We start from the raw sequence: 72,089 nt of genomic DNA on the forward strand, positions 1-72,089 counted from the left end.
ATATTGAAACGAACGAAACTTTTAGCCGACACTTCGACTTTCTATTAGGAGAATATAATTTAAAAGGAGTTTTTTTACTTTTAACATATATTTACCTTTCTTGTACTTACCTTTTTATCATTTTTCTTAGTGTTGCCATTTTTTCACAGTTTTTAATTCTTTTTTTTCGGAATTTATATAAATTTTGATATCTTTTTTTTTCACACTTATCTTCTGTCGTTAATGCTGTTATTTTTAGTGCGTTTTTTATTATTTTTTTTTATTTTTTAGGATGTCAAGCTTTATATTTCTATTATTTTTGAAGCTGATTTTATAATATATTATACCTGTTGTCCGAATTAATTTCTTTTTTCATCCAGTTTTTTGAGTTTTTATTAGAAGAATATGTTTTAAAATTGGATTTTATAGATTTATTTTATACTTACCATTTCCATTCGTACGTTTTTACTGCTATCATTTTTTTTCTTGATTTGGAATATTTATAAATAATAAATTATATGATTGAATTAACTTTTACGTTATTTTTATATGAAAAAAAAATGTAAATTTTTTAAAAATGTTTATCGAATGTAGCAGAGTTCATATTTTTTAATGGGATATGGAAAAAATGGTACTTCAACGATTGTTAAATATATAATTTATTGGACAATAAAGTACATGTACACCATATTACAATTTTTATAAATATACTTATGAAAGAATACTATATACAATTCCTCTATTTAAAATCTAAATAAATTATATGATATTATCCACTCGAACTGTAAAAAAATAATAGATGTATCTTCATTAATCATCTGTGTATCTCTTCCATGGTTGATAACATCAGCCCGAACTATCTCGATCCCGACAATCTTTCTTACGATGATTTTCGAAAGTCTTGGCGAATTGAATCATTTCACAAGATCGCGTGTCTCTTCTCCCTTTACCGAACTGACATTCTTCTTATTCCCCTCCTTCCTGAGAGTCGACCGACTCGTCTCGTTCACCTGGTGAACACAGAAAAAAGAAGAATGAATATTCAAGTCATTCATTTCTCCCGCGGCTGCAAAGAACAATTGTTTCGTTTCACAGGCCCGATCGACGTTGGGCGTAATCGGCGATGGCTCTCCAGGTGCTCGGATATCTATAACGTTACAGCGTATCGAACGCAAGTATCGTTAGGTCACTCGTTCGATCCTCCTCCACCTGTAGGCGAGGTACCATTCCGCACCATACCATGAGTTACGCAAGGGAATGTTACGTTGTCTGAATTTTTATTTTATAAAAACATCCAATAGAATAAACCCTTATAAAATATTTTATCTAAAGCCTTATTATCGAATATTAATAAATATTCTAAGTATATATATATTTAAATATTTCAATAAATATTTTTTTGAAAATATTCGTTCGAATAAATAATATTATACTTAATATTATAAAATGTTTTCTTTTAAAAATATTCTACGTACGTAAAACGAAGAAATTGAATCGTTTACTTAAATTAAATAATAATTATACGAACGTAATAAATATAACATTTATCTTTTCTCAATTTCACGAAAAAAATTCCATCGATATTACCACAAAATTCGTGTACCACTTTCCCATCTCCGAAAAGAAACATCAAAGATCGATCGAGGACCTGTTTCGACCGTCTTAAATAATTTACGATCGTAAAACCATAACGTATATAGATCGATCTTCCTTCTTCCTCTAACAAACGAACTTCTGTGATAAACGTTCCACCGATATATATCTTCGCGACCCATATATATATATATATATATATAAATCGTTTCACCCTGCCCTCCACAATGTAGCACCGCGTTGGCATCGTGGCATTAAACCAACGTTGAAACGAATCGAAGCACCGTTGGCCGATTTTTCTTCCGGGAGTAAGACTGGATCGAACGTACCGATAACGCTCGATCACGCGCTTAATAATGATAACGCGATCCGACGCGGCGTATCGAATTAATTACCACGTGCCCGAGCGCGAGCGATTTTCTGGTGCACGCCCATCGGGCGCGGGAACGGCGAAACCTAAAATTATTTTTCGGGGCGTGCACACGACGTTACAGTTAATTAACATGCGGTATAATGCGAACGGAAATAATTAACGCCGCGGGGAGATCGTGTACCCGAGATACATCGCGCGAACAGCGTGCACGTAAATCGAGTCGAATCGATTTACGTGCGCGCCGCGTATCCCCGAGGAGATGATATCGACTCGTGTCGAACGCTAAATGTCACTCGATAGAATCTGTTTGGCCGATGGAGAGGATCGTCGAAAAAAGGGGGGAAGGGGAAACGGAAGAATTAGAAAAGTTGTTTGGGTTTATTAATCAACCCTTCGAATATTTTGGGGAACGAAGATTAGAATGGAGATCGTCGATGAGTGGGGAAAGAATAGGGAAACGAAAAGGAAGAATTGTGATTGTAACTTTGAATATTTGTAGAAAAAGGGAAGAAAAGGGGAACGAAAGAATTGTGGGAAAAAGTATTTGGATTTTAATTAATCCTTTGAGTAAAGAAAGGATAAGAGAAAAAGATGAATGAAAGAACAGTTATTTTGAATATTTTGAATATTTTAACAGGACGAAGTAAAAATTATTCGATGGAATATTTAATTGTAATTGTGTGAAATCCTCTCGCAATCTTTTATTAATATTATTCTCAAAAACGAAATTCGAAAGTGTACAAGAGGTAGAATAGATTGGTAGATCTACATGTATCTAGGTTACAACAGAGCTTAAGATCATTTCGATATTATACGTAATCGTAATTTAAACGCAAGCGGTGGTCTCCTCGTATTGTTTGCACGTGATTGCTACAGACGATGGACGATAATTAACATATTCATAGCGAAGGGTAATGCGAACAGGATAAACAAACGAGAGAATAAAAGCAGAAAAGCCCATTATATAAGGCACGGTATCGCGGAGATCGGCAAATAAGTCCATTACTTATTAAGCGTTAACAGGTTTCCAGAGAGGGAATCAAGGTAAGAACACGACCGGCTATCAACGGGATCGTCGTTCACCTATGCAGCTCGCAATGATACGTATACGATTGCATAAGCGGCAACGAGAAAGGATCAACGAAGAGGGGGTGAGACAAAACATTCGATGATTCAACGTTGTCATAACGTAAACAGATAACTTTCCAAAATGAAATCAAACACGTATACTTCTTTAAACGCTTTCAATCACATAAAATAGATTTCATAATACAATTACAAATTATATACAATACAATTGAAAATATATTTTCCATTATTATGTATTTTAAAAATAAATAAATTGTAAAATGAAGATTATCCTTTTCAAACGTACTATTAACAATCTATTTTAATGTCGTTAAATTTATTAAACTAACTTATCCTACACAACCTAACAATTTCATATCACGATCCACAAAATTTCTAACCTCCCCCAAAAAAAAAATAAATCTATAATCTCAAACCACCTACTTTTATTAAAGATCGAAGCCAGCAGGCAACAAACATAATGCATAAAACAAACGGTGGATACGATAATAATTAAAAGACTGAATATTTAAATCACGAAGATGGTATCTTCTATATAAATCGATTTCCATTAATTTCCCCTTTGCTTTCGTTCGAATAAGACGTTGGTAAATCACAGGCGCGAGTCGCGTGGAGCGGAAATTCGGCGGATTGGCGCGTGAAAATTGAAGCCAGCAAGCAACAAACATAATGCATAAAACAAACGGTGGATACGATAATAATTAAAAGATTGAATATTTAAATCACGAAGATGGTATCTTCTATATAAATCGATTTCCATTAATTTCCCCTTTGCTTTCGTTCGAATAAGGAAGGACGTTGGTAAATCACAGGCGCGAGTCGCGTGGAGCGGAAATTCGGCGGATTGGCGCGTGAAAATTGAACGGTTCGCCGCGCGCATCGATCGAGCGAGCGATAATCGAGGCGAGTGGAGGAGAGCCGCGCCGATATGCGGGTCCATCCCTCTCTCCGGAGACGCGTAAAGGTCAGCCTCGGCGTAAAGGCCTCCGTAGACGTTCCACATTACCGTGCCCGTTGCCATTTCTGGCAAATAGATCCGCGGTTCTTCTTCTTCGTCCGCTCCTCGGCCTCCCGCGAGTCGACCACCTCGGACGACGATCGAGAAACTCGACGGGCGAGCGGAGGCCACGGGGAGTGGAGATTGGGTTCGCGTTCTCTCTGATCGATTGATACGGTTTGATTGATTCCATGGAGGATTCGAGGGGAAATTTGTAGAGTGGATAATTTGTTTTGTGAAGTCGATGCAGTGTTGGCAATGTACTATCGTAAGTATCTATGTACTATTATACGAACGTACGAGGAGAAGTAGAAATTAAATACGGGAACTCGTATTCGGTTGTATTACGAAAGTAATTGAAATGGTAAGATAAGAGATGTAAGTGATTGAGAATCAATACAATGTTATACTCCGGTAAGAGTATATAAAGACTTTCACGTGGTTTTTCGATATAATGTACGGCATAATTGTAATAATAATGCTTCTAATAAAAGCAAATGATCTTTAGATATATATATAAAAGAAAAAAGAGAGAGAAACTCCATTTTTCTTAAACCATAAAAATAATTCGTAACAAAATTATCACGAAAAGTTATCACGAAATTTCTAAAAATTTCATTCCAGAAAAATAAAATTTCTCTCCAGGAAAATGAATCTCTAAACTATAATAATTTAATTAAAGTAGAAAATTTGAACTCACTTCGATAAATTCAAGGCCAAACGTATGCAAGATGGTCTCGATTCACGTATCGGCATTCCACGGGATGACGCGGCTAATGACAGCCAGCCCAGTCCGAGTTACACGCCGTAATGTGTCTATTTCTCAAGTCCTCCATGATGAGGCTGCCGCGTACGGCCTTCCGGCACTCGAGAGCCTCGTGTCGTCCGCTCGCGCGACGATTCGCACGATCGAGAAACGTGTCGATAGATCGCGGGTACACACGATGCTGCGAGGTCTTAGCTGATTGACACGCTTCCGTTAGACACCGGCTATCCCGCTTAATGGGCCATGCTCGTTGAAATCGTGCCCGAGATAGCATCGTTATGCTGCTCGAGCTGTCGGGGATTCGTCAGCTGGACTAATGCGATAAGTCGGTATCGAGGGACGAATATGTGTACAGGGGAATTTTATCTGAAAATAAATTTTAACGTTTTAGAATCATTTTTAACGATGCTCTTCCATTTGGCTGATGATATTAGGATTATTTGACAAGGAACAGGAAGATGAATTTTATTTTTAATAACGTGTATGTAACTCTTTTCCATTAAAATTTTGGTTAATAGTAGAATTATTTTCATGATAATATTGTATTTGTGTTATGGAAGAAGATATGTGATATGTATATTTTTAAAGATGGATAATGTCTCTTATTAATTTTCTGAAAACAATATAAGCAATATAACAGATCAAAATGATCCAGTTCCAATTAATGAGAATAAATGTACAATAATGTGAATAAAATATTTACAGACTCTTTTAAACTGTTATACAGTATATATAATTAAAAACATATAGATAAAGAAGACAAAACTTTTTTATATTTTAATAAAATTATTTTGAAGATGAATTAACATTGAAGTATATAAATTGAAAGAATTATTGTTTAAAAAACACTTTTTAAAATTAACATCTTTTATGATACATCTCTCATACAATTGTGAACAACTCTTGCGAAATTTGATATAGCGGCATTAACAAATAATTCGAAATCAGGGCCATCGCGATGCACCTCTTAGCCTCTTCCTACACCCCGAGTCGATGCACCTGCGTTCAGGTGCATCGGTAACGCGGTGAAAGGCCGAGGATGGCATTGCTTCCCGACAACCGTGTCCAGTACACTTATTCGCCACGAATACCATGGACCAACCAACTCCGTCTTCTCTCCCGTCTTTGAAAATAAATCCACAAATAATCGCGACGAGTTTCACACACGGTGACGAGGTTTGACCGCAGCCAATGCATACTCATCGGCAATAAAGAGACGGGGCTGCCATTGTTCGCGAAGCTTGAAAAAAAAGAAGAAAGAAAGAAAAAAAAAAAACGCTTGGTAAATTGCTGGCTGTCGGTTTCACGCGTTCACGGCATTCCAACCCGGCGCGAGTTTTCATCGATGGACACACGGAGCTCCTAATGGAGACGTACAAATGATTATTGGTGTTATTTCTTCGAGTGAAAACTCGTGAAACGAGAAAGAATCTCGTGTGCGCGATGCGAGCTTGCGTAACTTGTAACGGTGTCTCCGCTGGAGAAGATCGAGAGATTTCTTGCATCGAAATTTATCATTGACTCTAGTTTATCGATCTTCTTGCAGATTCGTTGTAGAAGAGAACGTTTTTACGGAGTATTTGTTCAATTGAGAGAAAGCATGTTCCCTCGAATGAATAAATATAAAGGATAATGAAACGTAGAATATTGTAAAATGCCGTGAATACTGCGGAATATTGTGAATAAAAGTAATGTAAATTATATAAGATAATAAAGAGTTTTATAGAGGAGAGAAAAGATTTGAATATCTATTGAATGATAATAATTTAAAGATATTCCAAAATTAAATGATCTATTACTATCCATGAATAGTATATTTAATAAAAAAAAGCCAAAAGAATTCTCATAAATATAGAAAAAAATAATTCTTTATATCAAATTAATAAAATCTAATAAGGATTTATAAAGAAGAGCAAAATAAAAAATGAAACGATACAAGTATAAAACAAAAGTATTCCAATATAATTCATTAATACTACTAAAAAATTCCTTCTAACTATATTCAAAAAACTTTCAATATGAAATGAAAACCCAATAAAAGCTCAAACTAAAAATTCGAAGTGAAAGCCATCAAAAAACGATCCGCCATATTGGCAATCACGTGATAACAAATTCCTCGAAACAACTCGCACGTAAAAAATTACTTTACTTCATCATAATCAATCGATATCGTAATCACCAAAAAGAAAGTTCCTTCTAATTATATCTAAAAAAAACTCTCAACGTCAAATGAAAATCCGATAAAAACTTATTCCTCTCGAATCAAAAATTCGAAGTGAGAATAATCGAAAAACGGTCCGCCATATTGGCGACCACGCGGTTATTTATATCATTGCCGAGTTTCCCGCGAAAACTCACGAGACTGTTGGACGTCGTTTGGCCCGACTCCCACGCGTGCACGTGCTCACGCACGATCGTGCGTGCAACGGATGAGTGCGTATGGTAATGACAGGCCAGGAAACGCCGGCCAGGCGCCAGCGTGCTGCCTCGGGCCACGACTACCTGCAATCTCCTCGAAATATCGGGGTGACTACCTTGAGAAACAGCCAAGGCCGTTGCAAACAGAATCAATTTCTTTCTAATTGCGATGCGGAGAACCGGTGATCTTGATGTACGCTATCGCGAGACGTTCCGCGTGTCTGTGTATTACGTGCTCGCGTTACGTGATAATTGGCGTTAGGTTCTCGTTCTCCCCGCTTGTGTTTGAAACCTGGTGCAAAACTCGTTCGTCGCCCGAGGTACAATGTTATAGATGAATTGTAGCGATCTGAACGTTACGATGTTATCGTGTGCTATGGGATTGAAAGATGTATGAGCCTGTTCGGCCTGTTTTTAAGATTGTGCAAAGATTACCTTGCGGAATTATGCTTTTAAGGCCATTTTTTCTGTTCGATAGATATGATAGATTGGTTTTATTCACCTTCAATCTCCGCTATATTATACTAATTTATTACGATGATTTTGTTGCAATTATATTTATCGCTCAGCTGTGAAATTGCATGCGAAATATAGACTTTTTTTTTTATTAGATAATTTATACGTTTTTAATATAATTATCGAATGAATCACTATTGAATTCACAATCGGAGGAAATATATATTAAACAAGTTGGTTAGGAAAAGGATAATATTTACAAAAGATATTCTGTCAATTATTTTTTACACGTACACTTCTCATTGTTCCAATCATAAGTAATTCAACAAATTTATATCATTGCAACTTTTATTGCAACATCAAATAAAAAAGTCCAATCGTTGGAAAAAAAACGAAGAAAAGAAAAAAATAAAAAAAGTTTCTTCCCGCAAACAGTATGGAACATACCATAAAAGAGAAATTCTCTTCTAAAATTAATAGGTTTACGTCAGAAATCGAACGGGCCCCATCAATCTACGAATCCACGAAAGAGAGATAGGAAAATGGGGTGAATACCCAAGGGTGATCGAGGTTAGGCAACTGTAACTGGAACTTGGAACTGTCGCGAGCGGTAATTTGAGCAATTACAAACAATGTTAGTCAACGGTGAAAGCGAAGCGGGTCGAGCGGACGTATCTTTCTCGCGGAAAACAGTTTCAGGGGAACGAAATAAATGTGCGAGCTTCGCGTGTTTTCGTGCAGAGAGAGAGAACCGCGGCAACCTTTAATCGTTTTCGCCCGAAACAGGCAGAGCACGCGTGGAACCCCAACAAATCTGCTTTTAATCGACCGTTGGACTCGAGGTTCTAGGCGTGCACTCCGTGTGTCGCAACCCGACAAGCGGCCACCGCGATTTGTCGCGATGTAATCTCGCGCTTCTACCTCGATTCTCGCAATTCTTTTTAGAAAACGTTGGGTTGGCCAACGATCAAAACGGTTCTCGTGCATCGATCACTGGAACGGATGGGCGTTTCACGGAAATTTAACGGTGTCAAGTGGACGCTTTTGGATCGGTAAAAGTCGGATATATACGATTGGAGAAAACCAGAGATTATTTTTTGCCATGTATGTCGATGCTTTCAATGGTTTCAGATCCATTGGGAATTGAATGAGAAATTTTTGAAGAAGAAACGGTTCACGAGAAAGAGAGAGAGAGAGTGATTAACACGTTCGCGCTTAAGAATTGCAAAGAAGAAAATGAGAAGAAAAATATTTCGTTACGTGTATTTTTGCTTGATGATCAAATGATGATTCATGTTTTTCTCTCTCTTTTTTTTTATAATGATCTTCGATTCTTAATCTAGTTATTATCGAAAATGTTAATATGAAATTATGTAAGATTCCACTTTGTATTGTAAAATTATTATATTTAACTAAATTATAAAATGATACTTTCGTCGCATAACTTATTTAAATTTCAATCGAATTGCATCGTGTAAATTATATCAGAGAAGGATATACAATGAATAAGCAACGGCAGGTATAGAAGACAAGGAGCACGACTCGAAAATCTTGCTACTCCTTACGTGTATAAATAGATAAATAGATTTCTACTTTTGTCCGTAACAAATGTCATCGAAATTCCAAGCGTCCCAGGCCAAGCCCATGTTCGATCCAACAAATCACCGTCCTAATAACCCACCTAATAATTCATCCAATTTCCTAAAAGCAACACGGCAACAAATCAATGTTCACAAGTAGACCACGACAAATACAAAGGAAAGGAGCGTGGACAGGCCGAGGCGGCAGCCAGAGGCGATCTACGATCACTCGCACGGATCCAATGGAATCAATTATGTAGGAACAAGAACTTAACGAACGCCGATAGATGAATAATCGAAGAACCAGACACCGAATTAGCGTTTTTTTTTCAATGTTCATCGGTATCCATTCGCGGTTTCACTCGCGCCGACTTCACCACCGTGGACACCCACGCTTCACACGGCCCAGACGCGTTTCACGCTTCGCTAGTGGGATCGTTCTTTCGCCTCACAATGTAAGAGATCGATATCTGGCCGGCTATCGACAATGTATCGCGTTTCACGGTTGCACGAGCCCGTTTTCTTTCTTTTTCTACGCTCTGTCCACCTCGTCAGCGAACACTTGCCTCGAGAAACGCGTTCACACCTACGGAAGGAGAGAAGTATGTGATCTTGGTTACCTATTATTTTGGAGGATCTGGTTTGTATAAATGGCCACGGTTTCTAAAAGTGACGTTCTTTCATGCGAAGTTGAAATCAAAAGAAAAGGGATAATTTTGTAAAATTTTTGGAATTCGAACTTTCGAATATAAGTCGTATTTTGAGGGAAGATAAGTACGATTTGATAGATTGTGTCAGCATGGTATTTAAATACTTTTATTAATGTTGATAGATTGATAGAAAAACAATATCAATATTGATCTCTATTGAGATTATTACTTTGAGAAATTATATTTATGGTGATAAAGAAAAAAGGTAGAGAATAGGTTAAAAAGAATAAGAAGGAGGATAAATATACAGGAAAGCAATAGCTTGTTAGCTTCAACTTCGCAAACTATGTACGCGCCGCAGGGTTTAATGCCAACTTCGCAAGTTTACCGTAAAATCGTGAATCATTAATGCTAATGGATCGCTATCGTAGGATAACATTAAACAGATTCCGCGACTGATGCCTATGGCATCGTATTATTGTTACTTATTGTTGCGTTTAATATAACTTTAAGAAGATGTTAATAAACCTAACCTCAACTACTATAGCCTATGAGATATCGTTAGATGCGTTGAGAATTAAAATCCAAACATTTCTAAAAAGGAATATCATTCTCTTTATACAACAATTATTTCACAAATCCATTTATTTTAAACTAAATTAATTTAAACTAATTATTTTAAACTAATTTATTTTAAAATAAATGTTGCAGAAACCAAGGGAAATAAATAAGAATACGATCAAGAAATCAAACGTACTATTTTCAATTTCCAATCCTGGTGGCAACTTCATCGATGTCCAGATAGGAGGCGTTCAAGTATCTCGAGGAAATCTCGCGAAACTTAACGCGGATTGAGTGCACTATAAAGTGTCACGCTGGGAAATGTTTTACGATGATGCAAGTTTGTCGTGTCGGTGGAAAATCGAGGTCGAGTTTGCATGGACGAGCGTGCCGTGTGCCTCGGTCGTTTATGCAGCCAGCATATTTACGCCTCTCTTTGCCCGTAACAGAATGCATTGTTAGGTCATCGTAAATGCTGGCGTGTGACGCGCGCCTCTTATTTGACCCTTTTCGGTGCATCCAGGTTTCACGATCGATGCTTTCCACGCGTGTTCGAGCATTCCTCGTGTTGGCGACAATAAGAAAATATTCATGCACGGTACTCCAATCCTTGAAGTAGTTTTTAAAATTACTCTTTCCAAATTCGATTAATTTTGATGACGAGAATTAAGATAATTTAATTGAGAGGTCAAGAAATTTGAGAATTCAACGAATTATGATCATATAAGAAAGTTTAAGTATATTGAACACATGATGACTCGTAAATTTATTAATTATTATTTGACCAAGTAAGAATTTATATGACATTTAGTAAACAGTAAGCTATAACATCTTATGTAAATCGTTAGATACAATTTCAGAAGGTGTAGTTTTCGAACATACAAGATTTAAATATCCACTAGCGAGAAACGGAGTTGTATCATGTCGGTATATATTGTAAATTGAACTGGCTATCAGTTGAAAAAGAAATTATGAAGCGTAGGTGGTGATCAATGAAACAGTTGTTGAATTTACACAATGTTCGTTTACAACTTTGAACAAGACCATTAAGTTTCTCGTGCTCGCCAAAGAAACTTCCATTGAACTCGTTTTACTGAAATGCCATGTACACTGTGGACACTCCCGTTACACAAGAAAACCTAAGTATAATATTTTACAATAAGATGAAACAATCTTCTTAGTTGACAAATTTCTTTCTTATTATATTATACCAAACGAACGATACCAAACTATTCAACTTTTATTTAAAATAAAATTTCACTACGAAGAAAAATACCAAAATGATAATAGTAGCCAAGATTCCCTGTATATTATCCCTGTATATTTTTTTTATTTACCGTTCCACAAGATCACAAGATGCAAAGGAAAAAAGTTGTCTTTTTTTGCAACGTGTATCAAGATCATCGAGATCGATGTAAAGAGAAATTAATTGACAACTTCGCCCTCCTATTAATTAAAACCGTGTACGACAAGAAAAGACCATAATCTCGCGAGCAACGCGACGAATCCAATTTCGTTATTCCCATAGCCTCATTATCCGATATTGAATCTTGGGGTTGCATTTATCGATGCCATGGTATATTATGAGATAAGTGGAACGACAAGAGCGCATTGTGCGAGGAGGGTCGCGTCGAGCCACGATAGAAAATGTCTTCGTAGAGAGAAAAGAGAGTAAGGGAAGGGCAAAGGTGGGCAATAAAATCGAGTTATTATCCTTATTATCGGCAGCGTTGCGAAAGCACGGTCGCGCTCGCGTGGGCCGCCGTGTAGACTCATTGTCGTACCGTGTGCACCCGCGTAGCCCGGCATCGTAGGTATCGTTCCAGGATCGATAACCCGGCATAAAATCAGAGGATCGGAACGGCGTGTTCCTTCGTGCTCGCGTTAATTCTATCGTTCGTTAGAAAGTAACCACGAGTCGAGTCGTGAGATGAATCTTTGGCGAGAGGTTTTCTGTGCTAACAGTTTATGTACTGTTTACAAAGTAATTGGACGATCATCTCTGCCCGAATGACGCAACGATGACTCTCTGATAGCTCGCAAGTGGATCGTCACGGTACGTGGAACGAGGTGTGCATGCGATTTTGTTTTACGATAGTTAGTGCTGATTTCTTGTGGATATTTCGCGCTGGTGAGATTGTAGTAACGTGATTGAATAAAACATTCAATAAAAAAGTCTTTGAAAACTTTAATTCATTCTTCAAAATTAAGATTAAAATATTAAATATATACAGATTTTAGAATTTCCTTTCTCCATGAGTCAAAAGTTAAATGATTCGAATAACGCATTCTATTCCATTTAATGCTTCCGTTTAATGATTAAAAATTATCATCCTCGCAGCGATTTCTTCGTGAACATACGAATGAGTTAGAATTAAATTTTCAAACCATCACCCGGTATCGCGATTCCAGAAATATACACATCACCCACATAGAACCAGCATACCTAATCGGTATCAATTACACGCGTACCGACCACTAACCTCGAAAGAATCGAGGAAAATCCACGCCGCCTATTCACGAAACGTTCCATTCTCGCCTTTCCCCGATAACAGATCTATCGATCAATCCTCCCGCCGATCCACATACCGATAATCGGACATTGTATTACAATTCATTACGCACTATTCAGAGAAGGCGGAAAAGGAAAGCTGGTGGAAAATGAGCCGCTTCAAAGGGGACCGTAGGCACAAGTCGACCGCCAGTCGAACGATCATTATCGGCCTAACCGCGTGCGGTAACACAAAGTGAATTCCAATAAACTGGCCGGCATTTTTCCGCATCCCACGTGGTACGCGGAGTTCACGCATCGAAGTCGAGAGCCCCCCTCCTACTCCTTTGGACGGCCGTAGCCGTGTGTACCCTCCGACTTGTTGGAAATATCTCGGGGTACTCGTGCGTCGCCTCTCCTTGCGCTCCGATCCCAACGTGCACGTGGCTGGAATTGCTCGAATTGCCGCGACTCCGGGCCCGATCTTATTTATTCCACCATATGGAGTACGTTTGCAGAATTCGAGAGAATCGTCCCTCGAATACGGAAGGCGACTCGACCCACGACAACGACATTTGTTTATGAGAATCGTGAAGTGGGGGAGAGTGGAGGGGAGGGGAGGGAGGGGAGGAGGGGTTCCCTCTCCCCCAAGTGGTCAGTGTAGATTTTGAGCAGAGTTTATTTCGAGGAATGGTTCGTTAGGTACCTCGAGCAGGTACCACGGCGATGTTGGTTCTTGAATTATTGGATAGTGTGCTTGTTCTTTGAATGTTAAGGGATATGGCCAGGTATCGGCCATCCCCCTCGTGCCTATTCGGTATTTTAGGATTAATGTGGGAAATGATCTACGTGTCATTTCATTTCTTAACGGGATTAGTACAAATATAAAATTAGTACAAATATAATAAATGACGTAATATTAGGGCGAGGAAAGAAAGATTTTTTAATCTGAATTCTGATCATGAATTCTATCTATAATGATTTCAACTTTTTATAACAGATTATTCAAAATAAATCCTTATATTTGTATCTAAAATTTTCCACTCTTGATCCATTAATAAAATTGTTCTAATAATAAAATTGCAATTTAAATAAATCAATAGCAAATATATCAAATGAGAGGTACAATATTAAAACTATCCATTTTTTAAAAATACTGAGATATTTATTATTGAAATATTATCATTTTCTTTTGTTTAAACAACATATTTAAATTTTTACTTTCTAACGTGTCTCATTTGTTCAGACATAGATAGTTTTATTGTACCTCTCTCAGATCAAAACCACATCCAGAATCGACAAACTGAATACTTACACGAATCCTCGAAACCATCAAACTCGTCCAAAACCTCGAGCTGTTCCCCCGGTTGCCCTCGAACGGAGCCACGTCCGTAGAATTTCAGCGGAACCGAGAATCGAAGGCGGAAGACGAGTCACTCGTACGGACGCTGCTCGTCCCTGAGAATTCCAGGACAAGTGGCACAGCTTCGTGGACTCCGCACGACGTGCGCAAGGTGAAGCAAAGTGTGGTCGTTTCTCGTATCTGTCCCCTCCTCCCCCCTCTACCCCTCTACCCCTTTCGCTGGCACAGGTTGTTGTTCGAACCGGAGCTCGCCGGGCCGAGCTGAACCGTGTGGCCATTCAGCCGAAGCAGGTTAATATCTCGACATTGTGGACACAAGTAATGGGGGCCTTTGCGCTTCGGGACAAGCGGATGGAAGCGCGCCGAGATATTTCCCTATCACGACCTTTCCTCATTTTTTCCACCTCCTGTTCTCTCCGCTATTTACCGTCCTCGCTGATTTACCACTCGTATTTGAAAGTTTATAGCCCGGTACGCATTAGTGGACGTACTTTAACAGCGCCGGATTTGGCTATCGGCGTTTGTGTTTGCCATATTTTTTGCTACTTATTGGTTTAACGATGGGAAACCCGCGTTGCAGGGTCATCGCGACTGCAGGAATAACGGTGGATCACGGGGCTAGATGGGTGTATCTAACACCTTTCTTCGTTTATTACTACGCTCGCCGGTCTTATGTTGGAATCTAATGTTCGAATAACAATCTCGGTAGTGCCATCTAGGTGCGCGCGTCATCTCGGTCCATCTCTCGCGCGTAATTGACGTTCCGCTTTGATGCGTTTCGATAGAAGATGACGGTGAAATTTAATAACGCCGAATTTTGGTACGTCGACGCCAAAGGAGATTTCTAATCGATCGGTTAAAATTGTTTAAAATGTAATCGATTGTGGTGATCTGTCATTTTTAATAGCGATCGATATCGTTTGTGTACTTTCGTTTTGTTCATCTTTCCATCCTCGCGATGATAGCGTGTAATCCATTTTATTATCTGTATTTTTCTTATCCTTTCTTTTTAAATTTTTTATTATTTTATAACCGAATATACCGAAAACGCAGAACAATGACTACATTCATCCTAATCAAAGCGGTTGAACGGCTCAGAGCAGCGCAAATTCGTGCCGATATATTTATCGACGTCAGCTCTAAATCCATTAATTCGATTCCGCATTATGCAAATTCAGCGGCGCGAGCCTCAACGTCCTCAACAGGCGCACGTGGGCGAGACACACGGAGCCCGCTACTTGTAGCGTTCGTTCCAGCTGTTGCTTGGATTCGTTCAAACAAATTTGAGGTTGCACTGTCCCGGAGGTTCCGTCAAGAAACCTCGCGTAGGCAGTGGAAGTTCTGACGACTCGACAAGGAACAAGGTATTTTAATTTTTTCGACAATGGAATTTCCTGAATTAGTTAATAGAAAATTTCTTCTCACGTCTTGGACTTTTAATCGAAACATTATTGATCTTTTACAAACATTCCTATATGCTTCGTTCATTCATCTCATTTTTTCATTCATTTTTCAATTTTGGAGATGATTTTACGCATAAAAGTTAAAAAAAATCTTTACGGAGATTCGAGTCCGTGGAGGTGATCCCCGGAACAGGGGTCTACATACCCTTTGCCAAGGCGCTGTCTCGATTCTTTCGCATTATCGTGTTCTTTTCGATTATATAGTTTATATAACAGTGTAATCTATGTAATTTACACACTTATTATTTACTTATGTCGATAAACAAATTCTATAAATATCAAAAGAGATTGTTTAATTATCTCGAAGGAAGGCCACGTTAAAAAATGATTGAGAAACACTGTATATAATTCTGTCAAATTTCTGTTGTTTTATTCTCCTCCCGTTATTTACCTTCGAAACGACGATTTTGACCACTATCCACGTCGAATCAAATTAAAACGGCTGATCTCCCCGCGGCTGTAAACATCAAGAGCCGTGCACGTTACACGAATATAAACACCGTTCGTTTCGCACGTGTGGATGAAACGCGGGTCGCGTTCACGCCATTAGAATTCGTTTTGTCCGCGAAATCGCGGCGAACGCATCGCGCGCTTTCTCCTCGAATAAACGCGAGGAGCCTCGAGGCAGGCAACCCGCTCGGCGAACGTGATTCACCTGCGCGCGGGTGTGACTAATTAGAGTCAGCGGCGAGCCAGACAATCGGCAACCAGCTCGGTCGTGCTTTCTCGGGCTTAATCGCTCGAAAATGGTCCATCAAACGTGTGTGCGTTACGTAACGCGTGCGCGCTTCGCCCGGCATGCGATGAACTTTCGTGTAATGAAAGTCAAATGAAAGTTCCCCGTAATAACGATGATTCTTTCCAATGGACCAATCGTGACGCGATCCTCCAATCGTCGCTTATATTCTCATGCTCGCCTTGTCGAAACGTTACACGCTCGCATTTAATTTTAAAATTCTGTTAGATGAAAGATACTGAAACCTTGTATGTAATTTAACGATCTTAAACTCGAAACTGAAATAATTTTCTTAGGCCTGAAACTAAGTAAAAGTAATTTTAATATCTATGCTCTTCTATGATATTCTTATTAACTCGTTATCTGTAAGTTATCTCCATCTTCTCATAGCGCAAACAGCGCGATAATATCATAAAAATACATCGTATAATCTCGAAATTCGAAACCAATGCTCGTCGAACTTAAGCCTCAACTTTCTTACCACAACCTACAAAATAACATTAATAATCAACGAAGAATCGACAACTTCCGACACGAGAAAATACCTTGTTTCTTACCGTTTCTAAGAAGTTTTCCATGTAACAAGCTCGTCGACCTCACGAAAATGCCCGCCTGCCAATCCCAAGTAAAAGCAGGACACGTTAGAGTATTGTACGAGATCCGGATGTCGGATGGACCCGCGTGTCCCGATCTTCGGCCACGGTCCTCTCGCGCGTGGGAACGAGGCGAGCGAAGCGCGGAAGCGTGATGCCGGCCACGGCAGGAGGGAGACTCGCGTTTTCGTACGATGATAAATGATCTCATCACCGGCATTTAGAACGCGGCATCGAGGGGAAAAAAAAAGAAAAAAGAAAAAAAAGAAATGCCTCGAGCCGGCCGGCGAAGAAGGGCAGGGGAGGAAGGGCTCGTTTAGACCCGAGGGCGAGAGGGCACGGATCGCGTGAAAATATTGCTCGGGAGGGCAGAGGCTGGAACAAATTTAACACGGCGACGCGGAAGTATCATTAACGCCCCGTGAATAGCTTTGATTTCTAATTATAGCGTATAATTATTGGCCAGGGAAATTGTGTGTAACGTATCGAAGGTGTACCGGTCAAGTGGGTTACGAGTCAATCATCGGTTTCAGACCCGGCTCTTTTGAATTCGTCGTGGGGATCGATAAGCGGGAAGTTAATGAAGCGGTTGATAAATGGGTGCCGGGTAAAATCTGTCGTAACTTTGCTTTCATTTTGGAGGAATTAATTAATATTGCTCTTTGATTTGTCGGATCATGGATAATGAAAAGCAGCTTGAATTTTTCTTCGTTCTTTTAAATTTGCGATGGTATGCCAGTATTTTATATTAGAATATCAAGTGGCACGATTATTTAATTGAAATTAAACAGATTTAAATAAGTTTGAATAAGATTTGGTGCGAGTATTAAGAAAAAATAATTTACGATTATTCATTCAAAAACGCAACAAATAAAATAGACAATATTATTATTCCTCCTTTGCGATAATCGAAACAGATTTGATTAAAAGAAAAAGTTAATATGTTTAAAGATTATACACCCAATACCGAGGGCAAGATAAATTAACACAGATTACTACTTGTCGATGAACCGCTAATAGCCCTCGCAGCAATCCCAGCATCCCCTTCGCGTACTCCGCGCACTCCTCCGCCATCGTTCTGAAACAGAACAAATAAATGAATAGAGAGGGAGTAGTAGTATACTGATTGGCCCCCAGAAGATTACATTCGACGTTATTACCACGAAATCGACGGAAGAGTCTCTCTCTCTCTCCCCTCTTTCAACGAAGAGGAAAAGGAAGAGGAGGAGAATAAAATCAAATGGAACAGAACGCGAAAACTAACCTAACCCAGTCCCATCCACATCTCCCCCCATAATGGAGGATGGATCGTCCCTTGGAACTGAAAAACAAAACCGAATATAGATTATCGCGAGGCTATGGATACGCGCACGCTCTATAACCGTAATAACCAGTTAAACGTTTTCGCGACGACGGGTCGGCCTAGAGAGAGGTCTGCAACGCAGTCCCTTCTTCTTGGAGAGGGGGCAGAAAAGAGGGTCGAGACGTGGGACGTCGAAAACTAATATCGAAGCCGGGAGGGCCCCGCAATTGCGGTCGCGAGGAACGGCCCTGGCTACCGTGGGCCGCATCTTCACCGGGGAACTTTGGTCCACGTACTTGTCCTTGAACATCCACCGCCCGTTCGGGATCAGGTTTCAATAATTTCGCGGCGGCTAGGACTAATTTTGAATGCCATTAGTTAGCACACGCCGCCTGGGATGATCCAGCCGCCGGAACGGATTGTTATTTCATTCGTTCGTTTCAGTTCCTCCCCTCCATCCCTTCCTTTCCTACCCTCCTCGCCATTCCCTCCCTTTCTCTCTCTCTCTCTCTCTCTCTCTCTCTCTCTTTGTTCGTGATCGTTGCGCCCGCACGTCGCTCCAATACACCGCTACCGTGTTATGGAAGCCGAACGCCAACGCATCCAGGCCCTTTCCTTCTTCTGTCGACAAAAGCATCTCTCTCTCTCTCTCTTTCTCTTTCGCGCATCATCCCCCTTCCTCGCCTCGTGGCGCCACTTGTGATTGAATCGGCTACGCGGCGATATGCGGCGTAGGGATTCGCCCTGCGTGGATCGTGGCGCACGTCGGCGTGCTCGTCTGCGAATTCCGCGGGATCGTTTCTATCGAGCATTTCCCAGCGTCGATCGGTACGCGTGGTATTGGGTCACTGGGCGCGCGGATGGATCGAGATCCCCTTTGTTCCCGTCTTCGTCCACGTCGCGCGTTATCGGCTCGGGTCGTCTCGCTTCGACGCCCGTGGCTCTTCCGTCTGTGGGCGACGAACAGAGCCCCCTGATCTTTTCTTCGAGCCTTCGAAGCTTGACGCGCCTCCGTCCGAGAGAGATATATTCGCGATCCCTCGAGCATGTGTCGCTTCAAATATGCGCGATCATCGATCGAGTTTATTGATCATATCTTGACGAGTTGAGAAGAATTAAAATGTTAAAATTCTTGAACCGTCAACTAGTCTACATATTCTTGCGATTGTGTTATTCAAGATGGCGAACCAACGAACCGACTCGATTAACCTCTTCAAGTAACATATCGAGTTTTCGACAATTTTTGTATAACCAATCAAATTTTGTACCAATCCCAGGGATAATAGATCGCACGATCTTTAATTGATTATTGGGCGACATATCAAGTTTACCGACGAACTGATAGAATTGCAAGAGGATAGGACATAGAAAAGGAAGTCACGGAAAAGCGAAGTGCAGGGGAAAAGAATAGCATCGAAGGCGGATGGATCGGCCATTAGGTGGTATTCTCTGGTATCGGCAGCATAGTCTCTCCCGGCTATTGCCCGTACACGGCTACATAGTCGCTCACGTAGTTGGCTTTGATGTGCCGCTTGTGCATTGTAGATGCATTATAATGCATACCCCACTAAGAAATCCGGGGCCTATGTTGGTATTATGGCCGAGCGCCTCCTCTCCCGTGGCTGCAGCTTCGATAATCGAACGCGCCTTGCCCCGTCCCGTGCACCTCGGCCAGGATTATATGAATAGAAAGGCGGCGTGATACGTGATGGGCGTGTGCAATTGAAAATCATATTACGTAAAGGAGCGGGGCAGGAACGAGGCCCGGTGAAAATTTGCAGTTTCTTTTTCAACCGCAGCGCCACGACCTCCCACCCTGCCTGTCGCATCCCTGCCCTCGAGAGTTCCAACACCGTTCCCTCTTTCACCTTTCGCCCGTTGTCCCGAAGCCAGCGGTCGCGCGGACAATCGCGGCATTTCACGTGTCGTGCGCGCGGAATTACGATGGACAGACTGTTGATCGAACGATAATCCTGAAATAAACGCGACTTACATTGGCCGCGCGATCGTTGACCGGAATAACGATCGAGGATGATGCAGCGCTGGCAAGAGCGGCAAGTTTTGTGTTATCGCGTGCCGCGGTATTGGTCCAGGTATTGCTTTATGAATAATTCCTTCCTTCCACGCAAAAGAGTGGAATATATTAAGTTAATTGTGGCGAGAAAGTTAAATTAGGTGTAACGTAAGATTATTAAAGTATTGAGAACCCCGTCGCCATCTTCGTTACCATAAGAGAATTAAATTATATGCACATACTCGATAATACTTCGAGATATTCTTCATCGGCATAAGAAGATACATCGGGCAACGTGGAATCAACAAAAAAACTAGAGAGCTAGGAACCATTTCTTCGAGAGAAATAAAGATATTCTAAAACTTAGAAACCTAACCTAAAAACGAATGAAACCTATTTCAAACCTATTTCAAACTTACAACGGTTTTTTTTATTTAAAAAGATATTTTTACCAATTAAAAATTAACCGACTCGAAATCAACTCTAACTTATTTTTCAGGATTATTTCACGACTTCCGGCGGCACGTTCTCGCCATGTTTCGACCGGCTTCCTCGACAGAAGCTGCCTCTCGGCTGGCCTATAATTTGCGCGGTCGTGCCCGGGGGATCTGCTCCGAGTCGTCCTCGCGGAATGATATTCCGTTTGGCCGGGGGATCACGGGGGAAAGAAGGGAGAAAGAAGCCCCCTCGATGTCCGGTAGCAGCCACCGGGCGCGGCGCCACCGTCGCGCGCAATTACAACGCTCCCGGCCGTTTTTAATCTTGAAAACGTCCCGGGCAAAAAACGTAATAACTTTTTTGCCACCACGATTACGAGGGCCCTCTCTCGAGGGCTTGGACCGGATGAGCTGTTGGCGCAAAATTGGAGACTCCGCCCCCGCGTGCTCGGCGGATCGTTCGGTCCCTGGATAACGACCAGCCTGTATGCAAATCGTCCTGGCGCAGGCGATTTTCGCGGAACATTATTATATCGCTTCGCCCTGTGATATTATCGTGTGTATAGACGATGCACGATATAGACGCGCCACGGGATTACGGGAAAAAACATCAACGCATCAGTGACATCGCCGGAGGGGATGGCGGATCGCAGAAGATGCAGAAGAGCTTCTGACAACTTTTTAATGGAACCCCTTCCCGTCGTTTGCCCGTTTGATTGTGCGGTCGAACGTATTTATACTTGATACTGTGTTATTTAGACGGGGGTTAGTTTAGAAAAACTCTCCCCGGGATTATTCTCTCGCGAAATATCTCACCGCTCCTGATGGATATTTACCTCCCCCTCCCCCCAATCCCGCGAGAATATCTCATCGTTGACTCTGGTTATACTTGTATCAGTCGGTTTCGAACGAGACACGCAATACTTTGCCACGCTACGGTTGCCTATTCTCCCCCGCAGTACGGGGGACGAGGTGGAGTAAGGTTCACGTTGCGAGGTGTGAGTCGGCGAAGGTGGAGGCGTCATTGTCGCGGCTCGTTTCACCATTGCGTCACAGGCGTACGCGACGCGGCCTAGGAGCATAGAAAGCGTACGAATCGAATGGCCAACGATCATTTGTCAAGCGAGAACGTCCGCGTGCTGGGAGCCGCAGACGACTACCGCTATCGCGTCTAAACGCGGATTATCGAAGAAGAAGGGGGGAGGAGGGAAGGGAGGAGGGGAGAGGATGGAGGATGGAGAAGAAGAAGAAGAAGGAGAAGGAGAAGGAGAAGAAAAAGACGAAACCTCGCACCTACCGTATCTCGCCTGGGAGAGTGATATTTCTATCGTGGATGTTGAGGTAGGAACGTGTTAACAATCCGTGCCTCGCCAACCGGCGCGGCGATTGATGGCCGTAGAAAAGAGGATTTATTAATCCTGACTATTATCACTGTTTCCCGGCCGGGGACAAACGACGACTCTATCGATGTTTCGATACTCATTATGTCGATACCGACCTGCTTCACCCTGTCGATCTCTATTTATATCGGTCCTATGACCTTATGGCGATTGACGAAGTATCAGTCATTTCATAGAGGTAGTAGTAAAATACATGTATCCTATAGAAAAGATTTTATTTTCCTCGAAGTGAGAATTAAATGAATTAATGTAAGAAATGTAGAAAGAAAAAGAAGGTCAGGGAAGATAGCTTGAATAATTTCTTATATAGTCTCTTTTTATCTCGATAAAATGAATTTTGTTCAAACCTACTTTTCTCAAATTCATACGAATAAAAAGAATTTATGGATAATAAAAAATGGAAAATTAGAATGAAAAATTATTCAGTCCGAATCGGTTAGAATATAAATCGAATGTAAAAGTAAGATAATATTAAAGTAATCAAGTCCAAGTAAGTGACATGGCCGTTTTGAATACCCTAATGCATTCCAGGTGCACACATAATGTTCCTAGTTCAATTAGGTCACCTGATGCTCCCGAGAAATTTTATTCATCTGATGGATTCCGCGTGATTTGATGGACCTGATGCATCTAATGCATCTAACGTACATTATGCAGGTAAGGTATAATCCAACCATTGCCCCGGATGCACTACATACATCGAGTTGAATTAATGAGTTCATCTAAGAGTAAGTTAATCTAGTTTATACGCTATGAAAGCTATAGTAAATTACGTTTCGAACCTTAATCTTATCTTATAGAATATAAAACTCCATATCTTGTGTAATCTTCAATCTATCAATATTAATTATGTAATATAAAAAAAGAATGATATTGATACAAAAAACTGGTTTCTTAAAAATTTCAAACATCCTTCGATTTTATCTTATTTCTATAAAAGAATTCAAACTATTAATTAGAATCATCGATATTCACGTTATAAACGATAAATAATACCATAAAGTATCAAGTACAAAAACCGAATATGTAACAAAGATATTTTTAATTTAATTTATATATCTCAGAAACAAATTTAAACTTGATAATATCGAATTTTGATGTCTCTGAGACTTCACACACAACATCGTTCATGTAACAAAAATAAAACAAATTACGAATTAAAGTAAACCTACTATAATATAAAAAAAAAAAATCAAAGAACAGCTGATAAATTTTAATCTCGTTACACGATAATCTTCGAACCAGGAGTGTAGCTGCATTCTATCAGCACCTTAATTGATCACCACGTCAGAGAGTTCGACATCGCGTTTATCAGCGAACATCGTCTCGCCGTTATGAATCAGATACGCACAACAATCTTCCATTCGTCCCCCTCCCTCTCCCCCAGAACACGCTACTTTTTCCTATGACGATCACGGGAGGACGAAACTGCGGATCTGCGTTGCGCAATTATCGAGGCGAGGGTCTCCCCAGCTGCTTTCATCGATCCCCGTGGATCCACGTGGAGAGGAGAAGATTACGGGGAACCGAGAAGATGTCGATGCGTGGATTGCTTTATTAAATTTTGCGCAACGCAAACGATTTTCCAACAGAGACGGAGCATACGAGCTATAAATCAACCGGTACAATGACATCGGCACGGCGATCCTCTCCACCGTTCTCTCTCTCTCTCTCTCTCTCTCTCTCTCTCTCTCTCTCTCTCTCTTTTTCTCTTTCTCGTGGACCGTGGCTCGCGGGCAAATCCGCGTGTCGTTTACTTACGTAAATGCACTGTAACTTGGCCAGCAGGTGATTACAATCAGGCAGGTAGGTACAAAGCTTCCGATCCAAGGATCGTTTCGCGGCATTAATTCGCGCCTATTCCGCCAAGACAGATGTTTGTCACTCTTCGATTGGTTATTTGGAGGGGGTGAGAATCGTATCCAATCGATAGAAAGTGGATATTATAGGATTACGATTCCATGACATTATCTTGGATTATGTCATAGAAATTGTTTCGATATGCCAGTTTATTGTATAAGAGATAATATTGAAACGGAAGAATATAAAAATATACTAAGAAAGAAATATTCTTCTCTTAAATGTTAACTTCTTGAAAATAGTTTCCTCGTATACCACTATGATTTTTATGATTGTTAAAAGCAGATAGCTTTTAGATTTTGTACGTGATATAATATATATGAGAATATTTTGAGATTTGTGTTGTTTGAAAATTAAATTCGATATAAATCTATCTATGCAAAGAGATATACGAAGAACATACAAATGTAGAACAGAGATATATTATCGGTGCTTAAAAAGTGATACGATTAATTACGCGTAATACTTGCACAGAGGATAGTTAACGATAATTAACAATAGTAAAAATAATTAAATTGGACTTTATATAAATCCATGATACATCCAATATTTCTGAATGTATAAATTATCGTTTGAATATAACGCGATCTATTCACTATCAATTCCAATATTCACCATATTCATTCGAGTTGATCAGTTACAGATTGGTCGGTATAAACTTCCTTTTCGGTCATGAATAAGTTGGCTCAAAGTATACAAGATTTATCCATCTTCCATGAAACTAGCGATATTCAATTTGCGTACGGTAATCAACTCGTCTCTATTCCGCGGTTGTGACGTTAATCTTTCGTACAATGGTCGTTCGTTACACGTATTCTACTTCCTCCCCACTATTTTTCCTATTCGAGATTCAACAGGTTTGCACCGGGTCTCTGAAGATGCAAGGATTGCTCAAGGATTACTCCTCCAACTGGAGGATTGCGACCGCTCACTATTTAGCTAATTTACATTTATAAAGTGAGATTTTTCCGTATACCTGGAAAGCCGCCATTAATCAAGCCAACGTGCGTACCACGTTACGCGTAATCCTGTTTTCAAGTTTTTCCAACATACGTTGGAAAATATCATCCGGCTGGGAAACCGATCATAAATATCGATGCCGATTTCTCAATCGAAAAATAACGTAGTCGATGAATTAAATACGTCATCAAATAAATTATAAAATTTAAAAAGAAAATACCCAAGCACGAATTCGCCAAATTTTAAATAAATGACGATTCATTTTGTCAACTTTGATCTCATCGAAAGATATCTCGAACTAAAGCTTTACGATTTTTATATTTAATTGATAATTATAATTCTAAATTAATGAAATAATAAGAATTCTTCTTCTTCTTCTTCTTCTTCTTCCTAAAGAAAATTAATCTGCGTTGTGCAGTGTGCTGAAGATCTTTATAAAATCTTCTTCTCTTTCTTTCGAGATAAAAATAAATCAAATCTCTTCAATCTTTGAAGCTTCGTAGACTCGCCTCAATCAAAACTATAAAAAATAATTAATCGAAGCCTCGTCGAAAAGTCTCACGACCCGTTGAAAAAAAATATACACGCCATGATAAATCACAGCAGAGATCGAGTTTCCGGGGCGCTCGATAAAATTCAGCTCGCGCGGGGCCCATCATTATAAATCCCGACAGCCACTTTATCCCAATCGCTCGTACCCGTGGGGCACACTGAAAACGTCCATCAGGAAACGTCGAAAGCCAGCTCTTCTGCGGGGGTGGATACACCCCGCGGCCCCTCCCCTTTCTCTCTCACACCCCAACGAGAGGTTCTACTTTTTTTTCTCCCGTTGAGCGCGACTTGTGTATCGTGGATATCGCGGTAGAATGATTGATAATCGATCGTGCCGAACTTGCCGGCGTCTCGCTTATCCAACGAAGATGAATTCGTTCTGCGCCCAGTCCTAATTGTGCGCAGTCAGTGGTCCGCACAGTGGTGCGGACTCGCCACACGAGGTTCCAGAAAATCCATCCTACGCCTACGCTACGAGAGAGAGAGAGAGAGAGAGAGAGAGAGAGAGAGAGAGAGAGAGAGAGAGAAGAGGGCGCGGAGGAAACGAGGAAATAGAAAGTGCGCTAACTAACCTCGAGCTGACCCTCTATCGATATCTTCGCTCGACGTTCGACCCCTGTAATCGCGTCCCTCTCGCTCCATCCTGTTTCGGCACGTTGCGCGCATTCTCCTTGTTTGCAATGGCGTCGAGCGATTTTTTTGCGGGCGAGGAGGAGGCCACGGAACGATGCCGAGCGGCGCATAAAACACATCGGGGTTAATGCACCGCTATAAATATAATGGCGCACCGGCTAGCAGCGCGGCCCGCGCGAAATTAATTACGCAACGTATTTACGCCGATGCGATGCCGTTAGGCGTGATCGAGCATCCCGTGCCGCGAAAATGAGACGGGGGTTGGGGCGGTAATGAATTATTGGCCGAATATCCTCCTCGCTTTACTTTACTGCACCCCCGTCGTTAATTCGATTCACTTTGCGCGTCATCGGGATTTTATAGGTGTCGTGAAAAATATGGTTAAAAACTGGTTTGGCATTTTCTTGATATTCTTTTTTCGATAAACAAAATCGAAGGTTTGAAAAATCGAAGGATCTATAGTTTAAGATATTCCGTTTGTAGCGTCTTTCATTAGTTTAATTCCTTTTATAATACAACCAAGTTTCAAGAAATTTGTTAAGCAAAGTCGGATTAAAGATGGAGAATGAAGAAAGTATTTTCTTGTAATAAAACTAAAGTTGAAAACGAAAGTCGAATCGCTTGAATATTCATCAGTCATTGATCGTATACAAGTGTCTTTTTCGTCTCCCTTCTCGATATTCCATTGTGAATAACTCTTATTCGCCCGTATATTCCAACACAGGAATATAAACGAAATCAATAGCGTATCTAACACAATTTTCCTTTCGTTAAGAATTTGAATTTTTACCAATGGAAGAGTATCTCGTCGAGACTGGTGCGTACATATCCGAGAGAAGTTTACGGGTCGTGAAGCAATCAGACATTTATTGTACACTTTCTAACGTATTCTACGTGTCGGTGCCTAATTAAGGAAGGAGAGGCACTCGTAAGAGTTCGATCGTAAATAATTCCACTAAAAATTTCTCCTTAACCCAAGTCGACCTCCGCTACGCACGTCGACTCGAGAACCATCTTTGCTCGAACTTGCCGGGTCGATGATAAATATAAAAATGGCGGGATGACAAGTAATTCGCCATTAACGGTACGAGCCACGACAATTCGTGAGCTCGAAGCTGCCGACACAAGTGCCCCAAGCTTCTTTCCCTCGATATTGTATCGAGGGAACGATCCGTTCAAAGGATTTCGTGCTCTGTGAAATGATCGATAGACGAACTGGTGCTCGTAACATGATCGATAGACGCAACGATTGTCTCTAACGATCCGCCTCAACGATCGTGAACTCGTTGCAACTCGATGTTTACAGAGGAAAGACCGCTTCTCGTTTCGCTCTCGATAAAACTAAGTTGAAAGAAACGATTTTTGCAATCTTCTCGATTAGGAGGAAGGGCCAATTAAGAGGATCTTTTAAGGATCGTATTAACCTCCGATCGATCACGTCTCAATAATTCCATCCATCTTTCTCGATACGTTTCTCGCAGATTATTTGTTATTTATTGTTTCTCTAAGTTTTTCCGAATTCTCTTGCGATTTTTCATTTATGGAACGCCGATTTTGAAGAATTTAATAGACATTCGTGATTTCTATTTGAGTTACATGTAATAATTTTATCGTTTCATTCGTGGGATATCTTCTAGAGGCCGAAACAAACATGTAAATTAATACAATAAAATTGTTATTTGTTATACAATTTAATATAAATCTTAAGATAAATCTTGACCAACTTTTATTAACTTTGTTTCGATCCCTTTCAATTTTCCAAAGAAAAAAAAAATTCCACGAGAATATTAACACCCTATATAATATTGCACCTATCCATAATAAATTTTCCAAATTACATAATAACTCGAACCCTGAACCAACATGTCAGCTAACAAGTTTTCTTCAAACACATCTGGACTCGAGACTTCCATCTAGACTTCCATGTATCCTCTTCTCGGTATACAGAATCACATTCGTCGAGTAGATGAGCAGCAGCTTCGAAATGAGGCGCCATAAAGGCGATCCTATAAATGCGTTTCCACCATGTAAACCCTGGAGTTTGGATGCTGTCGGGAGGACGGGCACCTGTGCTTCTTCCTTTTAATGTCCCCACCGACAGCACAATGTGAAACCTACTCGCGACAACTTTATTAGAGAGAGTCGCGGCTACATCGTCGCGTTTCAGATTATAACGCGTATACCACTCGTAACTATTACAGGGATACACACTATTCCCCTGTCTTTTCTCTTGTTAAAGGTCTTCCAGTGTATCGAGATCGAAGAACGACCGCAACGTGCGTCACAAATCGTCGGTTGAGAATGGAAAGGGATTGTGGAAAAGTAAATCGAGGCAATAAGAATATCTTGTTCGAATTTTTCCAATTATTCCAAATAATTTGATTTTTGTGAAATTGTTACGTGATATAAATATATCTTTATCTATTTTTCCAGAGATGAATTTTTGTCGATAATTGGATATCTTTGTATAATTAATACGAATAATATAAATAATAAGAAATTGAATTTTCGTAATACTTTTATATGCAAATATTTTAAACCACACGTTCAAATACACACATAGATACCCTTTCGAACGACTCCATCAATTATATCTCAACAATCATATCTTGATACAAATCTTCTTCCAATTATTCTCATTACAAGAAAAATAACAACAACACCGACAAGTATCACGAAACCAATTCCACACTTGTCTAGGAAAATGAATAAATCCTGCTGCTCATCCTTTGATATACCACTTTCATCGACGCACCGCTTTCAAGTCAATCAGAACGACCTGTACCCAACGCCATTTATTCGCAATCCGGAATCGATATGCGATATAATTGAGTTGAACACCTATATATATATATATATATATATATACATAGGAGGCAGGAGTCGAGATCCTCATCGACAGATGATTTGTTTACGACGATAAGATTTCACGTATCGCTCCGAACATCCTTAGCCGCCTCGTGAAAGCGCCTCAGGAGCCACCTCGGCTTAACGATGTGTAACGAAGTAGTCGAAGCTCGCGTCAATCGTAAATCGCGAATCGAATCGAAAACGAAGGATCTAACCCTTCGTTCGCGAGCATTGTCCATGATAACAAAATCGAACGAAAACACGTATGAAAATGAAAATTTCACCGTGTCGTTACACATAAACGAATCGGAAAGTCGGCGGCGTCGTGAGCCGTTCCATTATCTCGATTGGCAGTTTTCTAAAAGGATTAATCTTTGCCGGGTCGTTGGCAAGAATAAGTAAGTAAGTACGAGCCGTGTCGAACGATCGACGAGGATCGAATAGGCGCGTGAAATCCCGATTGTAACGAAGAAGTATAAGCCTGCGTGCCGGCTTGTACAACGAACCGTCTCTATTCTCGTTGCAACTTCGCGACCCGTGTCAATTTTAACGTTTCACCGTGATTGCTTCCTTGTACGGCCGAGGAGCTCGAGTGGCCACGAGGTGAAATCTCGAATTAAAATCCTTGCCGAGGATTGTCAGCCGATAATGATAACGAGCGGGCACGGGGAAGTGCTAATAGCTCGATAGATATAGCGGGTCATCGATTTCATCAAGCGTTGAAAAGTGTTGAAAAGGAGGGAAAGGATCGCCACCATTTTTTTGTTTTCGGTGAGAATCGAGCGGGGATTGAATGGGATTATTATTGTCCGATATCTGTGAATAGTTGTGTCCCCTTTGTTGTAGGATGCGCTTTCTATGAATTATACTTGCTCGAGGATGACACGTTGAATGCGTTAATTGGTATTGAAGAATAGTTTTAGGTTGAAGGAATCATTAATTATAATGTGATTGAGAGAAAAGTATTGATATTCGGAAGGATTATCAATTTTTGATCACATTCAGTGTTTGAATATATTATTTAAAGCCTTGTACGTATGTTCTTTTTTCTTTTTTTTTTTTTTCGTCTCTCTCTCTCTCTCTCTCGATATGGTAAACGAGTGAAGAATTAAATAATACGCTAAACTCACGTATCAATTTTAATAAAACGGGTATACGCGAAGATTGAGGATTTCGAAAACCAGTTGACAGCTGATATTTAGCACTTTGCTCAAGAACTCAAATTACATCGTGGCTTGCGAAACATTTAACAAGGTAGATGAGACTGACACACCGTGTCAATCGGAGTTTAACCGTCGATAAAGGAACATTATCGAAAGATTTAAGAAAAAAAAAAAAAAAAAGCAAACATCCAATCGACCACCTGCTCATTTCCAAAAATACCAACCGCGGAATCAAAGTTCCTTTCTCCTCCTAGATAATTCAAGCAATCTTAATCCTCAATCATCCTTCCACTGAATTTAAGAAAAATACCAAAGATGATATGACATTATGATCTTGATACGATACTATTAAAAAACTAATCGCTAACACATCGATAATCAATACTCAATGATTCTACTTCGCATCGTTAAAGATGTAAAGAGTAGGACAAATCGTTTACTTACTTACCAAAAGTACTTATTGTGTCGAAAAGTAAAGAAAGAACTTGCACTTTTTTATCTCCTCTGCGCCAAAGGAGGAATAAGAAAATGAAGAGAAATTTCACGTACTATCACTTTTCAATCTCGCCTAGATGATTCATTGACTCTCTAATTCTTTCTCTCACAAACAAATCCAAACAATCTTCCACTCGGCCAAGAATTCGCATTATCGCAAATTCGCTTGTAATTAGAAAACAAGTTCAACGCGCTACAGTTAATTCTCTGGAAGGGAAGAATCTTACGAGCGCGTTCCCCGAGCGGGTTCACGTAATCCGCCCGCGGCGCTCGTTCGTGCCAAAATAAATCAGGGGTCGGCCTCGGTTGAAAAATAGCCGTGTGGCATCCTAGTGTATATATTCGGGTCGCGAGGCCGAGCGATCCTAACAAATTGGTCCCGAAGCAAATGGGCGCCACGATGCCGATTTATTATTATCTATTTACGACGCGCCTTAAATCACGCGTACCAGGCAGAGTTTGCCCGGCGGCGGCACCAACCTCACGGGCGAAATCGCGAGGAAAGCAGGCGGAGGGAACGGAAAGTAGTATCACCGCCGCGTATTATTAACCGTTTAGCCAATTTGACAAGCGTTGTATACTTTCGAATCGCGCTTTACACACACACACACAGCACGATACAATCGCGCGGATACACGCGCCCCGTGATTTATGCGTAAAAGCGGACCCCTTTTTCCCCGCCGTTCGATCAACAAGGCAACGCGCGTTACACGCGTTATTAGCGGTGTTTTGCGATCGTACCGTAGGCGATGATATTTGCCTCGAGATCGAGCGAAGCGATCTGTTAACACGTTCCCTCGAAGCAGGGAATATATAATTCTTTCGGCTCTAAATTAATTAGATGACAATTAAGAACGGGAGATCGTACGTGTGATACGTTTAGTTTGAAGCTGATTAGTATAAGTCGAATGCATGCTCCCTTTAAGGAACCTCAACCAACGTCTCAACAACAATAATTAATTATCTCTAACGATCAATTTATAACGTAAAATTACGACAAGAGCAGCAAGATCAACGACAAGATCCAATTGAAGATCGAAGAAACCGATTCCTCTCCGAATTTCACGCTCGGATCTCGAAAATTCGTGGCAGGAATCGGCCTTGACGGGGCATCCCGGTGCCCAACGAGGCACCGGTGTACCCGATCAGTGACGTATTGACAGACGTGAACAAATGACAGCGCGCAGCTGGAGGGAAGCGTGGGTCCGGCTAACAAAGCGGGGATGGGCCAGGCGATACCAGTCGGTTGAACCGGGCGAGCGCGGCGAGCATTATCATATTATGCTCGTTTGTAACTACAAATTGAGTTACCCCCGCGTGAACCCCGCCAGATATATATCTCCTCGAGAGCACTGTCAGCCCGCGAACGATAACTCGCGATCGATACCCTTCGGCTTCCACCCTCTTCGGGATCCTGGAGGAATCGACCGCGGGTGGGCCTCGATCGCTCGTTTTCTCCTCGATCAAAAGTGAAAAATGGTACGACTATGCGCGTAACCGGACGATCGGACTCGATAAGATTCGCTTGACATATGCGTCGACGAATCAGACTCGTCTCGAAGTTACGTGCTTAGTGGTACATGGATATATCGGTGAGAAATTTATTTGAATCGGTCGTAAGAAATTACTTTGGAATATATTTGTTGAAATCGGAGTTTAGAGGCCAAGAGGGTTATTATATTAGTGTAAATTATAGTTACATAATATATATTAGGCATTAGTACGATTTTAGAGTTTCGTGATTATTGAATGATTGATATATTTTATCGAAAGAGAACGTAAGATATAAGATTATTTAAAAAATGAATGCAACAAATATCTCTTATTGTTTCAAATCAATTGCTCACGCTTTACGGTAACTAATCCTGTATGGATAACCTCTTTAAGATATTCTCACATGAAAGGTCTGAGGAATTCGAATCTGACGAGCATGGGAGTAAAATGAACCGTATACCGACGCCTACAATGTTGAAAATACCCGTCACTTAATATTTCTATATGTATATAATTATTGCGTATATTCCATCTCCAACAAATTATATTTGCAGAAAAGCGATGCGATGCAACGAAAGGTAATGTTGAAAAATTCGCGTATACACCTTTATACCAATATTTCATCCTACTTAATCTTTTCTGAAAAACTGAAATTAATAATCCCACACCGTTTCAAAGCTGAAACGTTTCGGTAACTAGGCAGGGGTTAACCCTGTCATCTTGGACACCCCACAATTTATCAATCGAATAGATTTTCACCTCGAGCGGGGAATCGACGAGGAGACCTCGCAACACTCTCGATTGAATTGCTCCAGTGTTCGCGATAATTTTGCAACAGCCACGGCTCTCTCAGCGTTTCCACGCTGGGATTCACAGGAAAGGGAATGGAAACCGGAAACCATGGAGGTCCGGAGGAGGCGAGTATATACACATTCATTGAATCTCGTTCCTGGCAGATGACTAATACTTGATTTGACGAGACAACCATGAAGAAACTGTTATACATTGTTCCTTGATCATGGTTGGAAACTGTGTGGGCGAATCTCGCCGTTATTCTCGATCCCCCGAGACGAGACCAGACAGAAGGTGTTGCACGAAAAAACAGGGCCATCTTGCGAAATTCAAAATTATTCCTCGACGAGGAATTTCACTCGTGTTACGCGAATGTTTTACGACACGTTCGATCGAAAAATAGAGGGAGGAATGAATCGCTTGTAATAAAAAATTGAAGCTGTTTCGTTCGAACTCCTTTTGCTTCTCTTTTACTCTTTTGTTCGTTATATCGTTTTCTATTTCTTCCTTTTTTGCTCGTTTTCGTGTTTCTTGAAAAAAAAAAAAAANNAAAAAAAAAAAAAAGAAAAAGACCAGGAGGCGAGGAATCGTCGTTAAACGTTGATGTAACCCGATGTTTTACGGCCAATATTTTTTTAACGTATAAATCGGTCTCTTTAATTGGATGCCGATTCGCGCGGCTTTCCTTTTTATTACCTCGTAACGCGTCCGGATGGACCATGAAACGTAGAAAATGACCTCCTTGGCCACCTCTGAAATATCGATCGTTGGGATCGATGGACATCTGGACACTTAATTAAAAATGTGGCAATATTGAAAGTTTCAAGGAAATATTCCAAGTATTAATTCGCCTCGAGAGAGAAGCGATTAATATTAATCGAATCAGAGGAAGAAATTGTACAATCGAAATAGAATTATCTAAAAACTAACTTCGAGAAGACGGAGCAAAATTACTCGAAAAACTCGATGATCGAATTATATAAAAATTACAAAGAAAGAATTATGCAAATCCAATTCTGCCAAAAAACATATCAAAAATTATACATAATCAAATTGTTTCGAAAATGCATATTCTCTGCAACGTCCCATCGCCAAAACTACCACGTCCCACCCCATCTTCCGCCTCATCTAAGCGCTATGTCCAGATGGTATCAGCATAAATCATCCGTGGGAGGACAATAAAGCGCAAAAACCGACGCCCGTCGTAGAACACGTTCCACCCGGCTACTAGGAGGCCGCGATGGTCCATCTGAATCCGCATAATCTAACAATGGCGATTGGGCAACGGCTGTGTGTATCCTCCCCGCCGAAGCGAGCTCGTTTCCGCTCACCATTTAGGGTCAGCGGGGGATGACAGAGGTCATGTTCCAATTACTCAACTACGAGAGGGCACCCACCTCCATCTTCATCTCCGTCCAAGGGGGAGACGGTTGTTTCGCCAGCGAACCAACCTCGAAGGATGCAACCTCGCCTCGAGACGACAATCGAGAGGTGGGAGGACAAACGATCGTTTACCTACGTGCGTCGCCTCGCTCCTCGGCCAGCCATTATGTCGTCGCGCGTGTGCATCAGCTATTTCGCCACCGCCATCAAAGCTGGCCTAAGGTCTCGATGAGCTGTCCCGCGTAATTTCATTTTCTACCGGCGACGACCCATTGTCTCCTCGGTGTCTATAAAGTAGGTGCCTCCTTCGATGAGGATGGCGACGTCCGGACGCTTCAACACCTTTCCCATTCCGAGGTATTTTCTACTTGCGATTTCACTGGGTTTTAATGAACCGGTCGGGAGAATAGGTGCGAAGCGTTTTCACGTATCCCTGCTGCTTTCTTCGATGAATATCTTTTCCAATCTTTTTCGAAATTCTATCGTTCATTTGCGCTCTTTTTTAAGATGAACGAATTAGACCTCTGCTCAACCAAATTTCGTGTATTTAAAAAATACTGCTGGAATTTAGTATCGTATATTTTTCGACGCGAGGAAAGATCTTTAAACGCTCTGCCCTTTTCGTTAAAATTTCGTTTTCGAAATAAGAAATAAAAAAGAAAGAAAGAAAGAAAGGAAAGAAGGAAGGAAGGAAGAAAGAAAATTAAAAATCAACGACACAACGATCCCAACATGAAATGACGCAACTACCACTCTTATCCGTCAATTAAGCGATCGTTTCTCGAACCGAGAGCCGTGGTCACCGAGGTGTAACACGCTCGCCGAGTCGGTGGATCGCTTTGGGTTGAGCCGCGAAGCGGAAACATACGAGCTAGTTCTCGCCTTATCGGCATTTACTCGCCGCCCGCGCTCGCTTCTCGATACGATCGCGGTGTCGATACCGATCGTTCCCCCGCGCTCGAGATCCGCTCTGCCCGGGGCTTATTTACGTATCCACGTTACCCACACGTTGCCACACACCAATTCGCGGCGAGATATACGAGTGACACCGGCGACTATCGAGTAATTACCCGCCGATTCGATTACGGCCTACCACCGCGTATTTGCCGGCTATCCGCCGGGCTGGAAGGTCTCCACCCACGCTTGGACGAGACTGTTGCGAGCCACCGTGGTGCACCACGTCTCCACACCGTGTACACCTTCGTACGCTTGCGCACAGGGGACACACCTGTGTGTGTGTGTGTGTGTGTGTGTGCGTGCGTGTGCGTGTCTCGTCTGATCTCGACATAGGCTGGGATAGGGTCGCGTGTAACCCAGCCGAGAATAAAGGCTGGATTGCGCCACACGACCGATATATAGACACGGGTATACTGGCCTCCGCGACACGCCATAGTGGCGGACTTAGTCACCTTCTCGTCATGGGAGAGATCGATACAGGCTCGATCGATCGACGAATGATTCATTCGGACGTGCCACGACAGGGATGACTTCCGCCACCTTCTAACATTTTCACATCCTGCGGAATAGAGGAGGGAGGAAGGAGTGGAACGATCGTTCCGACTTTCGATCACGTGTTCGAAGCGTGTGTAAGAAGTAAGAACATTTATTTCCTCGCGTGTTACACGCTTCTTGGAAGAGTCTGTTGTCGAGTGTTGACGATCATGGAAATCAGAGGGAGGATGATTCTCGAAGAAAGGAAGGGACGCGAGTGAGAAGATTCGATAATTAGCAAGGGATCTTTCCAGACACGATGGAAACTTATGCATTCTAACTTCTTTATCTTCGTCGATTGGAAAATCTAATCTAATCGTATTTCTCTAGAAATACACGAGAATACGTAAATAGTTCGATTTCTCGATCCTTGACATTCCCCGCCGCAAATCCTTCGCTTCTCCTTCCTTCGAAATCTCGTGGATAAGTTCGCAAGTGGACGTCGGAGCAAGCTTCTTCCCAGGGGAGGGGAGGAACGTTGGACGTCGATGCGCGAGCAATCAAATGCTCGGCCCCGATAAAAAACGCACTCGGGCAAACGACATCGCGGTCGATGGCTGGTTGAGGGAAGAAGGAAGGCAGCTTGCGCAATGTTGTTGGCACGGGATGCAGCACGAGATATACATATGTATGCACGCATAGCGCTGCGGCGGGAGCGGTTACACTGATTGCCGTGTTCTCAAACTCGAAAGAAGAACTCCTCCCGGTCCAGTGGGTCCGTGGGAATGCTCGAGCGAGCAGAGCGCGCGGATGCATCGCTTCGAAAGCGAGATAGTGCGAGAGAAGGAGAGTATGAGAAGCAGAGAGAGAGAGAGAGAGAGAGAGGATCGTTGGGTGTAGAGGAGAAGGAGGGGGAAGGAGGAAGGGAGAGATACAGGGGACCGGGGCTCATCACTCGCGAATTAACCCGCAGCATCTCGGTAGCCACTTCTTCCACTTGGCAACCTGCCTAGATTCGATCTCTGATGAGACTTTACGATCACCTAGCGCCTCTGGAACGGTAACGAATAGATCACACTAGACTGGACTACTTAGGTATCCCGGCTCTTCAAAGGGAATCCGAGAAAATCGGGATGTGGCGGGACGTGTATTTACCGTTATGGGAACATCCGAGGAATTCTCAATTCCCTCGCTCCCCCGCCGCACCGCTCTTCCCTCCGGTGTCGCTCGTATCTCGCCGTTGCCCCCGTATCGAACAGATTCGAGCCGAGTTTAATGGCCCTGCTCGGACAAATGGAAGCGAGCCGGCCACCGATTTAAGGCTCGAGTCGTGTGGATTTAAACGTCTGTTTGTTTACCCGTGACCGGTCGTGTACGGAGAGAGACGGACTGATTTACGATCAATTAGACGGGGAACAAAAGCCCCCTCTCGTACGATATACCGCTTATTAAAGTTTCATTTGTACTTTCCCAGGTACCATGTGCCTCCCCTTTCATCCAGGGAACGGGGGTTGATCGCGCTCTGTCATCGCGAAAGAAAATGATCCCCTCTGTCATCGCGAAAGAAAGTGACCCCCTCTCGATCTAATGGACGATTTAATAGAGGAGAGATTGGGGAGGAATATAAACGGGATTCTTCCGTGTCTCGAGGCGGAATCGGTCTCTCGATCGGGAACGATTCTGAACGAATATAGGGGAAACGTATAGCGTGCACACGGGTCGGTCGCGCAAGGAATACACACAGGACAGGCCTGTGGAACTCGCAGAGATCGGAGATACCGGGCGAAACAACGTTGACGCATTTATGCATGAGCAGCGGATGCCGTCAAGAGGCCTCCGGGGGTATATATACCTTTCCGTAGATCGGCGCAGATATACGCCGCCCGTACGTATGCGCTAAGGCCCTACCGTGATGGCGTTACCCTTTTGAACGGTCCTCACCTTTTTATCTCGCCATCCTATTGTCTTGCATCTTCGCCAAAAAACCGCGTCGCGTACGCGTCGGCATAATTTTTCAATTTGCTCGGGGACCGCCCCGAGATTCTATCTAACGTGGCCTTGTGTTGCACGAAATTGTTGGGGTAGCTCTGGGTCCGTCGGTGGTGGAGGTGTCGGGGGAGGAAGGGAAAACGGAAGAGAGAGAAAGAGAGAGAGAGGTTAGGTGGGGAGGGATAGATTATCGGTGAGGTAAGGCGACGGAGAGAAGAGAAGAGGAAGAAGGAAAGAGAGAGAGAGAGAGAGGGAGGTCAGTTCCTCCGCGCGTGACCTTTCGCACGAGAGGACAGGGAGCTCTGTGCAGCCTCTCTCGTGCCATAACTTTTCGACCACGAACCCGTATCGATGCACACGTAGGAATCCTAAAATTCCCTTCCTCCGGCTGATCCTCTTCCTTTATCGCACGCTTGACGATTCCGTGCGAGTGTTGCTCGAGCAAGATAGCTCGGTGTCTAACGGTGCCACCAGAGGTTCGAGACGCACAAAGAACCGGCTCGGTGAATGGGTGAATTATTGCTAATGACCAAAGTTCTGGGGGAAGAAGGATCCACAACTGAAACGAATTCCTCGCGTGTTATCCGGCGTGAGGGATATCTTCCTCGAGAGTATCACCTAGGGCGATCCTCGGATCGGTTTCCACGTGACCCTGTACGATTTCCGCTCGCAACGACGTCACCGCGTCGCACAAATTGTCCGCGCGATTTTCGACGCGCGTGCATCCTCCAACTCCTCCGCCTGTCCACGACTTCAGAGTGCGTTCAGAGGTTCTCAAAACTGAATTATCTTCTCGCATCCGTCCTTGATCGAATTCCTCTTCGATCGCAATATTCGCGTAATACGCTTTATACAACTGATCGTCTTGCAAAATTTTTCGTAAATCTTATCTCGATGTATCTTCTCTCCAAGTTTCTCTCCATACTTTGAATCTCTATTATTTATTGCACAACAGTATTTTTATCTTGTTTCTAAATCTAAAGTAAGAGTAACAAGCTGCGATTGAACCTGCGCTCGAGGGGTCCGGACCAGCTGAGAGCCACTGCGGTGTGTCTGCGACCCATGACCCTTCGCCCACACGAGGACGCCATGCGCTGCAACGCGATGCAGCGCGGGCCAGGGGCCAGTGGGAGGGCGTGCGGGCCCGTTGGGGTGCGGGGAGATCCGGGGGGATCCTCCTCGGTCACCGGCCAGGCCGATCGCGCACACTGCCTCGCGCAACCTGCAAACTCGTACCAACGGCAAAAATACTCCCTCGCGCAAGACACTCCTGCGTTGGATATCCGACGACGGCTTCACCTACCCTGTAAGCCCTGTCTTACGCGCATCCGGTCGGGCTGAAGTCGTTAACGAAAGGCGGGGCGTTGATAGGGGGGCTTTGGTGAAATAAATATAAGAATTTTGCTTCTGTAGATTTGTGCTTCTTGTGGATTCTTTTCATTAAAATTGGGTTACAATAGAGTAAAAGTTTGATTAACAATGTAGTCAAATATGTACTTTTCGATAATGAATAAAGGATGCGATAAAAGAAGAATTTGCCTATTTTATTTTTAAATAAAAGATAAGGTAAAAATCTATCGATATCTTTTGTATAGGAAAGGATATTCGATATTTTTTTACAATTTTCTCAAGTGAAAAATAATATAAAAGAAAGGAACGATTGTTTTACCATTGACACTTTTACTTTTGACATCGAAGATGATGAGCTGTACTTTAAGATACGAAAGTGATCATTTGATTTGAAGAAATTGTCAAGCGAGATAGAATGATTGTATATTAAGGAATAGAACTAGTTACACTCTAATCACTGTTATTACTCGAGTTTCACTATTCATTATTCCGACCAGTTTGTTCTTCTGCATTAAAACGTCCAATTGCTCGAGTGAAGAAAAAGAAAAAAAAAATCGGGTCGTAAATCAAGGCTTTCTATCAGAAGCTTCGAGTTTCTTGGATTGACAGTTCCTAGAAGTAGGATAACGTCTTCGTTTGACTGTTCATCAGGACAACCGATCTGCCAGTACTGACGTCAATAAACCTATTGAAGCCACTTTCACGGAGTGAAACCAAAGAAAAAGTATTTCTCGAGAACCAAACACCTATTACATCTTTTGCCGGCATTCTCTGCAATAATTCGCACTGGAAAAATGAAAACGTGTCTAATGCTCGCGTTTAACGCATTTTACTAGGGAAAGTAGCTGTTTCAAGTTTTCCAAACGATACTTGAATCGAGTTACGTCACATAACACACGTCGTATATTTCTATTGTTAATATTTGTAAAAACAAAAAATGCAAATAAATATATCATTAACACAGGTCCTAACTCAACTTTAAAAAACTCACTCTACAAAGCTTGGAATTAAATTCGATATTTCCAACCTCGTTTATCGTCTCATAAAATCCATAAAGGCAGATTCAACGAACATAAATCTCTCCCACTATGAATTAACAATTATAAAAAGTTTGATTTCGAGTAATATCGAAAACTATCAGTTGGAAGAAGTATCGGAAAAAAGAATAATATATACTCGAACTCGAGCACACGGCCCATACTTCTTCCAACCTAACGTATTTCTCTCCTCCTAAGGGAGGTCCGCTCGGGGAACGAAATTGGCTTCGGGTGTGAAATTATTCGTCCCTGCTTTCTCCGCGTTCGTGCGTTGTACATCAAACGAGTAGTTACCAAAGATAATAATAAACGTTAAATATGAAACGGCCTGCGCAACAATGGCCAACCTCTACCAACCTTTTTCCTTTGCCTCGCCGCTCGATAAGCCGCGCGACATCGTTGCAACGAGCTGTCCACCGAGCACTCTTGGACAGTCATCGTTCAATACCTCTAAAAATTCATACTCCATTCGCGGAGAGCGAGATAACGCAGGACGAGAAACGTCGTGGAAACGTGGTTGTCGCAGGCTGGGAATGAAAGAAAGAGCCGGAGACACTCGCGAGACACAGCCTCGTCTCGAGAGATCATAAACTCGGGAACCTAAGAGCACCTCCGGACCCGGACACGATTCCAAGACATTATTTCCACGGCCAGAGACAGTTTCTTGTCGCTCTGTCTTTCCCGTGGCACCGCTATTGTTGCCGCGGCACAGACACGACTCGCACTTTCTATCCGGACCCGTTTCACCCTCCGCGAAACAATCTCTGATTATTTCCGCGAAATTCGAGCCGTCGTCGAGCTCGAAATCGATAGAAGAAATATCGTTGAAATTCGTGGAGAAATATTTGATGGAAAGGATGCTCGCTTTTCTGATTCGATCATGGAGAGAAATAAAAGTATGATTGATTTATTAAAAGCCAAAATGCCTTTCAACTATTTAGATTTAGAAATTAATCTATTTCTAAAAGTAGAAAAGGAACTTTTTAATCGATCAAATTACGTGAAAAATGGATACACGTAATTTCAAATATACAACGTCAACACAAAGTAACACTATATTCTATAAAGTATGATCGAGGGGAGAGAACGAGTTCCCCTGTTTCCGTTCACTCTTAATCTGCAATAAATCGTCGGTCTCGTTTCGATGTGCGCATCCGTGCACCACGTATCCACCTATATAGCCACGTCGAGGGTTATGGGGTGTCGAGTTATGGAATATAGGGGGGCCACCACTGGCACGCTACGAGAGAGACCGGTATGAGTTACGACTGACCCCATAAATCGCGGCCAGGTCACTGGGTAATTGGCGGACACCCAATTCTCGCACCCAATCAACACGCTGCGCCTACGATGACGTCAATCAGCGACTTACGCGGAAAATTAACCCTTATCGATTCTATTCGTCCATCGAATTCCGATCGCCAACGAATTCAAATTGAAATACTTTAAATACCTACTTTTATCGAAATAATAAATAAATTCTTCCTTCTAAAATACAAAATGCTAATATTTAATGGCGTCGACATTTTAACCCGTTCATTCGTGATATGAAAAAAGTCCCCAGTTTCTCTAAATAAATTCTCCAATCGCGTAAAGAATTCCAATTCAATAATTCGATTAATCAGATTTACACTGATTAACTAGAAAGAGAGAAAGATTATACGATCGACAGACAAGGATCGTCACCTCACGATCCTTCGAGCAACAATTCCAAGGCAGAAAGAAAGATACAGACTCTAAGAGCTAATCACACGAGCGTGCAATCAGTCTACTAATTAGCGGCGACGCGAGTGTTGCACGAGACCACCTGTCCATCCTTTGCCCGGTAGGTTAATAACGTTAGCGTGCACACTGTCCGAGTGGCAATGTCTCTCGGACCATTATGAACCGCGAAACAACCTGAAACAATCATAGCGTGCCTCGTGTCCAGGATCGTTTTGTTTCCCGCGGATGGTCGGTGAGCTCGTTATGAAGTTAATCATGCCAAAGCTGGTGTTCGCGGTTCGCTTTAATCGTCGTTGTCATTGGATAATGCTCGAATCGAGTGAAGAGAGAGAGAGAGAGAGAGAGAGGAAGAGAAGAGATTCGCACCTCAACGAGATTAACCGTGTTTCCAATTTGTTTATTGAATGATCGGAGAATTAAAAGAAACGACGTTAAAATTGATGAATAGATAAGTTTCTTTGCGTAAACGTATTATTGATAACGATCCATTTATTGAGTTATGCTAATGAAGTCGACGAAGGACTATAAATCATAAATGATTTGAAAATAATTTTAAGGATATTAATAATAGATTCTCGATGATTTCGAATGAATTTGAAACGCGATATCGTTGAGACTAATGATATATATAATGTGAATATCCTTCGAACGATCATTGGAATGATTATCTTGCACCAGCTTTCAACGTGCCAATGACCTCCGTGAACTTTGAACGAAATTAAGTGGCAGCAACGCGACCTCGGCGATCCTTGTAACATTTAAGCAACACACGCACATTCCTGAAGCGGTTCCATTTTAGAAAGTCGTTTTCCTTTTTCCATTTCCTCGTCTCCTGTGTCGCCAGCCGAGTATCGATGGGCAACACGGTGAAATTGGCCGTGACACAACGATCGTTAAGCGCGGTTTAAGCGGTGTTTCATTAAGGCGGTTGAAACGGATAATCTCGATAAATTCAGGGGGACGCGATACCGAAAATGACCGGTTTCGGCCAATCCAAAGGCCGCTGGCCTCGCAGCAAGGAGAAGTTAGAAAGTCGTCGAAGATTCGTCGCGGTTGCACGGTGGAAAAGAAGGGGAGCGGTGGCGATTCGTAGAAACAAAAAGGTTTCACCGTCTCCGGACGCTAAGTAATGGACGGTTAATTACGATCCGGTTCGAAATACGCCGGGATTCTCGATGGGATAGGACGGCTGAGAAAACCGTAAAACAGCGCGAGCCATTGTAGAATTCGCCAAACGACTTCCTGGTTTCTATGCGTTCACCGTTAATCGGTACGGTTTCAACGCGGGAACATCCCAACAACTGCGTCGATAAAAATGGACACGCAAACGATGCTTGTTAAAAAGTAATATCTTGCGCGATTGAGACGTACGATGAAATGATTATCGCCATATATAAGTTTTGTTAATATTTATACACTTAAGAATTTTTAGAAACAAAAGATTCGTGTTTGAATGGAACGATTCCATCTATTATTCGATTTTTATTTCAATTTTATTTCAGCTGAAAATAATAAAATAATCGTAATTCCTCTATATCGCGAAGCTGATTTCATCCGGATGTTTTTATCGAAGATCGAGCAACGAATCATCCCAGTTGAAACGTAAATATGTTTACACAAAGATTCGTCGACCTAATCCCCGACAAGTTTCAATCTCGAAAGAATTCATTCCATTCTCCCCCTTTACATAACAACGATTCAAACGAAAACGCAAAATCGAGTGTTTCCGGACACTGTTCGAAATTATACGAATCTGAAACGCCGCGATACCACGGCTACGCCAAGATACGTAAGTATACCACGATGCAATTTGCAGCCTCAATTTGTAGTTTGTACGCTTCTAATTTAAACTGCGGGTTTCGGCAATCTCCGTGTTTCTCATGACGACAATTCAACGAGCGAGCCTCCTCGACGATACCCACGTCCGGCAAATATCCTCGAAGCCTGCCAACCAGAACCGCAAAGCTGGCCTATTATTCCCCAATGACATCCTCATCTCTTTTCCCTCCTTCTTTTCGTCGTCGTCGTTGTCCTCGTCCTCTCCTTCCTGTTCTCTTCCCCGGTTCACGGAACACGGTTGTTCCAGCTGCAGCTGCGATCGCTGCGCGTAATGGAGGCTGCGAATTGTCAGAACGAAGCGACACGACCGCGTCTCGTTTATTGCAACCGAGTTCTAATCTTTCCCGCGGCTAGAAACAAGATTGTCCTGACCACGGTCGCGTATATAGGAGAAATAAAAAAACTTTGATCGTTCAGGGAGAGAGAGAAAGAGAGAGAGAGGTACGAAAAACGATGGAAAAATGTAATTATCATCCGCTCGATAACGTGATTCGACATTAATAAATCATTCCTTCCGTGGAAAAATTGAAAAATTTAATGGAATCTAAGAATTTACGAATTGTTCAAAGTATTATAATTTCGAAACGAAATCATAAAGCTTATATTAAACTGGTCGAAGACCATATGGAACTCGTGTAACCAAATTGTTCGTATAATAGGAATCCACCGATTTCTCTCCCTATTTGTGATTTTTTCGTTCTAATAACCGGAATTCACGTTCACTTAAGTGGATCCAATCATACTACATCTAGGTCGTTTCGTATATAGCGCATTAATCTACTGTATTTTTTCTTTTTTTTTTTGTTCCAATAAATGGAATTCTACTGTTCCTATTAAAGAGATCCATTTCTCCGAATTACGCAAGTCGCGCCATTAATCTCGCGCCCAACATCTTACGAATATCTCAGATCTTTCCATTTCAACACGAATCTTTCGTGTCCCGATCACCCGAAAAATGGGCCAAAATCTATTATTAAACGATCAAGGAAGGAAAATCCATTCTCCATTCCCATTGTTGATAAAACGAATTCCATCCCATATCCAAATTTGAATCCCGATAGTTAAATAATCGTCGCTTTCGTTGGCCCATCGGGCCACGTAAACGTAATAACCCTTTAGCGCAAGTGCTCGCTAGGAATGCGCGTTTCGCCGGTGGCTCGCCCACGCCAGTCAGTCGGTAGGTCCGATTGTTCTCAGGATATATCCTGGGCTGGTTTGCTCGGCTGGTTAGCCTAGCTGGTTAGTTCTCTGCCCAACCTTCAGCCTGGATACCCGGCATAGTTCGCCTACAGGTCCTCTCTCTCTCGCGTTACCAGCGACGAAAGAAAAGAACGCGGCAAAGAAGGAGGAGGAGGAGGAGGGGGAGGTATCATCTCCTTCCCTCTTGTCTCTTCCTCTCCCCCCGCCTTCCTCTCCATCCTCGAGTTCCCTCTTTTCTCGCGCGCGATTCGCGTGTGTGACGCATCGCAGCCACCCTGAGAAACGCGCCCACGCAACACTCGAGTGCCGCGATTCCTCGCCTCCAGGCTACTACACCTGCCGCGCGCTCGTCCCTACCTGTCCATCGGGTGATCCCGAAATCCGCTATCCAGCTCAGCTATCCAGAGGCCGCACCTGGCCGCATCTCCGCTTTCACCGGCCTCCTCCGTTCAACCGCCTGTCGTAGATCTCTGTCGCGTAGATCCCGGCCGCGGAGGAGGATTCCGGTGCCGGCTTTTCTCCCCCTTCTGGGTGAAAGCGAACAATCGCGCAACTGTAACAACCGCGTGCATAAATCTTCCAGGCAGGGAGAATTATCGCGATGACTGGGCTGTTTAAATGACCGATTTTCGATTCCCTCGCTCGCCACGATCGCGAGGGAACAGATTTCTGTTCCCTCTGAGAGGAGCAGGCGGAGGAGGAAGAGAGAGGAGGAGGGGGAGAATATCTAGGCATATGCACCGGATGGCATATCCCTGGCTGTTCGCCGGTATCGTTAGTTAGAAAGGAAGATCGACGACACCGATAAAGATCCCTCGTGTGGTGCGACTAGCCGGAGGATCCTCTTGAGAAGGTAGCGGGGTCGAAGATGCGATGATCGTGTACGAGAGTACGTTTCGACGAACGATGTACCGGATATAAAGTAAAGCGGACGTGGACGGGCAGAGAGAAGGAGGACGATCCGCAATACGCGTAATTACAGGTTGCCGATCCTCTCGTGCACCGCGGGGCCTTTTTGCCGCGTGCGTGCATGCAGAGCAGAATTTCTTCGCGAGTAGGAGGGAGGGGGGAGGGAAGAACGACCTACTTGCCCCGCGAGAGGGGCTGGATCCTGCTCTGGATTGATTTATCGAATATAGTACCAGACTCTGGTTACTAATTATCGACGATTCTACGAAAAAATCCGGACGAGGCCTGCTGATGATCGTTCCCAAGTCGTCCATATTTATATATACGTACGAAATATACGATAATCGTGGATATCGACACAATGGTTGCAAGGGATATCTATCCCTTCGTAAATCGTAAATCTGCTCGGCTGAGACATATTTTATTGCGGCCGGCTAACGTGTAAGACGCTACTCGCGCAACGGGTGAGTAAAGGCTCCTGCTACGGAAATATTAATGCAACTTCATCAATCACCCTGCATAAACAGTGGGGCAAGAAAACGATTTACTACTTACGATCTGGCCGGCCTACCGACCAATGTATAGCAATGAACGCGCTCGCGGTTCTGGAGAAACTCGCGAAACCGAGCGGACGAACATTCGTCAAAATCTTTCATCGCCTCTTATTCCCACAGAAACCGAGTTGAAACTGATCGAATTAAAAGTTTACGCGTTCAATCTTCTGTAGGAGGTATTATTGTATGTTTGTATATACGGAACGTTGATACGTCGATTCGTGGAATATCGACTTTCGAGAATTGACTCATCAAAACAAAGGCTTATCCGTATATGCAAACAATTCAAATTTAGATTAATTTCATGCGATGTTTATATTTCTTATGTGTATATACGGAATGTTGATACGTAGATTCGTGGAATATAGACTTTCGATTCTCAAAACAAAGGCTTATCCGTATATACAAACAATTCAAATTTAGATTAATTTCATGCGATATTTATATTTCTTATGTGTATTTCTGTATATACAAAATATTATATAAATATATAAATTCGTGGAATATAGACTTTCGAGAATCGATTTTCAAAACAAAGGCTTATCCATATATACAAACAATTTATGTTAAACGAAACGATGAAAATAGAATGATAATATAAATACGCAGATTTCGTTCTATTTAAAATACAATAAATAAACTTCGATTCAATTTACATCAATTTTTGTATGAAATGAAATAATTCACGATGACAATATGCATTATTATTTTAAATAATGTTCGATATTGTACAATTATCCTTAAGAAATTTAATAATTTGTTAACAAATTTGTATAAAATTTACACCAAATCAAATAGCACTTAAAAAAATTTAAAATAATACTCCAATAATAATTAACAAAGAGAATTAAATTGCATTCGAATAGATCGTTTCGTATTTTTTCCCCAAGTTATCGAAAATCGAATCTTGCCAATCAAAAAAAAAAAAAAAAACCTCAGCATCTCTCGCTAGATTACGCGATAAAATTTATAAATCAGGCATTCGACGAATGGAAAGAATTCTCTCGGATATCGTTTTGCTTCTGGGAACGACGATAACGCATATATATATACTCTTGTCAAGCGAATGGAAGCGGAGCGTTTAACCGGGTTGAGGATCGTGCGTTTCAGACGTGGCCATCAGATCGAGGGAAGTTCATCCGCCCGTTTTAGGAGGTGGACGTCGTCAATTCGCGAGAGAAAAAGGAAACGTGGAAAGGCGGGGAGCCGAGGGAGACGGACGAACTGAAACGCACCCATAAGCACCGACCGCTCTAGACTCACGTACTTCCTTAATGCCGAATACGCCATCCGTTTTCTTGCCATATAAGTTTCTATCAAAAGGACGGATCGTAATCCAGAAATCTCTTCGTGTGGGACCCCATGGGAATACGGATCTCGGTGAAACTCACGCACTACTACCTACCCGCCCCGTTACCCGCTTGAGAAACCAGCATCAAACCGTTGGACTCCGTCGTTTTCGTGTCGCGAAATGAATTTTTACGATGGCATAAAAATCCGCTTTCAGCTCCCTCTCGCGATCTTATCGCTCGGGATTCTAAATGATCGTTATTTTTATCGACGGGAGGAAAATTTCTTCCTTTCAATCGAAGGATAAAACGTTCCATGATCGAAACTTGAAACGAGTCGATGCCTCGTCGCAAAACGGCCTTCAGAATTTCGCATTCACGATTGAAAAGCGCGGTAGCGACACATCGAATCCACCATATATCACTCGAGCCGAGGGAATAGCAACCGTTTAACTCGGCTAGCTGCCCTCCCCCCAATGAAATTGGCCGGCCGTTCGTTAGAGAACAAAGCGTGCACCGACCGATTCGTCGAACGTTAACGTAAAACCGTGGCTTATTCCACTTCTCTCGTGTGCGATATTCGAGTACGAGGTGTAAATCATCCCGGTCGCATCCACGCAACCACCGAGGGAACAACGCTTCTCTGCCTCGCAGCCTCTCTTCTTCGGCTTCCCTTTTGCGATCGTTCCTCCTCCTCCTCCTCTTCTTCTTCTTCTTCTTCTTCTTCTTCTTCTTCTGGTATATATTTGCGCGTCTGGGAGCGACTCTCGCGTGCTGGGCCATCGGTGGAACGCGCATCACAGCTGGCTGACAAGGCGTATAATTAATCCCTAATGACGCTGGCATAAATCCATCTCGGTAGACCGTTTCGTTTGCTCGCCGCTCGTGCGCCTTCACTAGCGAAATCAACGCTAGCTTTGTCGCTGTCGTCTATTTTCCGTGTTATTTATGCGTCATTGGATCGCGCCGCGATCTTTCAATGCTCTTGGGAATTCGCTTTGGAATCGTTGTTCTGAATCCTGGATCACGGTATTCGGTCAACGGTGGCAAAACTTTGCCCCGATACGAGCCATGTGTCGCCACCTCTTGGAATATTTGATAATGCTCATTGCTTGAAATTTCGTGGATTCGTAATACGACTTTTTTTTCGAAAAGGTTGTTTTCGCAAAAATGTATGAATATTCTTTGGAAAAAAGTTATTTGTAAACTCGTAATTACGTCGAGAGAATAAACTCTGATTCTCAAGATTGAATCATTTCGAAATAGAAACGCGAATTGTAAATCACATTTCGTATTTTTCGGATCAGAAATTTTAATACACTGAATCTTTCCGTGAGCGATTTCTAAATGAAATTTCCCACGTAAAGCTTGGTTACGAGAGTTATTAATAAGATTCCTCGTTACGACGGGACGAAAATGATCCACTGGGAAAATGAGAAACCTTGCCAGGAAGTCGTAAACGTCTTCTAACATTCGTTTTATTCGATCTCGAGTCGAGAGTGAATGGAGGATCGTTACCGTATGATTTAGGATAATCCGATGATTCTTTTTCTTTTCTTTTCTTTTCTTTTCTTTTCTTTTTTTTCCTCTCCTCGATGTTTTACGATGATGTGAATTTCAATCGGGGACGAGAGAGGGATGGTGACCGCGAGAGGTGACCCCCGGTGTCCAACCGCTTGAATTACTTGACCGACAAAACGCGACGGGACAATGGAGCGATAAAGCCTTTGGTTAAAAACCAAAGCAGGCTATAAATCGTAGCGGTGATCCAGTTTACAGCGTTCCTATTTCCCGGGTACACGTTCGGTATGACGTCACCTTATTGTAATCTCGACCCACGTCGGTCACGTTGTCCGTCGACGTACACGGAAAAAATCGAAAGCAAAACCGAATGATCCTCGTGCGCGTCCAAACGATCGTAGAAAACGACTGTTGTCGAGTCGGATCTGAACAGTGGTTTCGAAGATAAGGGGCAAGGAAAGCGGAGATTGTGACGCGATAATGTTCTCCCATTTATGAATCAGCAACGGTTGAAAAATTAAATACGAAAAGATGATCTGTTAAAGTTTATCTTATAATGTAATGTAATATAATGTAATATAATAGGAATGTTGGATATATATATATATATATATAAAGTCGGATAGGCAGGATTATCCTACTTCTTTAAAGCATTTATAATTACACGAATGATTAATAATTATAATTATTAGTTATTATTATTATTATTAAGTAGGTTTGGAGGATTTTTCGCGGTTTAATGGCACTTTTATAACTCAGAAAGTTGATTTAATGATTATGAGGATGGGGAACGAGTTGTTGAAGATACGAGGAAATTATTGTAATTTATATGTTATTGCGGATCATTTCGTTTAAACAGAATGATTGGAAGGAATGGTTGAAATCAGCTGCGCTAACCTCTGGCAACTCTAGTAACCCTTTCACCAATTAAACCTTCCTATGACTAAACACGTTCTTGCTTAATAGCTCGCTGACATAACCTCTCTCCCTTTCTGTACCTTTCCTTTCCTCTAAAAACCTGCTCCTATATTTTTCTTTGTCAAATCCTATTCCCTTTCTCCCATATTTTCTTCATCATCCATAATTGATTGTTTTTTGAAAACTAGTATCTTTTATATTTAAATAAATCTACATTCCACAATAATTTTCAATACTTTCCTTCTCCGAACGCAAAATACGTTCGAAGTATGTCTGCCACAAGAACGATGAAAGCTTTTAAAACTGATATAAAAATAAAAATGCAAATATTACTATTTCGTTTGATTAAAACTTCTATAATAAGCTTTTCACAAAGCTTTTTTATTGGGACGAAGAACAAAATACTTTGAGATATAATAGGAATCTAATAGAAACTGGTGAAATTTTCGAAAATTCCCAACTTTAAATTGCCAAGAAAACATATATATTAATTTTACCATCGAATCTTCCTTCCAATTCCTACACCATTCCTATACAAAATTGACGAACGATAGTTGCTTCTCAAACTTGATTGAAATAAAAATCAAGAATAAAACTTCTTTCCCTGTTCTATAAACCCTATCTTCCATAATCTCACAAATAAAAATATAAATTGAAGAAAAGCAACTACTAAACAATAATAAGTTACATCACATTGTTATTTACCGAACAAAAAATTTCTTCTCTCCCTCCATTGTCCGGGTGGTTCACGAAGAAACGGAAGCTGACCCGGAGGAGCAGCGCGTGCACACGTGGGATAAAGAAGAGTAACGAACGGGCGGTGAAAAGAGAGCGGGGAAAATGAAGCGTTTACCGATTCCAGCGGATAGCAGATCCTTCCTGGAAAGGATCGCCCTGCTTCTCGTTGCCCGAACACGCCTGATCCTCGAGCGGCCGGCGAGGGACGAGGCGGGGAGGGGGAAGGGCAGAGGGAGGCGAAGAGGAGATCCTCGCGCGGCTGTGAACTCCGCAAAGAGGGAACTGGCGTACCGAATTGATGCACACGAAACGGCATGCCCGGAATGTTATAATCGCGAACCTTTGAACCCAAACAGCCTGCACTCCCACACCACCACCCGTCGACAGACCCGTTTCCATCGTTGAAATTACTCGTGTTACTCTCCCGCGCCGCTTCGTGCCGCCTCGTCGTTGATACGCTTCCACGAAACCTTGCGAGCCGGCGGTATAATAATCCCGCTGCGTTTCAAAGATAGTGTGAGATCGATAGCGAGACACAGATAGGATCTGCAGAGAAACTGGGAAATGTTTGAGGAAGGTGTTTGAAAGAATATAAAATAATTGTAAATCAATTCTTTGATACGACGAGGCGTAATAGTAATAAAGCGAGGAAAGAAAATTTGAGGAGTATTGTAAAGAATGATCTTTTTAAGGATCTGAACGTGGAGATTAATGTCGAATCGAGTCAATGCCCGAGTGATTGGAGTTTCGAGATAATATAGACAACTTTCGAAGTAGCAATATATATTTTAAGAGATCTAGTTTGTAAATATCTACGGTGTGATTTATGTGGATCTTGTATAATGAGATAAAAGTTATGAAATTATCATAGAAAGTTTCACTTTTTCCAATATTGGAAATATTGGAATAAACTACGGAATCGAATATATTTCGATTAATTCATTCGAATAGAATTACTTTTAAATTAATAAAATTTTACTTTACTAAATGGAAAATAATTTCTAAATGATTATTCATCGAGCATGCAAGATACATAAAGTAAGTAAAAATCGATCAAATATCAAAACAAAGTAAATAAAATAAAATTTAAAGATAATCGACGAATAATCGGATAAAAAAGGAAAAGGGAAAATTAAACGATTTTTAACGTTGAAAATTTCCTAGCGCTTTGCGATTTACCGACGTAGGTGAAGCTCTACTCCCACGAATGCCCTACGGGAGTCCCCGCCGCCTTCGTTCCATTGCACAGACGCGGTGGGCGTTACGGTAATTAATTTTTGCCCGATAATTAAGATATCCCGTGCAGACGCTGAGATATAGCCCGCGGTATCGTCATTTTTCAGCCCGGGATATCGCGTGTTTCTTCGCGCAACCTTGCAATTCCTGGTGTCCTGAACGAGCTGCTATTACGTCCTCGCGAGAACTATCCCGATGCTCGATTCTCAAAACGGCCCTTTCCTCGTGGATGTAACCATTTACAGCTCGGTAAATCCGCTCGCGTGTTTCGAAATAATATCAACAACCATATATGTATTTGTATTAAAGTAAACGGATTAGATCGAATAAATTGCCTAGATATGAATTATAAAGCATGCGGCAAATTTTAAGCAAAGTAATACAAATTTTTCTGTGAAATTAAGGAAATAATTTCATAAGTTTTTGGACATGTGGTGTATTAAAAATAAACGAACGCTATATAATTAGAAATGAATTTATGCTAAGATTCGTTTAACGTTGGCAAATGAATAGTCACGTATTTTAAAGATTGTATTGGATACAGTTAAAGTATATTGGAATATTTAATAAAAGATAGAAGTTATCCAGTAAACTATGAACGTCCGACGTAAGAAAAATTCAAATTCCAAGATTAAAACCCTCGATCCTGAACCATCGTCGCCATTCAACGATGCTTCGATCGAAGAAACTACCTCATTAACATCCGACAATATATCACTACAACATCCTAAAATTCCCGACAATTCTACACGCGTGGAATGCAGTGAAAGTCCAAGATCAGGATAGATCGCGCTTTTGAATCTTCTCGTTCGCCAATATTTAAATTTATAAAAAAAAAAAGAAAAGTCTTATCAAAAGTCGTGGATGACCAGTGATGGAAACCGGGACAAGAAGAGCGAGAGAAGAGGAGAGAAACGGAAGAAAGAAGAAGAAGAAGAAGAAGAAGAGGAAACATCTGGCCCACGGTGCTGGTGGTTTCGTGAGGATTATTAATTGTTTCATCTCGGAGCTTATCCGCGGCTGGCCGATCGCCACGACTAAGCAAATACGAGAGGCGTAACCCACACGGTGATGTACGAGCTTAAAAGCCCTCACGATCCGCCACGGTTTCTCTCTTTCCAACGTCCGTTTGTCCCGATAGAAGGGCGCGTGGGGAGAAACCGAGACGGAAAACGATACAGCCAAGGGGTTATCGTCTGATTTATAATTTGAGGGCCAGACACTGCTCCACCAACGTGGAATACGGACCCGACCGTTTTCCGGTTCAACAAACGTAATTGGTTGCCGGTACGATCGTAGATAGCCGCCGGTTCGAATCGCGGATCCTCTCGCTCTGTCTCCCGGCCTTCGTCTCTCTCTCTCTCTCTCTCTCTCTCTTCTCTCACGCGGCTGTCTTCCTCGCCTCTCACATGCGTCCCTATCTCGCGGAATACTTTTACCCCCTGCCCTCCTCCCTCTCTCCCTTTTCAACGTGACTTAAATCACGAATATCGGCCGCAACCAATCGTATTTCGAATTCGAGTGTGCTTTAATTTCGAGTTCGCTGCAGGGATCCTCTTGTTTCTTTCAAAATTTTTACGCTCCACAATTTATTTACTTTCATGCCTCACGAATATCCCGTACGAACTGCTGAAATTTCAAAATTCGAGAAATCGAAGGTTTGATTGACAAAAAAAAAAAAAGAAGGCAAAACTGTTATCGAACAGAGAGAAATCCTTCCTCGAAAAGTCTCCTACTAACAACTTTTACGATATCTTGGCTGTCGTGTTCACCAGCGTTTCGTCATAAACGCGGTCGCATTTGTACCTTTCCTCTTGGAAAAGACGAGAAACGTGTTCATCCGGGCTACAGCAACACCACGTCCGCCTCGATGATCGCGGTGGACCGGGAGGAGCGGTTAGCACGGAGGCAGGGCCACGAGCACACGCCCGGTGAATTATGGAGTGCAGCAACACCCACTTCCTGGTCCTCGAAACACCGACTCCCACGCATACTGATGGACCCGCGGCGTGATGGATCAACGCCGTCCACCCTACCTCCCCCCCCTCGAAATCGCCCCGACGAATATCCAGAGCCGCCTCCGAGCTGCACCTCGCTCTATCATTATACCCCGGGAGATTCGTTAATCAATCATCCAGCCTAATTGCGCGACTGGCCGCGCGTCACGCGGCCCGAACGTCTCCTTTCGCGCGGGTGAAACCTTGCTATTTTCTGCTGCCGAGGGACGATTTAATTCGGAGGGGGAGGCGATGCCTCTTCGCACGAGGGGATATAAAGAAAAGTGCAAGTGGCGTGAGCCGAGCCGAGTGTGCGTATATGATTCGGGTGAGGCGGTTCGGTGTGGTTAAGCGTGAACGAGGAGATTGCGAAAGGATGGGGTGAAAGAGAAATTGTATATCACAGATATTGCTCGTGCGTTAATTAGCGTTAAATGGGGATCTTAACTTTTTTTCTTTAATCGTATCCAATTTTAATATCGAATCACGAAATTTTGTACAATAGAACATTGGGCGAGAATTATAAACTCGAGGGAAAATGGATCCTTGATGATCAAAGGATTTGCATTTTTTCGAGCGTTAAAATTATTACTCATCTTGAGAAAAGTTTGCGACGCGATTTCAAGGTTTTTTCTCACTATACCGATTTGTAAAATTATTTCACCGGCGAACGCTTTCATCGCCACCACCTCAAAGAAATATTTCTATTCCGAGAATCGGCAGAACCGATTTACTTGCGTCGCGGGGACGTTACACCGGGAATCGTAAGAACATACGTGATATCGAAAGGAAATGCCTCGCCGGACGTCAACCAGGCGCCGGGAGTACGAAAAGGGAGGAGAGAAAGGAAGAGAGAAAGAGGCTCCCCCGACGCGGAGAATTCTGAGATGGGGCATAAATTGATATGCATCCAGCATTCGACATGTCGGTCGGATGAAAGAGGGAGACTCGAGACAATGCCTGTCGGCCAATGCAACACCCCATCGTGCATCCGGTGCGTTTTCAAGGAAGCTTTCGGAGCATCGTGACACATATCAATTGATTTTCACGGGTCGAACAGTTCGATATATATATCGTGTATACGCGACAGTGCAATATTCCTCCTCGATATTCGATTCGATTCGTTTCGTTTGTTGAACAAAAGATGAAACTTCGAATGGATTTTACGTAAGGCCAATTCCTCCTTAAAACTTAAATTCCAATATCCATTTTCCTTGCATCGAAATATAAATATTGTATATATGTAATTAAAATTATGATTATTGTCGATGGGTCAGCAAAACATTAGCTTAGAAATAATTAATTGTAAATTGTAATCGAAGCTAATAGTAGCAATTAATTATAATTGTTATAAAGAGTTTTTGAAATTTCGTCGAAGAAAAAATGTATCGTTTTTGCAGCATCACAAGTACACACGAATTAATAATAGAAAAAAACATGCAAATTTTTATTCTATATTGTGACGCGCGTACAATGTGAATTAATTGTTTCACCTACTATTTTTCATCGCATCTATTTGGTCACCTTAATTTCACATGTCCGCCTTGAATTCTTGTCTCGAACGAGGTGCATCGAGGCGTGCGTGCGCTACGCCAGCGCCACTCTTCGCGGCAGTTACTAATTTAATTACAATGAGACACCGATTGCACAATTAACATATCGTTAAAATACCGCGGCGCGCGGTAATTATACACTTTCTAGGTGCATAGGTCGCTGCCTATTTGCATATCGTTCGTACGAGACAACCACCAGCACGACAACATTTGACAACGGTGGCTCGTTAGAGCGTCGAGTGACATTGTGCAACACAGAGCTTCTGGGTCTAACCCGTGTAACTTCTGATTTACAAATGATAAGCTTAACCGATGTCCCTTAGTAAAATCGAAACCAAATCCTTAATAATTTCCAAAATTCATTATATAAAGATACATGAAATTATTCATCATTTAATACATTTGTATAAGTTATCATAAAGATACCCTTATATATACGTATTTATGATAAAAATTCACATGTATGAAATTAGAAAATTTACAAAAATAACAATAAAATGAAGGAATAGGAATATAATTCGTAAGATGATCTCTCTATTAAAATGACAGCCAATTGTTCGTACATCGCAAAATAAATTGTTCAAAAAACTTACTCCTAAAGCCACTTATTCCTAAGTCCACAAAACTTAAAAATCTGAAAAATTGATTCGTTCAACGAGCTAGCAATTTCGAGGTAATCATTCACCATTAGTAACAACTAATTAGAAGAATAAATCGGAAATATCGAATCCTTTCGAAAGGATTACCGAAGATCCCCGTGGTGTACGGAATAGACTTAACCGGCGAGTTAATGTCACGCCTGATTTATCTCCTTTTGTTTAATTTTCCCCCGTTGAGACGGGAGAAGACCCACCGCCACGAAACTTTTATCGCCAATGAATCATAGGAACAATGCGCGAGACAAGGCGCGCGCCACGGAATACGATATTCCACCGTGGCCCAAACTCGATCATGCATGATTCACCTGACTATGAAACGCGTCGATAAACACTCCCCGAAGGCGAATCAAACGCCGAAAGGTTGGGCGCGATTCGACGATCGTCCTCGACGTGTGTCTTCTATAAATTCCAACCAGCGGTGATTGGAACGTCCCCTTCGAAAACTACTTTGTTTTACAACTCGACACCCACGTCTCGTCTCTATGCGTACGCACGCGCGCGCGCGCTAGCTGGCTAGCTGACTGACTAGCTCGTCGCTACACACGGGATCGGCGTTGTGTATCGGCTCGTAACCGCGTCTACGTTCTACACAGAGCACGCGCTGCGTTCAATGTAAAGCGTTAAAACGCTACGTGATCGAATTGGACAAGCGACCGGACACTCGCCACTCCGAGCCACCATTTCGCGGATGCCGGTCGAATATCAAGCAGAGAGATCGTTAGAAACGTTTTAGAATTAAGCGCGCCTTTTGCCCTCCCCCCCTTCTCCCCCGCCCCGACCGTCGATTAGAATGGAACGCGATTACCCGCTCGGTGAAACTTGGTTAATGGAAATTGGCTCGAACGATAGCGACGAGTCCTTTGACCGCGAATCATGAATTCTCGTCGAGCCACGACTTTTGACTGGTCGAGAGAAAAATTAAATTTATGTTATACTTGGTGAAACATGAGATGATACGATTATATGTAAATTCTTTGGTGTCAAAACTAAATGATAGATGTAGAGGGATTCTAATTGAATGAAAGTTAGAATGAAATTTTAATGCGATATAATTATAATGGAAAATAAAGAAAAAAGGATTAAATCGCTTGGTATATTTCATATAAAAATTATATTATAAATAGAATCTATTTTTCTTTATTTTTTTTAAGTAATATCCAAGAAAAAAATCTACTTACTAGTTATTTCAAAAGTCTAAGAATCTTGAATGTTCTGTAACGAAAAAGAAAAAAAAACAATTTTCAAAAAGACGACGAAAATATTACAAATCGCGTGAAATTGATTAAAAGTATTTCTTTTCTTTAACAAACAATCAATACAAAGTTACCAATAATAGAAATTTTCGATTACTCGATCCCAGATTTAATAATAATCTCGAGAATCGACTCGTGCTCCTTTTATTCTTATCCGAAACAGTTGCGACTTATTAGCGACAGCTACGAGCCGAACGAGAGAACAAATCCTTTTCCTCGATTCCTCGAACGATTCCTCTCACCTCGCCACGCGATGTACGTACATACATTGACAAATCCCCCATTCATTCGGTCTCCGCTCGTCTTCCCTCTCTCGTCGCCTCACGAAAGTCATCTTTCGAGAATTTACGGAGGTGTATACTTGTTACAAAATCACCATCCCCCCTGACACAACAATGATCACACCGGTAAGGTGCTCTCGATCGAGCGGCCGGCTATTTTGAATAGTTTCCCACAGAGAGTCGGTGAAAAATCCTGCTCGAGGAGGAGATCGAACGTCCACGCGTTCTATGATTCACCAAACGCGAAACGCGAGATGGAATGAGAGGCTCATTATCGTGGAACGAGAGAGCATCGAGAGTTAACGTGACTTCGCGAAATAATCTCGGCCTAGAGCGCGTTAACGCGAAATCAGGCGTTCAGATCGTGAGACGAGCGAAACAGAGGCAGCCACCGTCGCGATACCATGCCATTTCGATGCAAAATCCCTCGGGTAGAGGGATCACCTTGATCCCTGAAATGTTAGGTCGAAACGTTTCCTCTCTGCATAAAACCTAATCTGTCTCCATCGGTAGAAGTTTGTTTTTCTCGCGGGAGAAGTAAGAAAGGGATCGAGCCTCTCGCTATCGCCGTATCGCGGAATTGGATTACGTATCTCCCGCGTATGCCCCCCTCATTTATTTATCGCGACGGCCTCCCCGAGGTGTTGCGATTTCAACACCTTTTTTCACGCGTCTATTTACGATTATGAGAATTACACAAGGCAATTAGAGCCTGTATAAATACGGTTAATGGTGCACCGTAACGGTTTAAATAACGCGGTCCGGTGTGGAAAATCGGCACGTTACGATTTCGCGTATAATTGCAACACGCGCGATTCGTTTTTACTCCCCACGTTTTTCGTGGCGGATAACGATGAAATGATTACAGGGTGGAATAATCGTTCGAATAATCGTGTTTCGGTTAAAGTGTTTAATAAAGCGGTCACAAGTGGAGAGACGACTTCCTCGTTCGTCCCAGTGAATTTTAATCGAATTTGATTTATGGTTGCACATTATTAAGAGGGTCTATCTATCGTAGACATGCTGAAACATCGAACGCATCTCCAAAACGTATATCCAATCGGAGGAAAGGAACGAATAATTTCGCTTATCAATTACACCGACATTTTGGTCGGTTATTTTCGTTCATTTGAGCGTGGGAACGCGAGAAGGGCTTCCTACGGGAACGGGGAAGCTCGAAATTCGATTTCGTGATTACGAGGCGTATCTCGGCCACGCTCGGAAACCACCTTAGAAACGGTTATTGCTCGCTAAAGTGCTACGAGATTGCACGCGCGCCGTGATCCACACGCCGCACACATGCGCGCACAAGATCAAGAACGTTGGAAAGAAGAGCGCGAGGTGGAGGCGGCGAGGGATGATGGCCGGGGAGGGGGAACGAAAACACGGGGCGATCGAACAGTTATACCGTTCTCGATACGGACCAAGGTGGTTAGGGCCTGGAGAGTCGGATGGCTCATTTTCACCTGGGGTTACCTTTGGCACACAATCATCCGCCATTAAGCCTGTCTGCAAAAATTTCGAAAAACACCGGAATATCCCTTTACACAGCGACGGGGCTGAACGGGAGGAGAGGAGAGGAGAGGAGAGGAGAGGCGAGTCTCTCCTCTCAAGTGGTACGCGCATAACCCGTCCGCGGCTCGGCTATAGGCTCACGAATAGCCCCGTGATCTCGCGGCATGATCTTTCAAGATCGAGAGTAAGAGCCGTGGTGGAGGATGGGTGAGAGGGAGAGGGAGGCGGAAGGAGAAAATAAGCACGGTGCGCGCGGGACAGGGGGAGGGGAGGGAGTGCTAGATCTCGAGCAACGATCAGAGATCATCTTCCCTGTTCGGCCGGCTCCTCTTCCCTTCCCCGATCCTCCTAGACGGAGGTGGCGGGCGGGGGCGGAGATGTACGAAGCCCGGCGTCGCTCCCATTATCAAATTATTCACTCACACCGTGCGCCATCTATCTTCGGGGCCCGCGATCCTAACGTGTTATTATTTGATCCTCACTTTGTTAGCGATCTGACTCTAACAGGCTCGCGATGTGGTACCTGGTAGATCCTGCTCGGTGATCTGGAGTACTTCTCACGATCTCGCGCCACCAGATCACCAGAGGCCGGACCGGAGAGCTTTCGGAACGATCGCTCTCGCGGATTTGCTCTCGTGCATGCCAGAAGCCGTTGCTTATTTCTCCACGTTGCGCGGATTACGACGAGCAACGGAATCCTCGCCGAGCGATTGAAGATAAATATCGGTCTAAGCTTGTATAAGATACCTCCTCCGAGGCCGAGTTGGATTGTTACGAAGAATGGATGGTAATGAGGGATAAATATTTCGTGATTTCATATATTTCGCTCGTCGGATTCGATTCGAGTGATAGATGTAAGTAGTATCAGTCGAAGAGAGCATGACCTAACCCCTTACCCTCGGAATACACGGTCTCTCAACGTCTCTCATGCATTTTGCACATTTCGCAAATTCGCACGATGAAAACACGATATCCTTGTTATATTTCTCTGTAGGCTCTAAAAATTTCCATAGATGTAGACAAAATTGTCAGAAACAGAGTGTAAAAGTAAAGATTGAAACGATTCGATTTAAAATATTCAACCGTTTCTCAAGGAAAAATATATATATATATATATATATATATACGTAAGAGTCCGTGAGAAGGTGAAGGGTTCAAAGGTTAGCCAGGGTACCGTTCCGCGGTTTGACCGTTTTGTTCCACCAGTTCTCGCGTGCGTGAAGATTGCGCGGGTTACGGAAGATGGATCAGCCGGCGGCTGAGTTCTGCCATGATTTCGTTTTTTGCGGGAATCGCCACGAGGTGAGAGACGAGAGATGGATCGCCAAGGAACGGATACTGCCAATACTGAAATATAGTAACAAGGGCAGCCGAGGGATCGGGAACGAAACTCGTCGGCGAGGGGCGATGAGGCGAGGCAATAGGCGCAGCTCGTGAGGATCGGGCATAGGTAAGTGGCACTTATGTTTAATACTCGAGTGTGGATGAGTGGTGCTCGGTTCTGCACGCGATCCTCGCCTCTTCCCTGACCTCGCGTTCGCTAGAACCAATTTCCACGGATAATATGAGCGAGGATCAAAATATTCGTTTTTTAATTCGCTTCAAATGGGACACGGAGATAAGTTAGTTAGTCGTCGATCTGTATGTCATTATCGTGACGCGTTTATTAGTGCATTTTGAAGAATATTAATTGAAAACATCTACTATTATTTTCTTAATTATTGAAAGTTATGGAAGAATCGATTTATATAGTTTGAAATTAATCTAGAAAATGAAGAAAGACATACGTATCGAAAAACAATTATATGTATAAATTTAAAATTAAAAGAAGATATACGAATAAAAATTTTATTCGTATTTATGCGTGATTTCAATCCAATAACGAAGATATTTTTCTGGAAATGGAGAATAACTATTAACTAACAACTCTGAATAGTTCTATTCTCAATTGGAGTCTTAAGAAATAATGCAATTGTATAATTCAATGCAATAAATATGATGAAAGGATTCGATATTTCGATAGAAAAAACATTAGATTTGTTTTTCAGGTGGAACATTGTCGAGAAGACGTTGAATAGCAGATCGAGCGGCGAACGAGTAGCGATATGAAACCGATCGATCGACGAAAGTCAACTTTTTATAAGACAAAGGACAATTTGGTTTCAATTTGGCTATAAGGTATAAACATTCGTAGAAATTTTAAATAAATTATCAAAATTTCTAATATAGTTAAATTATATCGGTAAAATTTAAATTGGTTAAAGGCAATTTATTATGCCTCTTCATTATCTGAAGAATCCTATGTACGCACTTTGTCTCTTAGCGGCATTTTGCGTACGACAGCATATACAGAATAATAGGTATGAGATAATGGCTTCCATTACATATATAAATATCTTTTAATAATTTTTAATAATATAATATTATAATATAATATAATATAATATGGATATAATATTATTGTTTTTTTTTCTTATGTACGAATAGGGTCGAACAACCGTTAACGAAACGTATGTCGATTCAAACACCGATATTGATAAACACAAAACCGAATGAAGTGGATTCAAAAATAATATCGCACACTAAGAATTTCATAAATGATTTTAACAATAATTTTAACAAGATAGACGAATCTGATTTATTGATTAATTGCATACATATCATCGCTAAACGGGCTCGACAAATCATTGAAAGCATCCAAGCAAGCATACCAGTAAATATAACAATAATAATTTATAATTATTCACATATATTAATATAAAAATAAATTAGGTTCATATTTTTTTTTCCTCAAAATGAATTCTGACAATATGAAGTTTCTTACGATATGCAATATATTTCAGATAAAATAATTTTTCTATTATATTTATATTTAGTAATTACATTTATTATTTTCTTTGGAAGATCATTTTGAGCAAAAAATGTTATTATTTAACTTGATTTATCTTCGTTCTTTGGAGATATGGAAAGTGAGATTATGTAAATCAAAAGTAATCAAATCAAATTTAACTTAATTTTTAATAATAATTAATTTGAAACTGTATTTAACATTAACGATAATTTAAAATAAAAAAGATAAATCCAATGATTGAAAAAGCGTGTTACAATTTCACCTGCTTTTATCCATTAACCTAAGAAAAATCTTAAGTTTCTACATTAATATAAAGCATTATAAATTAAGATAAACTATAAATATAGTTTCAAATTAAAAAAAATTAAAAGTTAAACAAAATGCTTCAATTACTCGTGATTTATATATTATTATTATATCGAATTATTTTATTTTCTACATCTCCAAATTGATTAAAAAAAAAAAAATCTCTTTTTTTTTTTATTAGATTTCAAAGACATTAGATATCGAAGATTCCTTATTATCTTCATCCAACATTTTTGATTCATTTCTATTCGCAACAAACAACGTTGGTATCAAATGGTTGGCTTAATACCAATGGCTTAATAATAATGATTGGAATGATGCATTGATGATCTATTGAAGAGTACGAAAAACTGTTGTTTGACAAAGATTAACACGGATTAAAGGGGGGGATCCGCATGTGATCTTTGTCAATCGATGGAAAATTTTGCAATTGATTGAAAGCGGAGGAAAGCTTTGTTCGTTATCGAATAATTTCGATCAAATCGAAGAAGAATTGGAGAAAATAAAGGACAGACTTATACATTGTATACAATTGTGTGAAACAGTTCGGTATTGCGCGCTCAAATAGGCGCCAACGAGCGCGCAAATACCGAACATGACGCAAAAACTAACACGCGCGTGTATTTAAAATGTATTATATATTTCATAAAAATGGAAACGTTGCAACGAGACTAAATAAATAAATTTTTGTGCTTTTGTACAAATATATCCTTGTTATTTCTGTCAATCCCTACTCTTGACACCAACCTTTAAATAATAATAAGATCCCTCTATATACAATACAACGTATAATAATCTCTAATTACTCGCTCTTGAATTTCCTTCAAAAAATTATTTATAACCAAAACGTAGGATCAATTTTTCCAAAACGAAACTTGTAATTAGCATCGATGGACCTCAGACTTCCGCGTGCCTCCGATATTACAAGGTCAATTAATAAATTTATGAATCGCGCGTACCTCCGTCCAAGATCAAATACTAAGGTTCCATATCATCGATCACCGCCTGATCGACTTCCGTTTCCCATACTACCACTCCCAAAAGATGTCCCATCCTGGAATATTAATAACCAACCCTCCCCACTCCTTATCCAATCCCACTTTCGCTACGTTTCCACAACCTGGTGTCCCACGTTCCTTCCCAAACCTGTTCACCGTGCACAGATATTTATCACTCCAATCTCTCTCCCTCTCTCTCCCGTGTCTCGCAATCCATCCGTCAGAACGGTCGAGCGGATTTCCAAATCTCTCTCCCTCTCTCTCTCTCCCTTCTACCGATTCTAACCGCTGCTGCCGGGCGGACAACAGGGCCCGGGTAACCACCGAGGGCTCATTTGAATTTTCCCGGACAGGATGTGCACCGCGTGCATTTCAATCCCCTGTGGGGGAAACACCCCGACGAATTATGGAGGAGCGAGATGGAGAGGACCCCCTCTCGGGTCTCGAGCAACGGACAAGAGGGAGGGACGTGCACGGATGGTGTGTATACGCGGATGGTAGTTTAAGAGCGAACGCCCGGTATCCAGGGCACGTCCGGAGCGCCAACAGAACTTATTGTCGTGCGCACGACTCGTCGGGGCATTTTAATATTTCCGCTGAATGCGCCGAGAAAACGGTCGAACGTGGGCCTGGCGACGAGAAAACGAAAGGAGAGGAGAGGAAAAAGGAGGAGGATGAGAGAAGGAAGGAGAAGGGGTGAGGGAAGGGAAAAATGAGGGGGAGGGAGAGAGAGAGAGAGAGAGAGAGAGGCAAACCGGAGGCGAGGAATCGTTACGCGACAGTGCCACTGGTCTTGGTTTTTCGACCCGTGACAGGTGGAGTGGCCACGGGGAACCCTTTGTTTTTTTATACGGAGTGAGAGACTGCTCGGTCGTCGTCGAGACAACACCATAGCACCGTTTAGAGGAGGCTGGCGCCACGAAGCGCATAACGATACTCGAATTTAAATATTCACTCCCTGGCCGGCGTTGAAAATATATTGCCGACAGTTTGTTACCTCGTGCCTCTACGGCTTGTCGAGAGACATAAAACGATCTTTTCTTTGACCAAAGCGAATTTGCGTGCAAGGGTTTTTTGTTAGCCGCTGGTGTTTGGACAATTAGCATGTTGGACGAAGTTTTGGAAAAGGGGCGATTGTGTCTTGAATGTTTTCGCCAAATAGCCTGGCCGTCAATGGCCTTATTCTTCCCCGTGTTTATTGTGTATTGTGCCACGCTGAAGCCTTTCATATTTTATCGAAGATAATTTGATGACAACCACTATTGACTCGTGATATATGGAAGATATACACGCAGATTCTTTAACGTTGCTTTATTTTTCTCTTTTTAATTTATTACTCGATATTAATAATACAACCAAGAATTATATATCGTTGGATAATTTTTTGATTGACAGAATTGTCGAAAATTATTATGAAAATAATATTCATGCCATTTATAAATTATTCCTTCAAAATATAATTTCACCATATAAAATCATTTCATTTCGTTATTAAAATTAACGATAAGGAAACTAACTTTATCCTGTACTTACTGGAGAAAAAAAGAAACATTTGTACACCCTATCACACGAAGAATACAAACCATTCCTACCCTCCAAAAAAAAATCTTTCGCACGCCTTAAAATTTCAAATAAAATAAAAACGATTGAGCATACATCTTTCGAAAGAATTACGACAATTTCCCCGAAACGGTGGCCATCAGAAAATTCACCTAAATTCCCAACTGACGGATGCTTTCCAGGATAATCCGCTGCGTGCTAAGCACACGTTACATCAAGTATAGGTATATATTTTACCCGACCCCGGAGATCTATCACTCGAAACCGTGGATCCGCTTGCAACGCGTCTGCGAGTGATGCACGACAATCCCCCAGATAAATTGTGCCGGGCCCCAACGAGTGTCACCGCGTTATCGTGCCCCTCCCCCTAATGCCGGCCCCCGCGGTGCAAATCGTTCTGGTAGCCCGATACATTTACATATTATGCGTGCACGGTAGCTGTGGTTCCTTTCAATGAATCGCGTACTGACTGTTAATGCCGATGAAACGTAGGAAGGATGGTTTTCAGATTACCCTTGCGCGAATCCAAGTTTGGAAACGGAAAGAATTCTTCTGGAAACGAAAACAAGCTAAATTTGTATTTACTGTTTACTTTTGTATGATTTTGTAATAGCAATAATGAAATATTATATGTATGAGAATATATAAAAATATGCAGCGAACAAATATAGATTATATTCGTGAATTTGTGCAACAAATGGATTAAGAAAAGCTATGTAGAAATATATGAATAATACTTGAAAGTGTTGTGCAAATTATTAATCGTGTAAAGAAAGACTGGAATAGAAATTGTTGGAAAAAATTGATTCGTTTAAATAAATTGTGAATAGATAAATCGAATGAAATTTTTATTATAATTTTGAAATGGCGATTAATTAATCGAAGTTATCCTCGAATTTAAAATTTTCTCAATAGCTATGCGCATAGTGTTTCGAAAGAAATACTGAAACGATAAAATATATCGTAGCTTCGGCTTCTTCATTTCTATTCTTGTCAACAACATGTTCGAACTCCTTCCATCTGTTATTATGCCATGGATGTAAATCGTTGAACCGATAAATTTTCTATTGAAATGCATTCGACCTGGATAAACCTTGTCTGTAATAAACTCACGACAAAATGAAGATCTCACTGGGTAAGAGCGTGAAACACGAATCGATATCGCGTGAGGGGATGATTCACGCCGATTCGACGTCCAACGAGATCCGGATACACCGGCGGAGGCGATTTCGTTATATAAGCGACCGAGAGAATATCGTGGTTCTTGCAATTAGGCTAACCAATAGGGGACCACTCGGATCGCGTGCCACGAGGCAACGATGCAATTCTTATTGCTACAATATAACAATTGCACCTTTGGGGAACGATCGTAGGACGCGTGTTGCAACTAGCTTGATACGTGCATCCGTTACTTGAACTTTGATTCGAAATGTTTAGCAAGGGATTCTTGCAACCGTCTCCTAGTTCTCAGGGACTAGTGTTGCTCAATCGATTTTGTTCGATTTTTATATAAAGAAAGATCGAGTGTCCTGTTTAAATAGAATAGAATTTTATGTATCTACTGTAAATTTTTACAATTTTGAATAACACGAATAATATATTTACAACATAATTTAAGAAATTTAAAAAGAAATAAAAATGAATTCATTTCTGAAAAAAACGAAGAAAAGAAAAAAGAATTTACCTAATTCGATTTTCATAAATTTAAATTAAATCATTCTGTTTCTGGAAATACCTCAACTCCAACGTGTCAACAACAACGAATTCCACAAAGTGGAACGAAGCCAACATCGTGCCACGAGAACACCATACTCACGATTACGAAACGGTTCGAACACGTTTCGCCACCGACCGAGCAACGAAACATCCATCCGAAGGGAGATGAACCTGCAAATGACTTTCACGCTTGCTCGAGACCATGAAACAAGATAAACGGGCTCTGCCTATGTCTTTTTCTTCTTCTTCTTTTTTTTCTATCATGTCGATCGCCGCATTACAGGTATTCCCTTTACGAGTAAAAGCATGGCTCGCCACGAGTCATCGCCTCGAATCGAACCTCGGTCAAATCCGGGGGAGGGTGGGAGATGTTTGATCGAGCGGCGAAAGAAGGCGGAGAGGATCGTATCTTGCGTAGACGTCTCGCATCACCGGATGCGCGTGTGCCTCCCTCGCTTCCGGCCGCAACGTTGGCCGAAGCTCATTGCCATGCTCGTCGCCTCGCCCGTCCCCGGAATATGAAAACGAAATCATATTCTTTGTCTACCTCTCTCACCGATCGGTTCCCTTTTATCTCCTCCATTTAACGAGTCCCATTGTACGATACGAACACTATTGAATCACGGTTTAACGTGTTTTTATTATTCATTCGCGTGGCGCGTTTCGAAGTTGGAAATGCGATAGAGAGAAGTTAGATAATGCATTCTTATATCGGGGAAGAGTATATAAGCTTTAGCTTACTGAAACAGGTTGCAGAAATAAAATTTTCAATCACGTCCTCAAGATATTGCTCGTATGTCGTTATAAATTATATCTGATTTCTGTTTTTCTTTTTATTTTTATCAGAAATCATTGTATCGACAGGAAATTGAATGATTAAATATAATTTGTGCTTTTGAAGGAGTTTTATACTCAATGTTTATTCTTGTAATGGTTGTAAAAGAGAGATTATTAGAAAAAAATAATATCTTGTTAAATTTAATTTTTGCCTTACATTTAAAGTTAAAAATTTATTATTATATTTTCTTAATGAATATACTTTTAACAAGATATTAAAAAGAATACGAATAATTAATATTTTTTATTGATTTCTCTTTAAAAATAGGTCACGTTACTTAATTTCCAATACTGTAATATTTTACTATCTGTAATATTTTACTTTGTGGCAACGATTTTTATTATTACCTGTACAAATTCGACGATAATTCGAATGGTTGAATTTCTGCGGGTGTTTTACGTAATGGGTTACCGACAACAAATGTGAATAAAGATAAACAAATAGGTTGTTGAACGAGCGTGAAACATAAAGATGGTTCGATCCCAGGATGATCCATTTGGGGCTTAAAGGCCCACTGGATTCTCTTTCGTCAGGGCAGCGGGATATTTCTCAAGATCGCTCGTTAAGACGGCAAAATCCACAACCACGTAATTGCAGCGATCATACGTTAGTTAGGTTAATAACTTTGCATTATAAATGTATTAAGCTCGAATCCAATTACGTCGGTTGCGAGACGGTGTAACGTTGATTTCTCTCGCCGCGGCGATTAATAACACGAAAACGGGGCTACACGAGCGTGGCAGGGAAGAAATTTGAACACGGAAATTAGGGATTTGTAATTGGAGGAGACTGGTGGAATTAGCTTGTAACTATAATTAATATTCGGTTCGACTTCTTTGAGGTTAGGAACGAGAACGAGAGCAGAAGAACGATTGCAAAAATTAAATTACTTCTTGGTAATTAATTAAAAATAATTTAAATTTAATAAAAAGAGTAAATAGCTAAATCGAGGAGAATATAATCTGAATCGTGAAGTCAATATCCTCGTGATTCGATATTAGATAACACATATCGATCATATAATTGTTGAAAAATTAAAAATAATATTCACTTGTACTGATTAATCAATATCTTATAAAAAGTATATAGTGATAAACATGACTTTAAAACCAAATTTTTCAACGTGATCGTGCAGTTTTAAAAAAGTATTTTACTCACATTTTCTATACATAATACCTGTATAGAAAAATGAATTAGAAGAAGAATTAAAAAAAAATGTATAAAACTACGATAAGAATGAAATAACCGTGGATCGAGATAAAACCAATAAACACGGAAGCAATTTAATTCCTAACGCGTAAGTTAATTTCGTTTAATCGAATTCGCAAACGATCATATTACGCGAATCGACCCGCGAGAACCGCAAATACCTCAAAGTTACACCAGTTTAATTGGCGATTAAGTAAGACTGCAGTTTCCGCGTGAGTGGCTCGACACCGTGGCAAGAAAAATCTAGGAACACGTTGGGCCATGCGACAGCCCCGGATGCTTTCCAACGTTTCCCGCAATTTGCAATCATGAACGCCCAGTGCACGCGATGCGCATCTGGTGCATTCGAACGTCACGCTCTCGAGTGATTTTAACGCCTGTCAGAGCGGCATCGCGCGATCTTCGGGGCGCAACAGAGCGGAACAAAGTTTTGCGCTCGGCTTTTCTTACATTTTCTAATCGACTTTGTAATGCATCGAGACACCATCGGTAAGAACATTAGCGGCCGTTCACGTGAAATTGAATTGGAAAGGGAGGATTAACTTGTTTCGGGAGGCGAAGAAAAAAAGCGAATACCACTTTCTTGTGAATTCTCTTTCGCAGAATCAATTTCTAATGTAATTTTCATTCGATGACCTAGCATGATGCGCGTGCAAATATTCGTGGTAAGAATATCTGACTTACTTAAAGTAATTCGATTTAAAGAAATTCGTATCTATTCTTTGTATTACAGTTTCACAAGATGGAAGCATTATTTTTTCATTGTTTCAATCCTCTTGTGTTACGTATATTTACAATCGGTTATACGTCTGTAATTAGAAATTTCTTAAAAATCTTGAGAGGTAAGCAAATGAGCGAAAGATTTGAGACAGAGGAGGACGTACAATAGAACAATACGTCTTAGGGAGAGTACGCTGAGCTGAGATGACACGCAAATAAGTGTGCGAATGGTGACGATGTAACGCGGTCACCGTGTTGCATTCGTGAACGGAAAAAGCGAGACGGCAATTAGTCGTAGCTTGGAAAAACGCGGGATATTGCGAAAATAAAAAGCAATGAAAAAGATAGAGAAAACTTTGAAGGATGTAAAAGAAAAAAAAAGACTCAACAAGATCGGAGAAAAACCATGAAAAAAACGTAATAAAAGATTCGATCGAAAACGTAATAAATGCATAATCAAGAGAAAGAAAAAAATCTCTTACTAAGAAAAAAGAAAAATAATTTTTTTAAAAAAAGGGGGGGAGGCTTTTAAAAAATTACATAACTGCAAAGAATAGGAAAACGAAGCGCGAAACTAAATCACAAAAGAACGGTTCAAGGGTAGAAAAGGAAGAATCGAAGTGGAAGAATAAAAAGAGTTTAAAGCGAGCTGCGTCGGTGGACGTTGACGGCCGTCACGGAAGGAGGGCGTTACGCACACGCATGCACACGATTGTGTCATAGATGTCATAATCTTACGTAATTGGGAGCCATCGTCGGGCATTTGTAAGCCGCACGCATGCGAACTGGCCGAGCGGTACGCACAGCAATTTGCTTTTGATTCGGTATTGTAAATTGTGTCGCGGGAAAAGTGATGTCCGTGGTTGGGAAAGCGTTAGCTAGAAATAATGGTAACGATAACGTTCCTGCTAATTTGTTTCCAACTTCGTTTTCAACGTAAACGCTTCCCCTCTAAATGTAAATTTTCCAATAAAGCAAATTAAACTCCCCTTACTTAACATAAAATTTAAAATCTCTACACTGTAAAATCTGTATACTACTTAATTTCAATTGTGCATACTTCGTATATTTAACATTCACATTATCAAATTCATTTATCGTGAAAAACTTAATCAAACTTATGAATTTAACAATAGAAAATTTTATAGAAATTTAATTAAATTACCATATACCGATAACCTCTTTTGCAACGAGATATCTTATCCATTTAACAGTAAACAATAAGTATAAAGAACCATCGAATTATCGATTTATTTGCAAACGTCTCTCGACGCAGCTTGAATAATTCAGCAAGAGTCGAAAGCCGATGTTTCTTTGATCAGAGCCCCATCCCTGTTATAATTAATTTTTGCCATGACTGGCCCCCGTTTCGCCTCACGGACATGGCTCCCGTCCAATCTAATACCAACCAGGTCGTTACCAATCGCGACGAAACGTTAGCTTCCCGCGTGGGACACGAGGTCGGCCAATTCCTTTCGTAACTCGCCCCGATCATATGCGACGAGCGCACCACCCGCGGCCATTATGAAATAACGATATATATATTCCGCTCGGTACACCGCACCACGATTTGTATCAACTTGTATTACGATACGCCATGTATGGAATCGCATTTCGGTTTCGTTTGCGATTGCACACATACACGCGAGCGTGTATGGTCAATTTCACTGTTTGATAGAGGGGAAAATCGAGCACGTAATCGAGAAACCGACGTAATAACGTATTCAGGGTAGCAAGAGCAAATAGACCAAGCCTAAGTACCTGAGAAACGAACGATTATCGTGTCACGATACGATCGCCTCTGGTGTTTTAGAATTTATTGGGTGATGATGTTACGACGATGTACGCTCTTTTAATTTTACGATTTGTTAATTTCATGGTTTTTTTTTTTTCTATTTGGCGAAGAGGGTATGATCGGATATGGATAAGGAAAAAAAAAAGTGGTGATGGGCGTGTCAGGTGAAGAAGAAACGGCGATCAATTTCTTCGATAGGGGAACGTTAATCTTTGGCGCAGAGGAGGAGAGAAATATCGGTTGGCAAGGAATGAGTCGAGAATGAATTTCTGTGGGTGAAAGGAGGGGCCATCTGGTCATTACTTATACCACCCTCGAGAAAAAGCGTGAGCCACCCTCTCAAGACGAATTAGCAAATCTAACGTAATAATTAAATTATCGGTGTAGCGATGGTTCAGGTAGTTAAAGACACGCTGTTCACTACGTATCGTGCTAATGAACCGTCCCGCGCAAATGGCAGTGGGAATAAATTTGAATTTCCATTACGTCCACCGCTGGCTGGGATGCCTGTCTGCGAAGACACGGATCTTCTTGATGAGCAACATTTAGAGAAATGGGACGCGCGAGTCGACAACGAAAAAGAATTTGCTCTCTAATGATTCGGCTAGAAATTTATTTCTGTTATTTATTAGCAACAAATTATTATATAAATTTGTTG

General features: G+C 41.6%; 1 protein-coding gene and 1 long non-coding RNA gene across 2 annotated transcripts; one reads left to right on the forward strand and one right to left on the reverse strand.

Annotated features, from left to right (window-relative positions):
- Window positions 1-781: 781 nt before the first annotated feature.
- On the reverse strand, window positions 782-14,467 carry LOC122717798. The gene is made up of 3 exons (XR_006347251.1): window positions 14,269-14,467; window positions 4,732-5,163; window positions 782-989 (listed from the first exon to the last, which is right to left on the reverse strand). It is a non-coding gene; the product is annotated as an uncharacterized LOC122717798 (long non-coding RNA).
- A 47,245-nt stretch (window positions 14,468-61,712) lies between these two features.
- Window positions 61,713-62,881, forward strand: LOC122717799. Its single transcript, XM_043942211.1, has 3 exons — window positions 61,713-61,798; window positions 61,926-62,151; window positions 62,777-62,881. Exons 1-3 carry the CDS (start codon window positions 61,713-61,715, stop codon window positions 62,879-62,881), a joined length of 417 nt encoding a protein of 138 aa, XP_043798146.1.
- Window positions 62,882-72,089: the final 9,208 nt, after the last annotated feature.

This window comes from Apis laboriosa, unplaced genomic scaffold, assembly GCF_014066325.1.
Source record: "Apis laboriosa isolate Shangri-la unplaced genomic scaffold, ASM1406632v1 scaffold59_cov161, whole genome shotgun sequence".
NCBI lineage: Eukaryota > Metazoa > Arthropoda > Insecta > Hymenoptera > Apidae > Apis > Apis laboriosa.

What these genes read in the sequence shown, in the direction of transcription:
- LOC122717799 (XM_043942211.1), top strand. Translation starts at nt 61,713, where the DNA reads ATGCCTCTTCATTATCTGAAGAATCCTATGTACGCACTTTGTCTCTTA. An exon ending in CAGCATATACAGAATAATAG is followed by an intron (nt 61,799 to 61,925) that starts GTATGAGATAAT and finishes ATGTACGAATAG; the next exon opens with GGTCGAACAACCGTTAACGA. An exon ending in GCATCCAAGCAAGCATACCA is followed by an intron (nt 62,152 to 62,776) that starts GTAAATATAACA and finishes TTTTTTTATTAG; the next exon opens with ATTTCAAAGACATTAGATAT.